The following is a 71309-nucleotide window of genomic DNA, read 5'->3' on the forward strand; positions in this document are numbered from 1 at the left end:
CTTATGCAACGAAAACAATCATAGCAAGGTTTAACAAAGGTAATTGGAGTTATAACATTGTAGGAACTTCGTTAAATCCTATTTGAAATTCTTTTTAGAGTTTGAAAAAGTTTGAGTCTCATTTATCGGACTGGAGCCTATTGTAGCCAAGCTTCTCAGGCTAAGGAACTTAAACAATCCTATTAATTCAATATGATTTCAAACAAAGCTGGAGTCTCGTTTCTCGGACTCTGGCTAAGGTTTACAGGAACTTAAACAATCCTATTAAAATTGAAGTCTCATTTCTCGGACTCGAACTAAGGTTAATAGGCACTTCAAAAAGCCTATGATTCAAAACGTTGGAGTCTCATTTCTCGGACTCGAACTTAGGTTTATAGGCACTTCAAAAAGCCTATATATTATTCAAAAAGTTGGAGTCTCGTTTCTCGGACTCGAACTTAGGTTTGTAGGCACTTCAAAAAGCCTATTCATTCTAAAAGTTGGAGTCTCGTTTCTCGGACTCGAACTTAGGTTTGTAGGCACTTCAAAAAGCCTATTCATTCTATGATTCAAAAATTGGAGTCTCGTTTCTCGGACTCGAACTTAGGTTTGTAGGCACTTCAAAAAGCCTATTCATTCTATGATTCAAAAAGTTGGAGTCTCGTTTCTCGGACTCGAACTTAGGTTTGTAGGCCCTTCAAAAAGCCTATTCATTTTATGATTCAACAAGTTGGAGTCTCGTTTCTCGGACTCGAACTTAGGTTTGTAGGCACTTCAAAAAGCCTATTCATTCTATGATTCAAAAAGTTGGAGTCTCGTTTCTCGGACTCGAACTTAGGTTTGTAGGCACTTCAAAAAGCCTATTCATTTTATGATTCAACAAGTTGGAGTCTCGTTTTTCGGACTCGAACTTAGGTTTGTAGGCACTTCAAAAAGCCTATTCATTCTATGATTCAACAAGTTGGAGTCTCGTTTCTCGGACTCGAACTTAGGTTTGTAGGCACTTCAAAAAGCCTATTCATTCTATGATTCAACAAGTTGGAGTCTCGTTTCTCGGACTCGAACTTAGGTTTATAGGCACTTCAACAAGCCCATTCATTCTATGATTCAAAAAAGTTGGAGTCTCGTTTTTCGGACTCGAACTTACTAAGCCACGTTTCTCGGGCTTAGATTTATAGGAACTTAAACAATCCTATTAATTGATTATATGATTCAAAATCGAGCTCAAAGTTTGAAAGATCAGGCCTTTATTGGCTTATCATGCATCTGGATTCGTAATTATCATTGGGTTTCGCCGGACTTTTAAGCTTTTGTATGATTTTCTTTTTATCATGTGATTAAGAACAAAAACTTTGGAATTAAATGACCTTCAAAAATGCCCCTAGTTTCAAGGTTGGCTTTAATTGGGACTTGACTACGAGACTGATGGAATGGATTACGCTTGAAAAATATGGACTCTGATGTATGATAGATAGAAGAACTGACATTCTCTTAAATTTAAGACTCTTAAGATTATCATATGTGCAATAAAGAATTGATCATTTTCTTTCGAATTTCTTTTGAAAAATGCTTGAGCTGGACTTAAAAAATCTTGATAAATATTAGAATAAAAGATCTTCCTCTTCAAAGTGGTTGATGATTCTACATCTTCCATTAGCGAACACTTGAACAAGTAAACATACTTTTGAAGATCCTACAATGTTCAAGATGACTTCTGATTTTTTCGAGTTCAATATTGTCTTTGTCGGATGTGAGCTCTTGGCTAAAAGACAAATATCGTGGCTTGAATGGTTCTGCAGTTTCTGCACAAGCTTCCTTCTGAATTTTTCTTCTTGACGGGACCTTTCCTCCCGTTTGATGATGCCCTAATTTTTGCCTAGATCGCCTCTTCAGGTTTTCAATCTAGCGGGCTTTGCTCTTTCTTTTTCTGATGATACCTTGATTTTTGCCTAGGTCGTCTTTTCAGGTTTTCAACCTAGCAGGCTTTCTTTTTTATGGTTATGCCCTAAATTTTGCCTAAGCCGCCTTTTCAGGTTTTCGACTTAGCGGGCTTCTCTTTTTTTTCTTGATGATCTTGTGTAACCAAATCGACAATTTCTCAGTTTCCTGCACCTTAACCGAGTCAATTAGCCTTCAGGAGGACTTAATAGGTGGGCTTAGGATATGGTTTAGAAAGAAAAGATATAAGGCTCAACTTCCCAAAATGCCCCTAGTTTGATATTCTCTCTTTTCTATCAATTATTTTGATTTTTTTTTCTAAATGCCCCTAGTTTGGCATTCTTTTCTTTTTGTCAATTCTTTTGATTCTTTTTTCTAATGCCCTTAGTTTGACATTCTTTTCTTTTGAACATTTCAATAGTAGATTTTTCTTTTGGATGACACTTTCCTTAAGAGAATACATTTTTCTTTTAATGACCGGGCCTGAAGTAACTTCTCAGGTTGCCTACGTACCCCAAATATTTCTTCTTTTCCTTTTGGGATCAGGTCAAAACGTAGTTCATAATAAGATTCCCTCCCAAGGTTGGTTGGTGTGGTTTAGAAAGAAATAAGCTATTTGATTTTTTTAGAGGCTGCAAGGGGCTAAAGAAGGTTTTCTTTTTCTTGGTAAGACAGGAAAATTGTTCGACCAAAGAAGGCCTCCTTTTGTGAATGCTGGTTAACTTGGTCAAAGTTTCAGGAATTCGATATCTGGATTACTCTGTCAACTAAGATTTTCTTTTAGAGAATGAATATTCTTCAGTCTTCTTCTGAGAAGGAGTAATCTTCAATCTTCTTCTACGGAGTTGAGTGAGACTGAGTTCTTTGTATTTGATATTGACTCGTTCAACTATTTCCAAACTTCAAAAGAAATCTCATATTCTTTTATGAATGAGAACTTTCTTCACTTGAGTGAAAAACATGGTAGATCCACTTGTAAGTCTTAGCATATTTGTTGATGCTTTCAGCTATATCATCTTTGACCGATAATCTTTGACTTTGAAATCACTCTTGACTATATGTCTTGATCTATATTTTTATGCGATCCATCTATATATCCTTATGAGACCACGCAAGAAATATTGTTGAATTTCTCAAGTAAGTTTACTATGCTCTCATGTTCTCCTGAGGATAATATATCACCAATTTGCACTTCTTGAGTGTACTCTTTAATTCCAATATTTATCAAATTTGATTAGTGAGCTTTAAGTCATTTCTCATGTTAGATTTTATGTTCACATCATTATTGCACACATGATAATCAAAAGCTTCTTTATTAGAAAAAAAAAAAACACAAACTGACAAACCTTACTAAAACCCAAAAATAAAGATGGCTAACTGAATTCAAAGACTGACGCAATTGAAGCTAAAAAAAATTAAAAAACTTAAAAGACGACATCATTATGAATAGAGGGACACAAATCTAGAGTCTATGCCACTTCGATTATCTTCGATGGATGACTTGAACTTGCCTGCTTTTACTATCTCTTCATATTTTGATTCAAGCTTCTGTCATATGCGCGACAATCCGTTGTTTCAATAATTTCCCTGTTCTTCAGTTCTGTCGCTGCCTTAGGGTAGTTGTGCTCATTCTGGCATGGAGCGAATGCACTGTTAAGACCCATTGGGTGAATGAAGGAAATTGGATCAATTGATTCGGGTTTGGATATGGATATTAAGTTCAGAGTAGGAGGGGGTTGATTTTGAAAAGTAGGCAAAGGGTTAGTCTTAACATTTGGAGTAGTAGGAGTGGGTATGGTGACTTTTCCTTGCTCAATAAGGTCTTGGATAGCATGTCTGAGAGTAATACACCTGTCAAAAACATGACCAGGCATTTGATGGAATTCACAGAATTGCCCATTATCCATGTTTGGAGGAAGAGGATTAGGCAAATGCTTAGGTTGTAAAGGCGTCAACAATCCCCTTTTCATCAATTTTTGATAAGCAACACTAAGGGACATTCCAAGATTGGCAAACTGTCTCCTAGGCTTAGTTTGTGAAGGTTGAGTAGCTTGAGGAGATAGTGCGAAGGAGGTGTTGGCCACTTGTAAGGAATTGACATTAGACTTGAAATGTTTGGGTTTTGACTCAGACGAGTTACCAAAAAGTCCCGAAGAGTAGGCATCCTCAACTTGATTTCCAGCCTCAAGGAGGGATTGAAAAGTAGGAAGGTACTGAGGCATCAAGTACTTGGCATAATTTGGAGTGAGATTCCTGAGGATAATCTTAACTTGTTCCTTCTCTTGAGGTCGGTCCCACAGTTGAGCGGCTTTAGCTCTCCATCGAGCAATGAACTCAGTGAAAGTTTCCCCAGGTTTTTGTTTAGTAGTTTCTAAATCTCTTCTTGTGAGTTCAATATCCGTGTTGAATGAATATCGACCAATAAACTCTTTCATCAATTCATGCCATGTTCTTACCCGAGATGAGTCCAATGACATTAACCAGCGTAGTGTAGGACCTGTCAGGGTTCTTTGAAAAAGTTGAGCCATCTGTTCTTCATTTAGACCCTGAGATTGCATTATGCCGACATATACTTTTAAGTGAGTCCTAGGGCATCCAATACCGTCAAACTTCTCCATATCTGGCATTGTGAACTTTTCTGGTAGACGGACCGTGGGAAACAAGGTCATTGACCTTAATCCAAGAGTAAGATCATCAGGGTCTTTGATGTTCTTCAAAGCAGTTTCAACTTGAGTTATTCGATGAGCTAGGACAGGGTCAACGTGTAACTGATCATCTTCTTGGTTTTCAACGAGGTCAAACACATCCTGAGGTTCTATAGCTTTATCTTTTCCCTTTTCAATTTTCAGGGATTCAATTTGTGTTTGGACAGAGGCAATAATCTGGGCTTGAAAAGATTCTAAAATCTGACGGAGCGCAGCTTCATCCATGATACTCGTTTCTTCTTGTGGCAATGACTGACTACTTGGCAATGGTACTCTAGAAAGACGACTCTTTTCACGTACCCAAAGTGGTACAGATGGAGGTTTAGAACGTTTAGGACCAATTATCACCTGATTGGAAGTAAACCAAGGTTAACCATTGACTCTAAAGGTTTGACTCTTAACCACATGATTAAAGTTTTGATATAAAATAGCCCAAGTCTGACGGAAAATCGAATCCAAATGCACCATAAGTCTATAGTGACCAAGAAAGTGAGAAAGGTTAGATGCGGGTCTACCCCTGATTGGGATTGAACCTTTGATCAAATAAATTAATTTGATCTTAAGATCGAATCTTTCTAGATAAAGTGGTCTGGATCTTTAAAAGTGAAACCAATTAGTCCAACTAATTTGGTATTGATCAGTTTGATCAATTTGTCCATTGGGTCAACTGGTTTAAGTGATTTAAATTAATCGGTACATTTCACCGATTGGGTAGGACCGATATTGCGGGTTTTGTTTGAACAGTGTGGATCGGTCCGCCCACTTACCTTTTGGTTAGATTAAATGGAGCAACCCGGGAACACCCATAGTCAATTCGGGTCGTGACCTATAGGAAGGCTTCTAGACTCTAGGTTTACTACGTGCAATGCATTTTTATCTAGCCACCCTTGCCCAAGCACACCTATATACCTCTCGATACGTGGTGACTTGGTTTGATATACCGTATAGGTGATAATTTAAAACCTCAATTCACTTCTCTGAAGTCAAAAACAGCCAGTTTGATCTCCAGTTGAGAGGTGGCGCACAATGCTGAGCAAGGGCCCACTTAAATACCTCTCGTCTAGAATAGACGTAGTCTATCCCCCTCGTACAGTAGGGTACATCGGGGCAAGATCTTGCTTAGGCACCGGTTTTGACCAAGAAGTGCAATTGATATACTTGGATTATCTTTTATATACCTATGGGTACGAGTCAAAAGTTGTAGCTTTCATAAATGGTTTGGCATCCCACGAGGGGACCGACCACGTACTAGTACTACGTTGGCAATCGGGACATGTGACTGTGTGGCTTACAATAGGTCAAAGGCTCAGGTCGCTCCAGCCATGGGTGCATCAACATACTTCTCAGAATCACCTGATCAGATGGTATTGATGCCCCCAGTTTGATATACCCTAAGGTACGTGACTGGAGTTGTGGGTTTCATGAATGACGTCGCATCTCCGAAGAGACCGGGCCACGCACTAGTGCCACGTTGGCTAAATGGGACGTGTAAGTGAGTAAAACAGTAAACGTGCATGTGGTGTGTGCAAAACAGGGTGGGGTGTGCCCGGGACCTTTTTCAAACAAATGGGCCCATGGATCCAATCAAACCAATCATACATTTAATCAAAACCAAAATCATTCAAATCATATGAATATTCAATTAAGATCACATTATTCCCATCACATAAGCGCATTAACATTACGATCAACATCAATCATGTATTTCAAGCAAGATCATGGTAAATTAATCAATAAATATGGCATATGATAATGATCAAACAAACATTGCAATAGGCATAATTTTTATAATTTTTAAGGTCCAATCAATGATCACTTTTGAGTGATCCAAAATAAATCGAGATTCCAATAGGTGTTACATTGATGATAGAATGACAATGGTTGAGATGAGCTCACTCTCAAGAACATTAATTGTGCCAACATTAGATAAATTCAGATTTTCTGTGAATTGGAAAAATATAATCTGAACTTGCATCGATGATATCTAAGGTTCCCGATAACGAAATCGAGTGAACTCAAGTTCTAAATTAATCTACTCGATGAGATCTACATTTTATTAATAGGTGTCCAGACTTAGTTCTCACCAGAATGTTCTGTAAAAACGTTTTAATGTTGCTGTCCCAACTTTCATTCAGAAATAATTCCAGATTTACAGATTGAACTTGCATCGATGATATATAAGGCTTCTGATAACGAAATTGAGTGAACTCAAGTTCTAAATTAATCTACTCGATGAGATCTACGTTTTATTAAGAGGTTCCCAGACTTAATTCTCACTAGAATGTTCTGTAAAAAATTTTTAACGTTGCTATCACAACTTTCATTCAGAAATAATTCCAGATTTACAGATTGAACTTGCATCGATGATATCTAAGGCTTCCGATAACGAAATTGAGTGAACTCAGATTCTAAATTAATCTACTCGACGAGATCTATATTTTATTAATAGACTCCTAGACTTAATTCTCACTAGAATGTTCTGTAAAAAAGTTTTAACGTTGCTGTCCCAACTTTCATTCAGAAATAATTCCAGATTTACAGATTGAACTTGCATCGATGATATCTAAGGCTTCCGATAACGAAATTGAGTGAACTCAAATTCTAAATTAATCTACTCGACGAGATCTATGTTTTATTAAGAGGCTCTCAGACATAATTCTCACTAGAATATTCTCTAAAAACGTTTTAATATTTCTGTCCAACCTTCATCATTCCATCAATTTGAATCTTTCATTATTTATGGAGTCATCAAAAAGTGATCCTTAATTGGAAAAAAAATGCAATACCCAAAATCATCTACAATCAAGATAAAAAAATAAATAAAGAGAAAAAATAAATAAAATAAATCCAACTAAATAAAAAAAAACTAGGTTATCTTGGCAATGCTCCCATACTTGGGATTTTTCAAGTTTGATCCTCAATAGTCCCCAGCGGAGTCGCCACTGAAAGCGCCCTCGATCCGCGGGGTGCACGGATCCGCTTTTGACCCTTGAGGTTTGGGAGTCGCCACCTAGTTATTACGGTCTAGGAACCGATCAATGACTCTAAACGGATAAAAACTAATCTAAAACCAAGAAAACTGAATTCGGGGATCATGTTACAGGATTGGAAGGTGTTAGGCACCAATCCCGCCCGGCCAAAGCCGGTCTCTACTAAATTCCCAAGTAAATTACATTGCTAAAACCTAGATAAAAATAAATAAAAAAATACCTTTCCGATGCAAGGACTTTATTCCCTCAGATCTGACAAAAAGAGCTCCTTGTACCGTGCTCCCTTGCTTCGTTCTGTTTCTGGATTTGACTTCGGATCTCCGAGGCAAGGTATCTCCTTGTTTTTGAATCTAAACTCTTCAAGTTCGTTGAGGATTTGGGAGTGTTTTTAGAAGGCTTTTGGGTGTTTTCTAGACTAAAATTGAAGGAGAGATGTTAGCTAAGGAGTTGGGGCTCCAAAACTAGGGTTTATGGGGGGCTAGAGGAGCTTCTAGACCTACTTCTCTTAGGGTTTATCAGTTGATACGAAAATAGGGTGTGAGCACCTCTATTTATAGATGTTTTTTAGGGGTTGATTTGGATAGAGTTAGTGTTTAATTAGAGATCTTTTAATTAGAGTTGTGTTTTAATTTGACTTGTATTAGGTAGAATTGTGTTTTAATTAGAATTGTTTTAGGTAGAATTGTGTTTTAATTCAAATTGTTTTAGGTAGAATTATTTTTAAGTTAGAACTCTATTAGATAGAGTTATTATTTAATTAGAATTCTATTATGACTTTTGGTCTTATTTGATTGACTTTTAATGTTTTGACTTTAGTCTTAATTGATTGACTTTAAGTATCTTGACTTCAGTCTTGCTTAATTGACTTTAATTTTGACTTCAGTCTCACTTAATTGACTTTAATACCTTGACCTTAGTCTTGCTTGATTTACTTTGATTTTTGGAGAACCCTCTTCCATTATTTCTTTAATTCTTTGGACCCCCAAATGGAGGGGTCCTTAAAGAAATATCCCACGAACCCTCAACGATTTTGCCTGAGAGCCCGATTAATCGATTTTTTAGGTTCAAATTTTTAAATTAATTTTATTAATGTTTAAATTTAATTATTTAATGTTTTATTTATTAATTTCGAATTTTTTAATTATGAAAATTGTGAAATTACCGTTTTGCCCCCGGAGAGGACTTTTCATGTTTTAAGTCAGTTTTTGATGTTCTAGGATGTTTTAGAATCAGTTTTTCGTAAGGAATTCAATGAGAATGTTGGTTTGTGTCATTTATGAAAAATTTTTGTGTGAAATGGTTGTGAACTTTATGAGGGGCATTTTCGTAATTTTGTCAAATTCTGTTAAAATTGGCGAAATGATTTATTTGGTTTCGATTTGTTATTTTATGTGTTTGAGTAGGCTCTAGGGTTGTTTTGAGATTAGGGGTATTTTGGTAATTTGATAGTTTTTAGTGATTTTTATCGTGAAGCTTCTTTTTGGTTTGCAAGATGATGATTTCTATATTTCTGGGGTCGTATTTACCTAGCGTAGCGTGGTTTCTAAGGTTTTGTTAGTTTGAGATACCTCATCCGGATTTCTGAAACACATCTGGTAACAAAATAAAGCAATGGAATACACATCCATCATTGGGAATCATTGCGATCGGGTTGACGAGTTGATTAATCAGGCGAGTGCAAAAATGGGGTGTCTACAAATATTACAAAATTTTATAACACCCAATTCAAATAGTTCCAGTCGTTGTCCACAATAATGATTAGGATCATATAAAATCCTAGATACAAAAAATAAAAATCTAGGAAAAAACAAATTTGGGAGCTCCCAGTGGCACCCCAACTTTTACGTATTATATTCTTTGTTTTTAATCAGGATGTAGTAAGTAAATGTTGGGAGGTCAAACTATCATTCTCTCTTTATACAATGTTGTATCATCATTATCACCTAAGCGTGCAACTTGGTTCGGTTCAAGGTCAAATTGAAACCAAACTGACATAGGTCGGTTCTACTAAATAAGAATCAAAACAAAACCAAACCGACCCAAACCAAATTAAAGTTGGTTTGGTTCTACAGATTGTCAATATTTTATAAATTGTAAATAATAATGAAAAAACAAATATAAAATTTCAAACAATAAATCACAAATCTATTCATAAAAACTCATTAGTTTATCCGTAAAAGATCACTAATCTATGTCCTAACTCCTAAAATAATTCATAATAGTTATTATATACATATATATTTATTTATTACATAGCGGTTCGGTTCTTGATTTGGTTCGATTCTATACAAGCTTGATCCGAAAACCAAACCAAAATGATCGATTCTCCATTTTCGTAATCAGGAACCGAACTGAAAGTTGTTTGAAACTGAATTAAACCACCCCAAAACTATCGATTTGGTTCAGTTCTCGGTTTGAACCAGACCATGTTGCACCCCTATTATCACCTATGGAAAGAATGGTCTAAATATTAAATTATAGAAAGTATGTAAATATATTATACCTATAAAAGTATATTAAAATTAATAAAATAATAGATATTAGATTCTGATTACACGGTCAAGATCTAATTTTTTTTCTCAAAAAGTTTGAATTAAATTTTGATTAGTTAGAAATATAAATTGAGTTGACTCAATCAAGCCATATTTCCTTGGATGAGTCAATAAAACTCTGTCGAATCAACCTATTTTTTATATTTTTTTTATAAAATAGTTAATTTTGAATAACTTATATATATGTAAAAAAAAAAATTTTGATCTAGTACTAAATATCTTCTAATCCTCCTATAAAAAAATACATTTATTTGATAAAATGTTGGTTATAAGAATAAGAGAATTACAAACCAAGTTAAATGAATTTTTTTAAATTAACTCGGTCGAATCAACCATTTTTTTGTATTTTTTGATAAAATAGTTAATTTTGAGTAACTTTTATATATATATATATAAAGAAAAAAAATGACCTCGTGACCAACCATCTTCTAATCCACCCTTAAAAAATATTATAATTATTTGATAAAATATTGGTTAAAAGTTACTCAAAATTATCTAGTTTATAAAAAATACACAAAATTGATTGATTCAACCGAGTTTTATTGACTCATCCAAGAAAAGATGGCTTGATCGAGTCAACTCAATTTATATTTCTACCTAATCAACATTGAATTCAAAATTCCTGAATTTTTTTAGGAAAAAAAAATAGATCTTAACCGTGTAATCCTAATCTAATATTTATTATTTTATTAATTTAAATATGCTCTTATAAGTATAATATATTTACATATTTTATATAACTTAATGTTTAGACGATTCATTCCATAGGTGATAATCATACAATATTTTATAATAGAGTTGCTATTTACATCCCAACATATACTTGTTACACCCAATTTAAACAAAGAATATTAATGCATGGTTGAGAATAAGTAAAAGTTGGAGTGCCAATAGAAGTTCTCACATTTTTTTTTCTTGGATTTCGATTTTTTTTGTCTTGGATTTTATATGAACCTAATCATAATTGTAGACAAGGACTAAATTTGTTTGAATGATAATTTGAGTCAAACCTTTGTAATGTTTGAAGAGTTTGCTTTAATCTGTCAGTGGGCTGTGACAAATAATTAAGAAATTGGTGTGTAATAACTAAGAGTTTGGGTGCCAATAGCAGTTTTCTTGTATAAATGATCACTTTAGTAACCTCCGAATTGAGAGAAGGTAATTTCATCTTTTTTAAGATTGATATTTTGGAGAGATATTTGGCCATCAAATCATGTTAATTACAAGAAAAATTAGAGGGTATTTTTGTCTTTTTAAAAGTAAGTTAAATCTCTCAACAACTCCACCGTTGTCTTTTTATACGTCTAAGGAAGTCAAAGAGTGCATGTCAACTTATTGAAAACATAGGGTGTATCTCTAATATTTATTAAAACATAAGGAATTTGTCAAAATTACCCAAAAAAATAATAAATAACAAGTTTTGTGTTATAATTTATGGGCCCAATCCATTTGTTTAGCATCTTAAGAAGATGAGTCCAGGAAAGCCCAATAGCATTGAAGAAGTGGATAGGAGGTCCAAGCTTGCAAACAATAGCTGCTCATCCTAAAAGCCCAACCAAATTGAGCCGAAATTGGCCAATATTAGATTTTTCTTTTGCCTATGGTGGGTATACCCACCATTCGGGTGAGGCACTGAGACTAATCCCAGAGTCACATGCACCGCCCCCTAAGAAAGTCCTATGTGCAATTGGTTGAGTCGAGGGTCAACTGGACCAGGAATTCATTGCTTTGTGGGGTTTTGAACATTTGACGTACTCTGACCGAGGAGTTTGTCAAAACTCGGCTTGCCACTAGGCCATACTATCGTAACCAAGTAATCTCAACACCATTGTTGAAGCGTTGAAGAAAAAATAAATAAAAAAGCAGTCGGCCAAACAAATCTTGTTTGTATATATATGCTCATGAGTCTGTTTTTGTTGTGAGTAGCTAAAACTGGATCAATTATATTGTACCGTTTTTATGCTTCAGCTTGTCCGTTGGTTTTCCCTAACATCAGAAATGTTGGGAATGGAATAAGTGACCAGACATCTTATTGCAATGCCATGGAAAGTTATGTGCCTCACTTGCAAAAGTAAAGCTTCATAACCAACTTGCAAGAGTTGGATTGTGTTGCTTTTCTCGGCACGAAGTTACAAAAATGCGTACACCCTCATAACCCTCAAGGATTTCTCTCTCCAAGGTTAGTGTTTGCATTATATGCTCCTCATGGGCATAAAAACATGATCATTTTATATTCCCCTTTCGCGCACTTAAAAAAGAAAATGTTATTAATCGACAATTGTTTCTTCTTCTTCTTCTTATGGTTGGGTATGGTATAATATACATTTGGGGCTTAAAAGTTGGTTCACAAGGTATGTGGATACTATATGTCATGAAACTACTCTTAAACCAGTTTCTTTCATTCATGAAATTGTTGTTGTCTCAGTTTATCTTTTATTGGAGTCTCTTTTTAGCCGTTATGAAATTGTTCCAGAGTGGATTTAGATACCACATTTTTCATGCTGCCCACTGTCCATCTTGCTATTCATTTAAATGAAGGCGGTATTTATATATATATATATATATATATATATAAATTTCCAAAGTCATTGACCTATGTTTTCGTAATTGTTTAATTCATATCTAATTAGGGATATTTCTTTATTCATCAGCAGACAAATCCACCTATGTGAATCTTTCAAGATGATATCACAAAAACTTGCCTTTGCATTAACTCATTTTTTAATCACATTTTGCAAATATTACAGAACCTCATGAGACCAGAAATGGATGGCATGAAAAGTGATGAATGTCTTTGAAAACTCAACCTTGTGCATTGGTTGGGGTGTGATATGGAATCACAGTAGTTAGTATCCTTGTCAACTCTATTTCTTTTTATGATTCTTGGATTGATTCAAGGTTAGGAATAGTGTGTTTGCCCGTGCCTACAGCACGGGGCAATCTCTTTGGGATTAAGGGGTTAAAAGTGGAAAAAAAAATAAAGTCGGAGGTGTAGTATTAAAAAAAATTGAGATTGAGGGGTTAAAAGATTAAAAATAATAAAATGAGTTAAAGGGGTTAAAGAAGAAATATAATAAAGATAGAGAGATACTGAGTAAAATAACAAAGTGGGCCCTGCAAAAATTATAGACGGGCAAGAGATTTATCTCACTAAATTGTAGTTAGATGGGAGACAACACGTCGTTGTTTGGACCAGTTGTAGTCAAAAGTAGGCAAGGCAAGAGTCGGCTAGGGCAACATTATTTTTTTATTTTTTATTTTTCCAGTTCTAGGATAACATTATTTACTTATGAATAATGCTGAAGTGACCTCAAGATTGGACCTCACATCGTAAACCCTAACGTGAAGTGTATGGAAATCATAGATGTATTTTCTCGAGATACGAGTGGAAAAGCATCTATGGTTCCTATACACTTTTACAACAAGATTTGCAACATGAAGTCCAATCTTGAGGTTACTCCAGCACAACTCTTTGCTTAATCTTCATAAGGTTTCACTTAGTTCACTTACAAACCCATAATGATGAGATGACCTTCTAACGTTAAGTTCTCAATAATTCAATCACGTTGTTGCAAAATTTCTTGTTGGAAATATTACTTATTAATGGACTTTAATAAATGGAATTGTTGCTAAATAGTATTCAAACTTTTGGGCAATATGATCTTAATAGTTTAGTTACTAAAATCTAAAAGCCCCTTGTATGAATTTTTGAAGTATCCAAGACATTATTCTCTAATGACTTTTAATTTACCTTAGTTTTTTGACGCGGTCCCTTCCAATGTTGTGATGGTGAATCGATAATGGAGAACTTAATATACTTAATTATAATTTCAAAGATTTAGATTTCGGTCTATCTAATGTCGAGACTGATCGATTAATGATTTCAAACCTCAATGGTTGAAACGTAGAGCCTCAATGGTTGACGGATTTGATTTTTTTATCTCGATGCTAAATGGACATTTGGATCGTTAAAGATTGGAGTTGGGTAATCTTAATAAAAGTGTAACGTTTGATCTGAATGTTTGTTTCACTATTATTATATATACATTTTGGGTATTTCAGAAAGATCTATCGAGTTTCAACGTTTCAATGTTGAGACTCAACGTTTAGAGTCATGGCTAGACAATGGTTGAATCATCAAGCCTCGACATTTGATGATTTTGATTTTACAAGCTTGACACTTGTAGAGTTTCCAAAATACCCGAATTCGTATATGATTAGTGGACCATTAATCTACCACCCAAAAGTTTATAATTAATCAATTATGAGTGTGTTCCCACGGTGCGAACATAGTTGACTGAGAAGAAGGTATCGAAATACCACTCTAGCATAAAATGACTGAAATTCCGATATCTCCGACTCTTCAAAGAAGAGTTGATTTTCCTCCAAAATATAAGGTCTTGAACCTATGTTACCAAGCTCCAAGCCATTAATAAGAAGCCAACCAGTTCATGGTATGGTTTGTGCTAGATTTTTGGAATACAAGGAATCACGAACATGTAATTGATCACACAAAAAAAGAAAATACTTTCTTTTTTTTTTTTTTTTTAAACACGAGAGATTTTACAGGATTTGTTGATCCAACGTCTACGTCCCCAGATTCCCCAAGAACCACTGTACTCAAGATAATCTTGTTACATTCATGTTCCTTCCTTTCTTAAATAGATAGAAGTAGAACCCAATTAAAAGAAGGCAATTAATTTTGATTAATCTCAACATCTAATTGCCTAATCAGTTACCCTATTTAAGGTAATCGCTCAGTACGAAAAGAATCCTTCCATATTGGAATTCTTTTCCCGGCTAGTTAGAGAAGATCCAATTCTCCAATTGGATTTGCAATGAATAATACATGGAGATCATGTACCTTTGGTGCTATATGACTAGTCTCAATGTACTAGTGTTATTTTATCCCCCTTACAAGTGTTTAGTTCATTGAGTTTCATGAGGTCTTAGACATTAGCATTCCCCATATATATATATATAGGGACATGTTCGGGGGATATCTAAAATTAACAACTATTTTTACACAATCACCTGGATGCTGTCCATTTTTTTAAACGTTTTCTACAACACTGGTAGACATCGTTAGATCATATAAAATGGATGACATCCGAGAGATGTAAAATAGTTGCCACTACCCATTACCCATAGATATATTCTAAGCAAACCAAGAAATAAATTATCTCTATCTACCCCTACGAATCAGGTTCGTTCTAGACTGCCAAACCACAAACCGAGCGAACAAATGAACCAGGTAACATGCTCTTCAATCTTCAAGATAAAAACTTCAAAAACCTTTTTTTTGGACCCTTGCTTTCAAAGTTACCAAGGATAAAAACTTCATTGATTTTCTTACTCATTGATTTTGAGGACAAAATGTAGAAAAAAAAAAAAATTCAACAGTGTCAATCTTGTCACAAGAACCCAAGGTTGAAGATGGATTTTCAGGGGAGGAAAATCAAGAGGTGTTGGTATGAGGTTGAAATTGAGGGTATTTTGGTCATTTAAATTGTTTTTGATGCATTCTCCCTTAACATACACAAAGCATATCTTGTGTGAAAATTAACATTCCTACTGACAAGATGAGCCTCATTAATACAAATCCAGTGACTGGTGTTCACTTTCCATTATTATAAAGATCATTTCAAGCCATACAATTTGAAAGCTAATAAGGCTTTCTCATCAAGTTCTACAAGTATTAGGCAATCTGATCAAACTTATTTCCTAAATCTAGTTTTAACTAGTTACTTATACTCTCTGGTTCTTCCATGATCACAGTGAATTATAAGTAAAATTGAGGTCTTGGAGGAAATTAATTTTCTTTTAATTTGGAATGATGTTTAATTTTCAACAGAAGCGTAAACATCTTCCCTGAAATATGGTCAGGGGCAGATCTCTTTATTTTTGTTCGTATTTTTGTTCCTATTAGATAAAATGTAATCTGTAAAAGAAATCCTGGCTCCGCCCCTAAATATAGTTCTTTGATCAGTTTGTGATTAAATTTTTTATGTTTGTAAATAAAAATTGAAATTATTAGCCATGTTTACATTTCCCCGATAATGTTGCTGGGTGGTTTTGTACTAACATGGAAATGAATGGATGTATCTTCTTTTAGAAGAAATGTTAGGTATTGGTAAAGAGTAGATAAAAAGAAAGTACGTATTTATAAGAAACAAAAAAGATTATATTTGAATACATGTAGCCAACGACTATTATAGAGTTTATAATTATTAATTACGAAATTTGAATTTTTCTCCAACAATCGAACCTAAATTCATCTTGATTATAGACTTTTAGCTGTCGAATTCAAGTACTACTGTTGGTTGATCCACCAATGATAAATATTGTGTTTGTTTAACCTTTTCCAAGAATGGGTTAAAATATATATATATATATGTAAAAACAATGGTTTTTCAAAATATGGGTTAAAGGTTTTGGATTGAGTTGATTTTTTGCGAGGATAGTCACTATAATGAGAAGATCATCCTTACAAAAAATCAGCTCAATCTAAAACTTCTAAATCCATCAAAAGTGATTTACAAATTATTGGCAAAAATTGGCAAAAAATTGACGACTACATTCTAAATCACTTTTAATAGGGTAAAAAGTTTCAAATTTGACTGATTTTTTTTTTTTTTTTGGATGGTCTTCTCATTATAGAGATCATCCTCACAAAAAATCAGTTCAATCCTAAACTTCTAACCCATATTTTGAAAATTTATTAATGTTGCATTGTTTTTACATATGTTTTTTCATATGTCCCTTGATCCGTTCCCCCTATACATATATATGGAAAATAGCTTTAATATCAATTTTTAGTGTTTGACTTCACATTTTAGTAAATATTTGATAGATTCCTATATTTTCAAATTGATGACATACCCTTTCAACTCAGTCCTCTCTAATGGACTCCCTCATCTTCAACCTTTAGCCAAAAACCCTTTTTTAATTTTTTTCGAAATTAAGTCACGGAGACCCTTGATCTGAGTGAAGAAACTTGGTTAAATCCTTAAATTGGATCTAGGGTTAATCCGAAAAACACTTCAACTTTTCCAACAACACTTTTCTATCAAGATTTGGGTTGGATTTTAGCTCAAATTCTATTTTCATTATTATTATTATTATTATATCTCAAATATGAATCCAACTAAACCAACTAATAATTTTCATGTATGAATCCTAGATTGGATCTATGTGGTTTGGATATCATGCACGATAGCTAAATATGAAATCAGAATAAGTGATTTAATATCTTTATGTTGTATAAGAAAAATAAATAAAGAAAAGTAGTTTTTTCAAGAAAATATACACATAGTTGGTTCATGATTTTTGCTCCAAATACTTGAAACATGTAGTCTTGGAATAGAAATTAATAATTGGTTTTCAATTCCAATTGCGTATCGTCTTGATGAGTATTGCTTTAGATAAAACACAAAGGAAACTACTATCATATAATTCTTATTAGTAAAACTCTCAACTAAAACAACTTCATTGCACCAACCAAACTTAAACCGATGAAACGAATCAAACTTGGATACTCAATTTGATGACCCACATGATCACAAATCGCATCTTCGACTTGGTTGGTGCAAATCCCATCTTTCTCAACCAACAAAGACATAAGAAGTTCAACAAAAAAAAAAACTTATTTGAACATAGGTGGAAGACTGATCATGGTCTCTCTAGTGCCAATCAAGCGCTTCAAGTTCTTCAACTGATCCATTACTTGTTTATACATTCTAACTCTAGCTACTGAAACTGTGAACATCATACTCTTTCTCAACCTTTTGAATTTCTTCCCAATCTTAACCTTCAATCTACAAATTCTCACTCTCAACGACGTTTGTTTTCTTCGTGAATTGGCTTGTTCGAGTACTTTGTAAATCAAGAACTGTGCTCGTCGATGAATTTGCTCTTCTGGGTCTTCAATCTCCATCTTTGAGTAACCATAAGGTCTACTTAGAAGACTCATTTACAATTAAGTAGAAAGAGAGAAGACTTGAGAAGGAGAGGAGGGGAGGGGTGAGGGACTGTTTTGAACTCTTGAGAGCTAAAATGGGTGAGGAGTTATATATATATATATTGATGATAGAAGAGTAGGTGTTGGTGGTGGGGTCATGAGGAGGCCATGTAGTGATCAAAGCCTGCATGTGGACTTGGATTTGGTAGAAAATAATTGAGAGAAGAAGGTATATGAGCTGGCATACCTTCATGGAGTAAACAAAATACCCCTAGAAATGCATAAAAAGGTACCCATTAGAATGTATTTTGGGAAATGAAACTAAATAATGAGTAGACTAAGAAAATATGGATGTATTTTATGAAATGGAGTGTATTATATTAAGTAAATTACCAAATATTTTCTTACCAAAAATTGCCAAATTTTAACTCCTTTACTTAAAGTTATGAATAACCCTTTTTGAAAGAGATTAAGAGCTAAAACTTGGTCAAACTTGTCGAAAGTCATGTATATCAAATGGTTTGTTTTGAATGAATGGTGGTGTGATACATGTTTGGAATTAGGCCCATCAATTAGGCAACCAAATCATTATTAATTTGGTATCAAGTGAGAATAAATTAGGGGGATAAAGGAAAATCAATATCATTATTTGGATGATAATGAGGGAAAATTGACAGGAAAATCCGATTTGAACGTGTTTAATTGCACAATTTACAGGAAAATTGATTTCCTTGAGAAAAACAAAATAATTTTCTCATTAAGGCAAAAATTTCCTATTCTAGAAAATAATATCCTAACTAATTGGGTATGATTTTTCTTCAAGACTCTTTTCTAAAGAATGTATGACCATGTAACTTTATGATTGGACGAAAAAAAGAAACAAACGAGTGTTGGGCGCAACAGTTAGAGCCTCTCTCCAAAAAGGAAAAGGTCTTGAGTTCAATCCCCCTCTTTGGCCACCCACAAGGATTTATCATGACTTACCTGATATTTGTGGTTTGTAGGGTATTGCATGTATCGGGGGATTTGGTGCTCTAAGAGGCCAATTGCTTCGCCTACTAGTCAAGCCTACAATCCGGACACCCCCGTCATCAACACAATAAATAAAAGATAGGCTGAAAAAAGAAAAAAGATTTCTTATGTACTTACACTTTTTAAATAATTTATCTTACTTATTTAATTTGATAAACAAATAAATCATGAATAATTTTAAGAACAAAAAGAAAGTCAAGCTACTTTGATTTTTCTCAAGGATTCGATAAATTTGTATAGAATTTAGGAATTATTCAAAGAATTACTTACTAGGAGTTTTCAAGAAAATGAATTACACATTGATGATGGTATATATTTATTGGGTGATTTAGACATACCCCCTTTATTTTGTGATTGATGAAATGCATTCCTTTGACCTCAGTCTTCTAAATAGACTAAGGGGGAAAGACTTAAATGCCCTCAACTTTAATGTATGGCAAAAAACCCAGATTTTTCTTTTCCAAATCTAATCATCTTCAAATTCTTCAACCTCCAAGACAATTTTAATCTATTCAACCTTATTTTCATAAGTAATTTTCTATCTTTCCTCTTTATGTAAAACATCCTAGATTTTTCTATCCAAAATTTCATCATTTATACTTCCTAAAAAATTGTATCTTTCCTTGAGATTTGAATGTTGATCAAGACTTGAAGTGGATACAATCTTAAGATAGATGATGAGGGATAAATTTTATATCCAAAAAAGTTGAAGATGACTAGGTTTTGGAGAGAAAAAAAATCTGGGTTTTTTATTAGAGATTAAAGATGAGAGCATTTCAGTCTTTTCTCCTTAGTCTATTTAAAAGACGGATGAGGTTAAGGGATGCATATCATGATTTTCAAAACATAGGAGGTATCTCTAATATTGAACAAAAAATAGGGGGTATGTCTAAATCACCCTAAATATATCCACCGACTTGATTGTAATAATGTTTAAAGTCTAGAGGTCTCTTATGGACATATATATTGTGAAAGTCAAAGAGAGAAGAAACCTGTAACTTGCCTTCTTTTTTTAAAGTAGTCGTCCATGATTTTCACAGCCTGGACGCATTAAAAAGTAGAAGAAAATGGGGAAGTCTCAACTGTTGATACTTGTACTTTAAAAGAGAAGGGGGACAACCCAAACCCATGTTTGGCATTGTGGTTGGGACATCAGCTCTCAATAATGAAACCAACTTATTATTATTTTTATTATTATTATTACTATTTGTTTAATAATGTCATATTTGGATATAGGAATTAATGGTTCTCTGTTTGGATATAAGCATAGAATAATGCTGAAGTTACCTCAGGCTAGAACCTCGTATCGTACTCCTTGACACAAAAGTGGATAGGAACCGTAAATGCTTTTCATCGTGAAAAGTATTTATGGTGTTCCCATATACTTTCACGCTAAGAAGTGCGATATGAGGTTCTAGCTTGAGGTCACTCCAGCACGACTCATAAGCATAGTTTATAATAGGATATAGAATAATGTTGAAGTGACCTCAAGATTGTACCTCATATTGCATATCGTGATGTGAAAGTGTGTGGGAACCATAAACATTTTTTTATTAAGATACAATTCAAAAACCATTTATGGTTCCTACACACTTTCATGTCAGATGTGTGATATGAGGTACAATCTTGAGGTTACTCTAGTGCAACTCTAGGATATAAGCATAGTTTTAAGACTCGACTCCACGCTCGAATTGAGTCAAGTAAAAATAAAACTTGTGACCTTAAAAATTGAACCTCACATCGCACACCCTGGCATGAAAGCCTATGGGTACCATAGGTGCTTTTCCTTACATATGAGTGAAAAAGCATCTATGATTCCTATCCACTTTCAAATCAAGATGTGCAATATGAGGTCACTCCAGTACGACTGATTGAAAATTACTAAAATTTCAATTATAAATAATGAATAAACTTCTTTTGACGTGAAAATGTATAAGAATTATAGAAGCTTTTATCGAGATATGAGTGAATTAGTATCTATGGTTCTTGTCCACTTTCATGTGAAGAAGTGCGATATGAGGTTCCAACTCATAAATAAAACACCGCTATAGATAAGAGTGTCCCGCAGAGAATATATCTAAAAAATTATGTCAACTTCTTTTGGGTGGTGGCATTTGATACTTAAAAACTGTTCAAGTAAATGTGTTCCTCATGTGATCTTCAAACAAATTATTTTATAATCACATAATTAATTATTCATTAAAAATTCAAATATTTTTATAAGTTTCGATGGTTTGGCGTAAGAGAGAGAAATATATTTGTGTGGGACCAAGAGCACGCGTGACTGTTGAGGTGTGGTGACATGGTGACAACTCACTTGTTTGACTATTTGGGAAGTTGGGGTGGGTGGGAGTGGGAAAGGGCGAAAGCTCTGCATGATGCTTAACTTGCGCTTCGGCTACTTTGTATGCACGTTTTAAAACTAGTCAAATCGATCCAATTAAAAACTTGTAGAGTCAACTCAAAACTCGGTTGAGACATCAAATGGTCATGGGTCCCATCATAGTTGTCCCCATTGATCATAATGCATCATCAATCAATCAATCATTTATCGTTGGATTGTTACATTGAGTGCTTAGCTTATTGAGAAAATTTGATGACCTCTTTCCTTGTGCAAGGAAGCAAAATGTAAATTAGGGGTTCAACTTGGTTCGGGTCTGAGCAAAATCATAATAGAACCGATCAAAATGGATTTCATCATATGAGAATCAAAATCGAACCAACCCAAACCGACCTTAATCCTATCTGGTTCGGTTCGATTCCATGGGTTACTAAGAGATTTATGGTTTGATCGTAAATCGCAGCCATAGCCACAATCTCAGTCGTAGAAAAAGAGAGAGACATGAACCTGCCATCGGTCACAGTCGCAAGTCGCAAGACGCAGTTGCAGGTCGCAATCGTAGAGAGAGAGAGAGAGAGAGAGAGAGAGAGATCGGTGGTTGGCTAGCAGCAAATTGCAGAGACGAGAGAGTGAGAGAGAGATCAACCGGTGGCAAGCTAGCAACCACTAACAGCAAGTCGCACTGTCGCAGAGACGAGAGAGAGAGATGGGTGTAAGGTTAGGTTTTGTAAAAATTAAAAATTAAATATAAATTTAATATTTTAATTTAAATTAATATTAATTAGATTTTCGATTTGATTCAATTTTTTATATTACCTGAATCGAAAACCTAACCGAATTCATCGATTTTTTATTTGTTAAACCCGAAATCGAACCGATACTAATATAAACCGAATCAAACCAATCCAAATTTCACAGTTTTGTTCGGTTCTCGATTTGAACCGAATTAAGTTGCACCCCTAATGTAAATGGTGCATTTTTTATCTCACACCATGTAGTATAAATTACCATGTCCTTCAAGATATGTTATCCAAATAATAGAATCAGGAGATGCACTGATCTGCTCACATGACATGCTTCAGAGGGTGATGTGGGTAGACGATAAGAGCTGCTTTTGCCACACCGATTCCTAGGTAAAATCACTACAGAATTGAACGTGGTGTGGCGTTAGCAAAAGTAGATGCGGCAATAGTAACCCTCGGACAATAATCCTCACAATCTAAGTATGGCCAATAGACCAGTTCAATTGATGTAAAGAGGCAAGACAAAGGGTATGGTCTAAAAGTTGGGATGAAAGATCACTTTCGGAGATTGTGCAATGCTGCAACTTCCACTCCACTAATAACAAAAACATCAATGCAAGATCACTCAGAGAGGAGTTCATGAAATATTAACTGGACCAACTAGACATTCAAACTTCATTTGAGATTAGGGAAAAAAAATCTATTAAATCGAAGGAGAGAGATTGCCATGATCTAATTGCCCACCAAATTAATTTGGCATATTCCCACAAATTTCTACAATTCGCTTTTTTTTCATGGATAGGTAAAAATAGATTTTATGCAACCATCCCTGAAAAGCTAAAACAGACCCAAAAAATTGCCTAAAAACAACGAACTACCATGTCCAAATTACAAACCCTCTCCCATCTTCCAACAAAATCTTCAAAGAAAGAGCCCCTTGACTTCTTTGTAGAGCTTACAAAAATGAAACACCAAAAGGGCACGGCTGGACGTAAAAATAGTGAGAACTATAGGTATATGGCCCACCTTAGGATAGAATAGGAAGTGACTAAAATTCTAATACCATTATAGAATTTTGAAATGATGCAAGTAATCGGGAAAATGTGGTCTTCCATGAAGTTCTATTAAATAAAGAACTAAGCAGTTACAACTAAGTAAACTAAGACAGTAGTAATCAAGTCTTTTTAAGAAATAGGTACCCTTCATACTAAGTCAACACCAAACTGTGAAAATTTCATCGATTGGTTTTAATTCTAAATTCAAACACACTCAGGAAAATCACATGAGAGAGAGAGAGAGAGAGAATCCATAAAACAACCAGCACGAAGCTGACACCAGTGCGTGCGCCTTTGTCCGAGAAGCTTCATAGAAAGGCGGCTAATACCCGACGGTAGATTGCAATCAACCTGATTCCATTGCATTGCTCCCCTCTTTAAATAATCACTTAGCCGATTAAGACTGTTCAGAGACAGCAGATCACTGCACAATGAAAATATAATAAGTATTGCATTAAACACTATATGCACCAATATATCATATACATAAATGAGGGAGTGTGAATGTGGGCGTCCGGGTGGGTCCAGACCTATCAAAAAATTATTGAAAGGCCTGAGCCCGACCTATTGACACCCCTAAACAGAAGCAACTAGGACTAATCAACCACAATGAAATCTATATAAACCAACGGCAGAAACCGACAAACTTAACCACGGATCTAGACAACAGAAAGTAATTGACTAGACAAGAATTACTCTCCTTTGATGGGTGAATAGAAGTCATCTAGAACGGGTTTTCATTAACATGATACACTACTCGAATTAAACAAACAAGGCTGCCCGACACCAGTCAAAAAACCAGCAAAGTCTGGAAGAATGTTTAGTCTAAATATTTTGAAGCGGTGGGGCACATTATCCACAATCTAGACCAGACCTGATTCTTAATCAGGTATGGAGGGGGACCCAACCCTGACCCAAGGCAATTGAATCAGATCAGAACTCAAATGTTGTTAAATAGCATATGTGGCCATGTGCAACCAGCACGTGCTGTTTGTGTATGCGATTTCGCATATCACATATGCGGTGGCATATGCGGCAAAAAATAAATAAACAAATCTGACCATTGGACAGTATGCTACTGCACAAAAAAATATGCCATTGCATATGCTGCAAAAAAAAAAAAATATGACTGTTGGACAGTATGCCATCGCATACTACAATATGCATCGTATACAAAAATATGTCATCACATATTTGTCAGATGGCATATTTTTGGATATGCGATTTTTGTTTTTAAAATAGCATATGCGGCCGCATTTGACAACACTGGATCAGATATCAAGTCTCCAGCTGTTTGAAGCAGATTCTTCTGCCTAGGGTTTGCACTACAGCACTTGTTACATGAATCTGCACTTTGGGAGCTAGATATTGTCCAACTTGTGTTCATATCTCAACATATGCAAAATCCTTTCCCGATAGATTTGTGTTCTTATCACGACAGATCGCACATCTACATTGGAAAGTAACACAATCTTATTTCATCAAATTCTACTCATGTAACTTTATGCTTCTAAATCGGTATATTTTTCTGTATTTACTTTTAAGTGTTGGACTATTATGGAGTTCAGTATAATTGCATAACCAGGTTGATTGAGTCAATCAATTGGTGTTTGATAATCACAATGATTATTGATCCATATTGGTGGATGGTCGCATCTCATTCGTATTACCAGAGGATGGCCAAATTCAACTGCACATATACCAACTCAACCTTCCAAAAGAAAAGAAAAAATAATAATAATCATAAATATTGGCACCATTTGCATCACAAAGAAAAACATGATTGATAAAATATCAGTACAATGATAATATTAAATCTTCAAAGTTACTTAAAATAAGATCGAAATAATAAAAATTTATATTCCCATTTATAAAGGAAATAATATAAGGAAGCGTCTATTTGCACACACCAAAAGTACTCTACACACACTTATCAGTATACACACCTAAAAATGTAAATAATTCTCAATACACAATTAAATGAAATTCTCAATGCACATACAATTGAACCACCAAATGAAATAAATGTTATTCTCATTGCACACAGACCAAACATTGACGCAAACCCTAAAACCACCAAAAACACAAAGCTTCTGGTCTCTAAACCTTCATTTCATTTCAAATATCTGGTCTCTGTGATCATGACGGTTACAAATACCACACAATGAAATAAAAGTATTCATCAAAGATAAATGATCATTTAATTGTTTTAAATTTCTTTGAAAACTCTAGATTTATTATGATGTTGTAAAATACTCGAATAAGGTGTCTACATGGTGTATTCAAAGTCCTTGAAATGTTATTGTGCTAGATAATATATTCATAGTTGTCAGTTTGTTCAGCAATCCAGTACCGAACATTATAAAGAACCTTCGGTACTCACCTATCGAACAGAAGCAGAGATAAGTACATTTATGAATTTCCTGTTTGGTACACAAATACTGAAACTCATGTTTTGAATTCGGCAGATATGTGCCGAATGTTCTTATCAACACTCGGTACAGTAACCAAACAGAAAAATACCAATCGGCACACCATGTAATAGTTCTGTTCGGTACCACAGTACCGAAACTTATTGTTCGAGTTTGGTGACTATGTACCGAATGTCTTTAATAACAGTCAGTGGGAGGATACTGAACAGAAGTATCCTTAACCATATATCCAACCCAAAAAATATCATAATCTTTTAACCATACCGGACACCATATCTTTACAAGTAATAATAATAATACACTGAAATGTTTACAATATATCCAACCCAAAAAATTAATGGCTCACATGCCTCAAAAAACATGGCACATGAATAACAACTTTCTAAACCTATTATAAACTCAATTTGAACACTCCTAAGCACTTCCCATTATAGCTTAAAGAATAAAAACGAATTTAGACAAACAAATAGAAACTAAACAAAATAAAAACTTCTTAAAGTAACTATGAAATAGAAATCCTACTAGAATTAGAAAATAGAAACATACCCTACAAGAATAAGAAACTATTTAAGACTCAAACTAGAATTGTAGATGTCCTACATCACAAGTAGTGAATGACTATAACTAAAACTTCAATACCTAAATAATTCACCCAAAGACTTGAGACCAAACCAGTAAGATTAATGTCTACTTATACCTATGAGACAACCATACAATAAATAGAAATAAAAAGGGATGAGAGAATCTCCAAGTCACAAGAAGAGCCAAGGGTTTTTGCTGATTAAAGAACTAACCAGTTCAAGCACGCATGAAAAGAAGTCATTCTCTATTTATTCACATAATGGATGTGTGCCAAAGAATCACTCTCCCATTGATGAGGTACATACAGAGTTTTTTTAGATAATATTCTTGACTTGTCACAGTCCTATGGTAACTTAAACCTAAATTGATTTAAAGTAAGACTAGCATCAGAATAAGCTCTTCCATAGTACCCCAATTTTAGCAAAACTACCAAGAAACCATCAACCTCTGAGAAAGGTTTATGTTGAGCCCAAAAGATAAACATAAATAGAAGAACAACTCAAATATATAGATAGTGGAATGGAAAAATGTTTTGAAAAGAGAGTACCAAATTTCAGCAGAGGAAAACATCTTTAGCAAACTTGTATTATCAATAGATGCAGTGCAATAACAAATTACTGGAAAGGGCAAGCAAACACATTGGACTCATACCTGCTGTTGTTGGTAATTTCCATACCCAGGATATGCTCCATAAGCGTACATGTTTGGATCTTGAGGAGGAGGAGCATATCCATAGCCTTCATAACCTTGGCTGTATCCATAGTATCCCCCATTCCACTGGTTTGGATCTGCCTGTGGCTGAACCAATCCAGCCGATGAGTCCTGTAAATTTGCCAGATTCATTAAAACATGTGCATTTACACGCACTCAAGTCTAAAATATGTAATGTTAGAAGCTAGGTATGATCTAAACAACCTGTTTGTTTGAAGGACTACGTCCCCATGAAAGTCGAATGTTTTGGCCACCCAATTGGGTTCCATTCAACATCAGTAAAGCCTCCTCTGCACAAGCCCTAAAGAACAATATATAGGAAAAGCAGTAACGCATCACAAAAATTAGAGGTTCTGATACTTCAATAACACAGATAGCTCCAATGATGAGGAAATAATTGCTTACCTGTTGGCAAATTGAACAAAACCACAACGTTTTCCTACTGGAATTTTCACATGGACCAATAGCCCGAATTGACTAAAAACTTGTCTCAAATGGTCTTCAGTAACATTTGAATCCAAACCTCCAACAAATATCTGCACCAAAAAAAAAAAAAAAAAACATTTATACGAGTCAAATTGATGTAATGAGAAGTGCTTCCACAGAAAAAAAAAAAGGACGAAGTACCCACAGTAGTATTATTTGGATCATTCTCGTTTTGAGCTCCTTGAGACTGGTAAGAAGCTGCAAATAACAAATACAGGTAAAAAAAATAAACGCAAAGCTCACATGTACCATTCAAGATCTAGTCAAGTTGATAAAACTTAACAAAAGAGGAGAGGAATACCAATAGGACAGAATACCTGCCTAAGATAATGTGTTGAGAAGCGCAATGACTTATCCAATATCTGTTATCAGAGATAGTTTTATTTCTTTGTTTATTTTCTATCGTGTCCTTTTTCATCTTTTCCTATTTATCATGTAATATATAAATAGGAATGAAGAAATAATAAGCATATTTTTCTGGAATTTCTTCTCCTCTAATCCCTAGATCAATTTCTACATGGTATTAAAGCTCTGGTGACAACCGAGAAGATCAAAGAGAGTTCCAAAGCAAGTAGAGGTTCAATCTCCAACCTTTTGCAGCCCTCAGACTGTCGCCCACCCTCCTAGGGTTGTTGCCAGCCACACAAACCCTAGGTGCTGCCGCAAGTCAGCAGCCACCACCTAGGGTTGTCACCAGCCCCTCAACAGCCTCCTAGGGATGTCGCAAGTCAGCAGCACCTCTCCTAGGGGCTGTCGCACCATTTCAGCCACCTCCTAGGGCGGTCTCCCGCCACCTAAGGTTGCCTCCAATCACCTAGGGATGCCTCGAGTCACCTAGGTTTATAGATCTCCATCGGATCATTCCTCACACCTAATTGGCGGCTATAGCAGCCTATGTCACAGTTGTAATAGCCTTCAAGGTCAGATTGTCCTTCTTTCATCAGGAGTGCGGAGATAGATCCCCATCTGATGTTATACATGGTTCATTAGTGTTTCCGAGTAATCTCCCGTGTGATCTAGATTTTATGTGAGTAGTTTATTTCTCCGAAGTAATGTCAAAAGTAACTTCAGGACAATCTATCAATGGTGATTTTGGATCCTCTCAAGTTAGAGATGAAAATCCAAACCTCCAAATCACCATAGTCAAGTTTGATGGCACAAACTACCTGGAGTGGGCTCAGTCTACGAAACTAGCCATCCATGAAAGACAGAAGGTGGGCTATTTGAATGAGAAAGAGAAACAACCCAATGTATCAGATCCTACATACGAATCATGGGATGCTGAGAACGCTTTGGTTATGTCTTGGTTGTTGCATTCAATGCAACCTCATATTAATAGAGGCTACATTTTTTGAAGACAACACAACAAATTTGGGAATCAGCGACTAAAACCTATTCTCAAGCTCAGAATAGTGCTAGAATCTATCAGTTAGAACATAATATATCGTATCTCAAATAGGAGAAGAAGACATTGTCAGGCTATTTTCTGAATTGCACAGCATGTGGGAAGAGCTCGATCACTATTTACCCTTCAACAGGGAAAGCTATAAAGTTTGTGCACAGTTCAACAAACATGTTGAGACACGTCGTACATTTCAATTTCTCGACGATTTGAATCCCGAATTTGAGATAGTTAGAGTTCAAATTCTGAACAAGGATCCTCTACCTCCTTTGAACATTGTGTACTCTTATGTTCAAAGTGAGGAAAGTCAACATTTGACTATGGGACATCTAGATATTCCTGAGTGATAGATTTGACATGGCAGCTAGTAGACAAGAAGAAGTACAAGCTCCGACAGTGAAGAAGTTTGATAAATCCACCCAGGCGCCAAATAGCAGAAAGAGACCGAAGTGCAACCACTATGAAAATTTTGGGCATATTCGAGCAAAGTGTTGGAACTTGATAGGTCGTCCTGACTCATTCCAGTCTAAGGACAGATTCCTTAGCTCATCATGCTTCCAATGCTGACATACTCAATGATTCTCCGAGTTCTGAGCTACCGCCTCCAGCAATATATGCACTATTCTCTCAGGAGGATATTATTCGTTTGAGGGCTCTTTTGGATCGTTCCACTGCGACCTCTTCCTTCGCACACACAAGTACCCCTGCCACTACTCATCATGTTTCCTCATCTCAATCTAACTTTTGGATTCTTAATTCAGAAGCTTCAGATAACATGACAGGTATGTCTCCATTCTTTCAATCTTATAGCCCATGTTCAAGCAAGGACAAAGTCTGTCTAGCTGATGGTTCCTTATCATCCTAAACCGGTAAAGACACCATCACGATTCCTCAAGATTTCTTTATCTAATGTTTTACATGTTCATAATCTCACTACTAATCTTGTGTTTGTTAGTAGTGTTACAAAAAATCTAAATTATCGCGTAACATTCTTTCCCTCTCATTGTGTCTTTCAAGATTTGACAATGACTAGGGTGATTGGCAGTGGTCGTGAAACAGATGGCTTGTACCTTTTCAACATCCCAACGTCTCAACACATTCCACATGCTTATGCTTCTCAGAGTAGTAAGATAGTCAATAAATCTCGAATAATGCAATGGCATATTCGATTGGGTTATGTTTCTTTTAAATATTTACAGCGTTTGTTTCTTTTTTTGTTTCAGTCTCTATCATTGTCAGAGTTACAAAGTGAAGTTTGTCAATTGTCAAAGTATTGTCGTTCTTCTTATCCAACAAGTTTAACTATAAGAAGTTCATCTTTATTTTCTCTTATGCATTCTGATGTTTGGGGGCCACCCCTTCTTACTTCTTTGTTGGATTTTCGCTATTTTGATACTTTGTGGATGAGTATTGCATATGTACATGGGTGTACTTAAAGAAAAGCAAAGATGATGTCTATTCCATATTCTAAGGTTTTGCATTCGATATTTCCAACTCAATTTGGAGTAAAGATCAAAATCCTCCGCTCTGATAAAGGTGGAGAGTATTCTTATGGAGGTTTGAAACAATTTTGTGCTATTCAAAGGATAGAACAACAAACCTCATGTGTTTCTACACCCCAACAAAATGGTATTGCCGAAAGAAAAAATCGTCATTTGTTGGAATTAAGAAGAGCTTTGTCGATTAGGATGAGCATTCCTAAGTATTTCTGGTTTGAAACAGTTCTTACTGCATGTTACATTATCAATCGCACTCCCTCTAGTGTCTTGAACTTCCAACCTCCTCTGTTGTTCCTTGCTCCTGATGGTCCTTTATTTTTTGTAGTTCCACATGTCTTTGGGTGCATTTGTTTTACTCATATCTCCAGTCCTGCTTACACTAAACTTGATCCTAAGACGTTAAAGTGTGTTTATTGGTTATTCTAACTCTCAGAAGGGTTATATATGTTATCATCCACCTACCTAACGTCAATTTCTTTTTTATTTTCTTTTTTTTATCGATAAAAATAATTTTATTAATCAATGCCAACGAGGGGAGTCGAGGAGACCGACCCAAAACAAAGAAAGGGAACAAAGCAAAAAAGATTTAGAAGACCCACACGAGACCAACAAATTACTCTCGCGACAAAGAACAAACTATATCCCACCTCACAACAAAATCTTCAAAGAAAACCCCTCTAAACTCCATATAAAGTTTGCTCCAAGAAAACATAAGCTCCAAAATGAAGAGAACTAATCCATTCAACATCAATTTCACACAATGGACATCACGTTCTTTGAAGACTAGTGTTACTTTCCTAGCCCTGATTGACAATTTCTTTAGGGGGAGTGGTTTCATCCATCCACTAATCATGAGTCCCTTCCGGAGTCATATTTCCTAATTTTATTACATTTACCAATTATTTCAGAATCTAATGTGAAAGTTGTGCGACCAATCGAATAGGTGCCTAATAGTTTTGGATGCACTTACATTAGAAAGGGAAAACAAACCATTGTTGATCCACCATACCACACCACTGAGCCAAATCCAGTTTCTTCAGATTCCAATGTTCTCATTACTCATCAGAAAGATAAACGTACTTGTACTTTGCATCCTATTTCTCAGTTTGTTTCTTACCATGATGTGTCTCCATCCTATCACTCATTTGTAGCTACTGTCTTCTGTTTCCATCCCATCTAGCATGAAAGAAGCTCTCTCTAATCCCAAGTGGAAACAGGCTATGGATGAGGAACTGAGAGCTTTAACAAAGAATGATACTAAGGAGTTAGTGTCATTTTCACAGAGAAAGAAATTTGTTGCTGCAGGTGGGTGTTTACAGTGAAGTACAAGTTAGATGGATAGATTGATAAGTACAAGGCTAGGTTGGTTACCAAGGACTATGCCCAAACTTACGACATCGACTATCAAAAATCCTTTGCCCCGGTAGCCAAAATAAATTGTATTCGTGTCCTCTCTTTGGCAGCAAGCTTCTCTTGGGAGCTTCACCAATTAGATGTGAAAAATGCCTTCTTGCATCGTTATTTGCAGGAAGAAATCTATATGGATACTCCTCCAGGAATTCTCTTTTCCAATGTTGATGGGAAAGTGTACCGTCTAAAGAAGTCCTTATATGGTCTCAAACAATCCCTGAGAATGGTTTGAGCGATTCCGCTCTATTATGCATGATGTAAGTTAAAAACAACGTCAGGCAGATCGTACACTATTTTTCAAGCATAGTAGACCTTAAACTACAATCCTTATAGCGTATGTTGACGATATTATCATAACAAGAAATTGCCCTATTGAGATCCAAACATTGAAACGTCTTCTTAGAAATCGCTTTGAAGTAAAAGACCTTGGACTTCTGAAATATTTTTGAGTATTGATGTAGCTTGCTCCAAGACAAATATTTTTATCTCACAGCGCAAGCATGTGTTAGATCTGCTCCAAGAAGTTGGCAAACTTGGGGCTAAACCAACTAATACTTTAATTGAGCCAAATCACCAATAGAGTGAAAGTGATAGTGAAGCCCTTGAAGATATCAATCGTTATCAACGTTTGGTTGGTAAGCTCATCTACCTATCTCTTACGCAACCTGACATTACCAATGCAGTAAGCGTTGTTAACCAATTCATGCATGCCCCTCGTACGACACATCTTGATGTTGTCGTACACATCCTTCGCTATTTGAAAGGATGTCTGGGGAAAGACTAACTATTCCGTTCACATGGTCACGTGCGTGTGGAAGCATGGACAAATGCTGATTGGGCAGGTTCTATTACTGATCACCGTTCAACTTTTGAGTATTACACTATGATGGGTGGTAATTTAATAACTTGATGCAGTAAGAAATAGTCTGTTGTTGCTCGCTCAAGTGCGGAAGCTAAGTTCCGAACCATGCCTCTTGGCATGTGTGAGTTACTTTCGTTAAGACTTTTACTTCATGAGCTAGATTGTTGACCTCCTACGTCTTTTCAGTTGTACTATGATAATAAGACGACCATTAACATAATTCATAATCCAGTTCAACATGATCACACCAAGCATATTGAGATCAACCGACATTTCATCCAGGAGAAAGTTACTCCCGGTGACATCTACACAATTTTTGTTCATACAACACAACAGTTAGCCGATATCCTCACCAAAACCTGCCAGTTTTGACAATCTTATGGGCAAGCTGGGCATGTGTAATATCTTTGCACCAGCTTGAGGGGGGTGTTATCAGTGATAGTTTTATTTATTTGTTTATTTTCTATCATGTCCTTTTTCGTCTTTTCCTATTTATCATGTAATTTATAAATAGGAATGAAGAAATAATAAACATACTCTTCTGGAATTTCTTCTTCTCTTCTTCTTCTCTACACCCTAGATCAATTTCTACATTATCATTATGTCATAAACCAAACAAAAGAAATGCCTAATAGACCTAACCAACTTGGTTGTGACTAATAATACATCTTGATATTTATTTTACATGGAAGCTAGACTTCAACCTATAACCTCAAAGAATACATCATGATACTGGGGTTCAGCATAACCTTCTGCCATATGAACAGCACGTCAATTTTCTCAGGGGCAAAATTCACCAACTCATAATCACATTTACTACAGCTATATCAATTATTTTCCATTTTAACAACAGATATACTAATACAAAAATAAACGACAGATACCAAGTCCCAAACTTTTTGATAACCCAAATTTGTGTGGCATCTCACAGGAAATAATCCAAAGACAACATGTTAGACAGCAGGAAAAAAAATAAACAGATTTTTACTTGCTTTACAGTAAACATAACGATAGATATCAGGTTTACATGACCATTCACAATATTTTCAAGGTACCCAGAAGGCCAGAACCAACTGTAGGCACACCCCTAAAAAATATTTCAGCCGGCAGCATCACCAAGAAGTCAAATGAATCAGGAAAAAGTTTTACAGTAATATTTGACATCATATATCAAGCAGCACGTACAGACACCTCATCATAACCAAAGACAATTCTTTACAATGCTAAAATTTAATGAAATTTCTAGGATCAATTGTTGGCACAAGACGGATGCTCAGTAACGAAATACAAAGACTGTTTATCATACTGTTCTTTGGTTCCCCATGACATTAGGGCCTGTATCTTTGATGACTTTGGATTTAAATAAAATTTAGTCAGTCTATAGCTCTCTTTCTGTTGGAAATGCTCCTTGACCTCTCGAGTCATTGAAGCTTTATTAGTATTACTTTTTTTTCTTTTCTTCCTCAATAAATCTCATTTTACTAATATTTAAAATAAAATAAAAAACTAAAATAAAATATAAAAAATTGACTCATAAAGTAACACAATCAAATGCAAATGAAGCTAAGAGAATGCGGTTGATTAGTATCACATTGAATATCTTGAGAACAATACAAAGAATGGAGAGAATGCTATTATCTAATTAAATCATGAAGTCCAAATCTCGGTTCCTCAAGCCATGATTAGGCAGCTTTCAGATATCCCTGATTATTTTCAAGTCAACTTTCTGTTTTCTTTTTTTGCTGACATGCTTACGGACATTTAAATATATTTTAATATGTTGTTCAAACAATACAGTAACTCACAATGACAACTTCCTATGATTTTCTCTAGAAGTACACAATCAGTTTTGACACTCGGAATTGAATAAAGTAGCCATAAGCCGGTGTGCAGCCAACAAAAATGTTATGAAACAAAGTTTGTCAGGGGTAAATGCATGCCATAAGGACCTTTAATTTTAAATAGGCCCTAGGATAACCTCAAATTGTTAACCAAGAAGAAATGAGATGGTCAACAGTTACTATTTTCAGGGGAAAATAAAGCTTCAGAGAACAGGAACCTCTCAAACTTGACATTGTACAATTCCCCCAATTTCAAACCCTCCCTAGATCCATTCTTTGAATAGTTAGACAAGGGGACAAAATGTAACTTGGTCAATCTCCTAATTCCCAAGACTCCTCCAAAAGAACCCAAGTTACATGATCGCCATCAGATTAAATCAATTTGTCATCACTGCAACTTTCCTTTGTGACAAATAAAGGAAATTTAGAAAGGATGTGCACAATTAGGAGTCCATGCACTTAATGCATTGCGATAAACATAACTTAACAACCTTCAACCCAACCTGTATCTTTTACCTAATGATACCCTTGTGAAGTCTTTGCATAGTTTATGAATGTTAATCCTGAACCATATACATTCCCAAGCAGATTCTAGGGTAACTTGATTCTTTCAAATACTAGGACCAAACTTGTTATCTAAACTTTATCCCAATTATTGGGGTTAACAATATGAATCTTATTTTGCACATGTTTATCATCATAATTCATGCCAAAAGAGGTTTAAAACTGAAAATTTGATGTTATTGCACAGCTAACAAAAATCAGAATAAGCTTTTGGATTTTTCCATTTTACAGAGATTTTAGATTTACATCCCTATGAGATTAACGAAATTAGAGGCCTCCCTGGGCACGAAATGCAAAGTGAAGCTTACCCTCCTTGACCAAAAGTATGTGTCACTGCCTGACAATGAGATAACAGAGAAGTTGAAATATTATGTGAAATGTTAAAAATACTCTTCGAAGAGAAATTACTAAAAGGCCATTAGATATTCTGAAAAACAAAGAAGATTAAAATGATTTTCATTAGGATTTTGTTCAATTCATTCTTTAGGGTTTGTTATCCATTAGGATTCGTCATTGAATCAGATTATCATCTAGGGTTTTCATTAAATAATACCCAATCCTTCATCTTCTCCGCATTTCATCATTAACCACATCTTAAAGTAATCATGTGAAATCGAACTTAAAACTTTTCATTTTGTGCAATGGATCATAGTGAAATCCAACCAAGTTCATACAAATATTTTTACCTCAAAATCTCCATTTCCTAACAAGAAATAAAAGCTATGCCAAGGGAGAGGGGGTTAGCACTAGTTTAATATTTAATTCTTGTAAGTGTAACTCAAAAGTATTGCCCCTTCTGTTAATATTAAATTGGTGTAACCCCCGTGCACAGAACTGAAAGACCCTAATTTTTATTTTAGTATTTTTTTTAGAAAATGGAGATTAAGTTAAATATGTGTAGGAACTCATCTAAGTGCTTTCATCATCATCCATTGCACGGAATAAGAGGTTTTGAGCTCAATATCACATGATAACTTTAAGATAACCAAGGAGGTCGTGAATGGCAACAAATAAGAAGAGGTAGAAAGAATGAAGGATGGGAACTATCAGATAAGGCAATTCCTAACAAAAATTAAGAACAAAGAATCAACTCCATTTGATACAATTTGACGAAGAAAACATTGAAGGATGAAATTATTCAGTGAAGAAGCCGAAATACACCCAATTTTTAACTTCTCTTTTTTTTTTTTTTAATTAGGATGGCAATTTAGTAATTTCAGTCTTGATAGAGAATTTTGGACATTCTGCATAAATCTTGAAATTCTCCAACATTGCGTCGTCAATCAACGACACCAACTTTTGGTGGAGAGGGTAAGCCTGATCTTGCATTTCGCAGTGGGGGGGTTATAACCAATTTCTAAAATATCATAGGGGTAAAACCTAAAATCCCTCTCTTCATTTGGGTGGGGGAAAGGGAGAAAATCAAAAGCTAGAGAAGAAAGATTCATGATCCTTATATATCCAAAGAAGAAAAAAGGACAGTTCCATATCATATAAATCTAGTATACCTTTAATCACACCATTGCATTCCAAATCCAGGAAAAAAGAAATTGCCAATGGGTATCTAGCAAACTAAAGTGAATCACATCCAACAGAAATCACATAATTGTACGAGTACATAACCATATTTAACTGGAAATAATGTAGGTCTTTTCTCATAATCAAAAGCATCCTCGTAAAAAACGATAAGCAGCAGCAGCAGGGAAGAAGATGTTCACCTAAAAGGGAACTAAATAAGAAATGCCAAAAGAAACCTAACCTAGGAAGGAGAAAATAGTGCTACATGCAGACAAGTGCAAAACATGGCTGCTAGTTGTGGCTTAGGCAGTCGGAATTCAGCAACAAAAACTGCTACTTGAACTCCAGAATGGCCTCTTCTTGTAAAATGAAAACTGGAAATATGAATAAGAAATGGAAATGGGAAAGGGGGGGAACCCCATACTACATTATATAATATAATTGCGCAAAAGGAATTGATGCACAACAAATTAAAGCAGTAATTCCTGAAGACTTAAGAAAGAAACCGATAAAAGGAAAATAAAATTTTGAAACATCGAAGGAAATGTAATGTGGCTGCAGATCTTGTAATATAAAAAACCGGAAAGACTAATTCGAGAATGTAGCATTAAGCCACTGAAATGTGAAATTAAGGACATTTATGAAAACAAAACAAAAAACTGACCTAACAGAGGCCACGCACTAAAGGGGAATGCGTTTCAGCTGAAATCAGTTCCAGGCCCCCATAGAGAGAGCCTCTTGGCATCCTGCTTTGAGACAACATGAGTTTTATAAGTGTATGGAATTTGAACAGCATTTAATGTGCCCAATTTACAAAGGAAAATACTGGAAGGAAATGAATTCGTAAACTGCCGCTTATCTTCAAGTGAAAAACTGAAGGAAAAGTAACCTAAGAACACCGTTTAGTGGATTCAGCCTCAAACACTCGAACAAATTCCCCAAAAGATACTACTAAAAATATTGAAGCATCGAAAACAAACAAGAGCAACATTGACCTTTTAAATAGCAAAATAATTCCCTTTAAACTTGTCAAACTCGTATGCACTAATTAAAGCAACATTAGCAGAAACAATGATGCAACGTAAGATCAACCAACACATGCATCAATGCAACACATACCTTTTGGATACTGTTGCTGACCACCCATGTTCTTTTTGGTGGTGGCCGAGCCAATACGCATAGGCCTCGTTGAACAGAACATTCCATTCATTTCAGTCATGGCACGTAATTGCTCACTTTCATCTCCAAACCTAACAAACCCATATCCCTTCGAACGGCCAGTGGTTCTATCAGTAACAACTTTTGCACCCTTAATAGAGGGATAGTGACTGCTGAATGTCTCTTGCAAAACATAATCTGTAACATCAGAAGCCAAATCACCAACAAATATCGTAAAGTCCGCACTATCATCAGGACGCTTCTCCCCCGCACCAAAAGAAGCCCAGTTCAATCTGAAACTTTGCTCAACATTGGGCATAACTGCGCCATTATATGTCTGCAAAATTCTTTCTGCAGTAGCACGAGTTGCGAACTCGATAAACCCATAACCCTCCGATTGACCAGTTTGCTTATTGCGGATAACTTTCACTGAAGTGACCTGTACACAGAAAAGACAATGTCATGAACCAAGAATACAAAACCATAAATAAAAATAGAACAAACGTAAATAATTCAATACAACTACTGCATATGATAAAAGTTCAATATTCATTTGATCAGTAAACCAGACTATTACTGCTCGGGTAGAATCAGGATATCACTACCAAAAAAGTGACCCATTTTTCTCACTTCTCTTTTATTAAAGATAAAAAAACATAAATGGCTAGAATTAGTAAAAGAAATGGATGGATCATGAATAAAATACATCGACATGAGGAATTGGGTTCTCCTTGGAGGGGTTGAGTTCATTCTGGGGGAAATTCAAAGAGCCAGATTATGGCACTGGAAAGAATATAGGTTGGGAAGGTAGTCAATCTAGCTTGTTGTATGGATTAGACTTACAAAAAAGGCATCATGAAAGAGAAATCAGGTGTAAGGGAGGGATAGAGGTACCTCCATCTCCGTATCATATATAACACAACACAAAAAACTCCATTACAATATTTTACCAAAAAAAAAAAAAAAAATGGAGATGATTTTTCATTACATCTTGATTTCAGGAGCTGAGTCCAAATGATGTCTCTCTTTCATTGTTGAAAAAATCAATCTTTACGGCATAAAGATTGAATTTTTCGTCTATCCATTACCGCTTTTACTGTGTATTGGGGAATCTGGAAAGAAACATACATCATAATGTTTGCTTCAAGAGATTGTGATCAATATCGTGGATTAATTATTATTGGGCTAAGACGTTCCCGGAATCTAGGGGTTTATTTTTTGAATGATTTTCTTTTTAGATGGGATGAAGGTTTGTTGTCTCTTTGCCTCAACAACCCATTATAATAGAATAACTAAAAGCTCAACTTAGAGATTTATACAAGAAACCCATACTTACAAAATTAACTTTCTACGAGGAAAATCAGCAAATATAATGAAATCAATAACAAACAACCAAGTTTTTATATTTCTTATAACCAAGCAAATATACATAAAAGATACAGAAACAAAGGTTACCTCGCCTGTGTGAGCGAAACAGCCATTCAAATAGCTCTCCTCCATCCAATACTGCAAGTCTCCGATCCAAAGTGTGCGGATCTCATCCGCACTCGTAGGCTGAGAAGAGGGGTACTGTTGCTGGTGTTGGGGCTGAGATTGAGGCGGCGCTTGCGCCTGGGGTGGTTGCTGTTGGTTCCATACGGGTGGGGCCTGATGCTGCTGAGGTGTCATCATCATCCACTGTTGCTGTTGTTGTTGTTGATCCATAGTTGGTGGTGCCATCGAAGGAGGAACAACGCCTTGTGCTGGTTGCATCATCTTCGAAAACCCTAAAAAAATTGTAGAAATAAAAACCTAAAACCCTAGAAAATTGCAGGATTGTAAGATTAGGGGACAGAGGGGTGCGTGATATGTGAAACCCTAACCCTATAAAAGCAACGAGAGAGAGAGATTTCTAAAGGGAGGATGACGAGCGAAAGAGATAAGGGTGTCCAAACTACTCAGTACTAACGTAACGTCACTCGAGTTGTTAAAAAGATCTTTAGTCAACTCGATAACTCACGACTCTGTGCGGTGAGTCAACTCAACACATATTAGATTTATTAATGAAAGTAATGTTTTATGATTTATTTATTTTTTCCAATTTAGTTACATCTACGTACAGGGTGTACACACTTAACTAGAACATAAACTAAAAAAATCATGGGTCCAATTCCCTTTTTATTGGAATCGAATCGATTAAGGTCAGGTCTAAAATAGAACTGAATTAATAAGAATTTAAATTATTGAGTTATTGGGTTCTATCCAATGGGAACCCGTGGGTTCCTCGAAACAATTTATTTTAGGGCTGCAACTTGGGTAGGCCTAACACGAACCCGATGAGTTGACACTACAAAATAAAGGGTTTTTAGAGGCTCTTTTTTAGGGCAATTCAGCGAAGCGTCACTTAAACAGTCGCATCAAAGGCGGTTTTAGATCAGGCACCTCCTAAGAAACTAAATCAGCGGCATTCGGTAAAAAAGCCTCAAACGATCAGAAAATGGAGGCGATTTTTGACAAAACGCCTCCAAAGAGACGATTAGGGGTGGCTGTTTTACGAAACCGTCGAAGAATCTAAGTCTGTTTTGGTTCACGAATTTCTCTATATGATTTTCGGATGATTTTCTCGCAGGAACCCTAGAGACTCTCGATCTCCCTCTCTTCCTTTGATTGAAAAATTACCGCTAAATCCAGCTCAATATGACGACTCTGAAATTTTTGGCGCAATTCCTTCCCGTCAAATCGTTTGCAGTATTTTATTTGCTCTTTGGCCCGATTCCCTCACTATCTATCTCTTTGATCCTCTCATCTCGTCCTCTGATTCTCTCTCTCTCTCTCTCTCTCTCTCTCTCTCTCTCTCTCTCTCTCTCTCACACTTTTTATCCAAAAGCCCTAAGGATTGGAGCTCTCTCTCTTTACCTGAAAGCCCTAAAAATTGGAGCATCTCAGTCTGACTTTATCAGCACCGCTGCCACTTTACCGGTGAGCTCTCTCTCTCTCTCTCTCTCTATATATATATATATATATATATATATGTGTAATCGATTGAGTTACCATATTCTGTGCTCAATACTGATGGATTTGGTGAGGAATGAGAGCTGAAATTTCTTTCAAAAGGAATCCAGTGTTTAATCATCTTAGTTCATATCAGAAGTGTTCATTGGACATGCCTAGCTTATATAGATGATTATTTGGAAGCTTTGTTTTTTATGTGAAGGGAATTAATTACCTTTGTTCAAGCTGGATAATTTGCCATCGTGCCCTAGATATTTTTCCCCCAATTGTTTGTTATTTGGAAAAAAAAAATATTTATCTCTCCTGATAAATCTTTGTTGGTGTGCTTGTGTGTGGGGGTGTGTTTACCATCTGTGATGATTTCATTTGTTTTATCCATTTTTTCTGTATTTAAATTTTGAGAATATCCCCCTTTTTGTTCCTTCCCTATTCAATCCATATTAAGAAATAAAATGGGGTTGTGAAGTTACTGCTTGTTATTCATAGTTTACTCTATTTTTCTTGCCATTTATGTGTGTCAAGTAGTGTTTGTGGAGACTGGAACATTATAAAATAAAAATGAGGTCTGTTGTTTACATTGCAACATTGGGGTTGTTCAAGTGAAGAAGATAGAAGTGTAGCTTAGAATTTGTGGCAATAACTATTGTTGTTTTCTTATTAGATAAATCAATCCAACTTTTGGGTTTCTTTTTTTTTAAATAGTTACAAAAATGAATAGTGGAGATGAAGGTTTTTCATGGACTTAATAACCCTAGAAAAGTATGGTAGGTGCTATTTTAGATAGGAAGACAAGGAGTGATTCGTTACAAATCAAGTGCTTTGAAACAAAACAACAAGAAGAGTGGCCCTGCTCATCTTGTACCAGTTCATGTACAGAAATATAACAAATTCTTGTTTTTTAGCTTCTAGATTTGCTCTAATATTTACTTGTTGCAAGCTTAACATCTATTGTATAGAACTTGAGCTAATTTGTTGCATGCAATTAACACAAGAGTGTTATTCATCTTCTTTACATAAAATTTAACAGGTTCTATACTAGATGGTTCATTCCTCATTTTTTTGTAGAAATTAGAAATGATTGATCTAAGGAACTTATAGTAGTCCTTTTATTGAATGGGTTGCAATAAGATGATTAAACTAAATATAACCAATGCAATCAATAGGAATGTTAGTTTTTTTTTTTTTTTAATTGGGATTTAGTCATCTAATTTATGGCTTTGTAGTTTAGGATATTTGAATTTTGGTTTTATTAAAAAACATAATAAATTTAGACTTATACCTAAATGTGATGTTTCTAATGCCTTATATAAGTGTTGAATTTGGTTTTTTATCTTTTTAAAGTCTCATTTACTTTGATGATGGAATGAACTAATTAGAACTTTTAGTGTCCAAAGTACAAAATATAGCCGTGCGAGTAGATCATTTACCCTTCTTTGCATTAGTTTCCTAAGACTACTCACTGACAGTATATTTGAATTGATTGTCTATTGTTAGCCCAAGGATAGCTTCTAGTTCTGTGAATTTATATACTCACCATTTTGGTTCTTCGTTAAAGAGGTCATCAATGCCAAGTGAGGAATACAAGAAAGTTGTACTGCAGGCTAAAGAACATATCTTAGCCAAAGAAATATTCCAGGTTGTGTTAAGCCAACCTTTTGAGCATCAAACATTTGCAGACCTGTTTGAGGTTTATAGACCATTAATAGTCGTAAATCTAAGTCCGCATATGGGGTATTTGTAAGTATGTCTACTTTTCTCTACAGCGTTTAATAATTTCAGCATGTTAATATTGATTTTAATTATATTTTCTTTCTTAATGAGGCCTAGGGATGCATCTTAGTGGCTTCAAGTCCAGAAATTCTAACCCGTGTCAAGAAGGTGAACTGATACAGCTATTTATAGTGACTAAGATAATTTGACTTCTAAATTGACTTTCTCACTGAGCTAAGAAATGGTCTTCCGTAGACTATACATAACCAAGTTGTTCATGGATTTACTATTTATTATATGCATTATAATACCATAGAAAGGAATTTATTCATCATAGTTTATATTAAATCTTGAACATAATAATGTTCTTCCTTTTGGTATAAAACAGTCGGGTTTAGAGTTGTGCAACCCTCTTTATGTTCTCAGAATAAGACTGTTAGCCGATTGCTTGTTGGGACTGTTAGAAGAGGTAAGACAAGCAAAGAAGATGAGATATTAGAGAAGCAGCTGTTGAATGATGTTGGAAAGGTAATCCATTTTTTAATTAGCATGGAAAGTTTTATTGGACTGAATCTCCGAAATCATATTTTACCCATTGTTGTCTCTTTTGCATCGTTTATTTTCTTTGGCTATCTAATTCACTCAAACGTTCAAAGTAAAGCTAATTTTTCATATTATTTCTTCGACTTCATTCCTTTTGTTAAGATTCCAAATTCAATGTCTATGGGCAAAAAAATTGTTTCACTGCCTAGATTTGCTTATTCGTTGTCTATATCATTTGTCGTTATCGTTTACAAAGATGTGGCTAAATTATTTGTTATCTAGACTAGTATTTTTATGAAGCCTTCTACTTCATCTCCAACCTATGGGGTATTGGAATGTGTATAGGTATGTATATTAGATTGAACACTTGTTTCTATGGAGTGTACAAGTCATTGTGTAAAAACATAAAACAAAACCAACAAATGCACGTGTGTTTGGTTAGTTATTAAATGAGGACAGCTATAGTTATCATTTGTAAACATACCTGAAAAATCCAAATGCCGAACTTTTATAACTTTACCTACTAATATCAAAAGGTATATTATCATAATATCGTAAATAATACCCTCAATCAATTGAATAAAACTACAATACCACACCAAACCATAAACTTTGCATCGGTTTGAATGCTTTTGGTCAAAGAACAATCAAGCATATAATGACCATATAATTTACTATATTTAACAGCTGTAAATCAGATGGATCGGGGAAGCATCGTACAATTTACACCTCATAGATCTCAAACTAGTACTTGTTATCACATCCATTTCAAGAACATTACATATCTGAGGCCCATATTTGAATGTTTGCCCACTAATGCCACCAACTGAGAGTGTCCCACCTACACTTATAAATAAATAGTCAGTCCAAGATTTTGGAGTTAAATAATGCTTCAATGTCTCCTCCAAAAGATCAGCCCATAGAACTCCTCCACCAATTTAGATGAACTATAACAACTCTGCCAACTTACATTCTTCAAAATTCGGTTTTATGAAGTGGACATGGGTTGCTACTATATTGCAAAGTTCTTTTTTTTTTTTGAAAAAAAAAAAGTTCTAACATCGTCTGGGAACTTTGAAATATGGCCATTACTTCACTCAACTCTGCCATTATTTTTATTTATTTTTTCAGAGATAATCAAGTAAGACACTTGTTTTCTATTAAACAGGTTCTTTTGTTTGTTGTTATGACTATAGTGGATTCAGGGTCAAGCACTTTAAGGGATCCTGAGGGGGAGAAGGAATATCAGATACAATTTGCATTGGAATTGAGTGCAAGAGAGGATCTCAAGGCGGTGTACATTGAGGCTGTAAAACAGATTAGTTTGGATTCTTGCCCTTTTCAAAACGTTTCGGCCGAAGTTCTTGCATATAGATATTGAGTTAGTATCATTTTTCTCTCTCTCTCTCAATCTGTATTTTACACACACACACACACACACACACACTATGTGTGTTACTCTGTTGTTAGCTTCTGATTTTTTAGTCAAACTTAATGGATTTTGGTAGTGAGACTCCTAATCCGTGAAGAATGCAGATGATATTATTGCAAGTTAAAAAGTTAAAACACACATTATTTTGAGTGCAGGGAACACATCTATTTTTTCTTCTTGGAATGTGTGTTTCATTGTCCCGACTTTGAGCAATTTGATTTTTTCAATGAACATTGCAAGTTCTAATCTAACTTTAATCTTGTATTGCCTTTCGAACGAGCCAATCAACAACACTATTAGATTCATGCCAAGCAAATATTCATAGATGGATGAATGATTCCATTACTGCCATAGTTGCAACTGCTGCTGCCAATAGCCTGAACAAAGGGTAATTCTCCTTCCCTGAATTGCCTCTTAACCCTCAATGAAACATGCATTTTTTCTGCTAAATGATGCATTACATATGTTTAATCTACATTTTAAGCCAAAACTAAAGGAGCATATGCAGTACTGTGTCGATCATCCTGAGGAAATCAGCAAGCTTGCAAAAGTGAAGGTTCAAGTTTCGAAAGTTGAGTTACAATGGAAAACATTGAGAAGGTTAGACCCGGTTAATTTGTTTTGTAATGTAATTACTCCTGAACTAAGATATCTTCTTTATTCACAACTGATTTGTGGCACTCTCATGTAGTGTCTACCAAAATAGTTTTTATTCACAGAATGTCTTACTTTTGTTATACTGGAAAATGGTGAAATAAAATAAACTTAAGAACATTGTTCAAAGTTTCGTTTCATTTCAGAATGTTTCAATGGAATATGCTGGTTTTGGACAAAACTGGAATGAAACATTGACCCCGAAACATTGTATGTTTCGGAATTCTTGGAATGTTCTGGTCGAGACAATTTCTTGTTTTTCCTGCTAGCAGAAACATTACATTGAAATGACATTTGAAATCTTGTATAAGATATCACGAAAGAAAAATCTAAGATAACATAGAAAACCAAATATATTATCTACCGACGACACTTATGCCCCTCTTTTGCGTGCCTATTGCGCATCTGGGTTGCTAGAGAAGGCTGAGGCTATTTTTGCTAAGATGCGAAAACGTGGACAAATTCCAAGTATGTTTCTTCTACAATCTCTTAAATGTTGAACCCAACATGGACTCATACAAGTTGGGAGCTGTCGTTTGTATTTAATGAATTCTTACCCATTTTATGATCAAATCACATTAGCTTGTAAATATTGAATATTACATCTTTTACTTAGTTACCAAAGATTACTTGTGAATTTATCTAGTAACAAGCCTTGATATTTTACTCAGGTGTGGTTGTATACAATGGTTATATTGATGGGTTAATGAAGGGAAGAAACATTGAAAAGGAAGTGGAGATTTTTTAAGGGATGAAGAGAAATCGCTGCAAGCCATCTACGAATACATATACAATGTTGATCAACTTATACAGAAAGGTGGGTCCCATTTTTATTTTATTTCCAATTTGTTTCCTCCCTTGTGAAGTACAAAATTTATTGTGTTATTTATATTGTAAGCCAATAAATTTTGTATGGCTCTAAAGTTAGTTTCATGAAATGAGAAGCCAAAAATGTGCACCTAATATCTGCACCTACACTGCACTAATCAATACATTTGCAAGGGAAGGACTTTGCGAGAAAGCAAAAGAAATATTTGAGGAGTTGCAAGAAGATGGGCATGAGCCTGATGTGTATGCTTATAATGCTCGCACGGAAGCTTATAGGTCAATGTCCGTTCATCTTGTTATGATCTCTTATCATGGCATAATTGTTTCAAACCATGTCTCTAGTAATAAGGGAGTAACTTGGTTTTGTTTAAGGCTAGTAATATTAACTTTCTCAATCCAACAGTTGTGCAGGTTTTCCACATGGAGCTGCAAAGATATTCTCTCTAATGCAGCATGTGGGATGTGAACCGGATAGAGCTTCATATAACATTGCGGTATATGCATACAGGAGATCTGGTCTTTACGAGGGTAAGATTTGGAAACCTTGTTGAATCTTGCTTACTATGAATTTAAATATTCATAATTAATATACTTTCTTTCAATTTACGTGTCACACATTGAACTATAAGAACGTGCAAATCAGAAGTTCTAAAAAAGCAACGGGGGGGACAAACAAGGATGTGAATTGAGTTAGTGGATACCAACACAATTGAATTAATAGAAGATATAGGACTTAGGTAGTGTTAACCACCCAACTACTCCAAAGACCGATCTATTGAAGAGGGAGAGAACTATGAATATAAGAGTGTCATGGGGCTTAACTGGGGTATGACACCAAACATTACATTGAAATGACATTATTTTTTTAGTAAAATCCGATTTGGATTCTAAAATTTAATTTTTCACATAATTAGATTCAAGATCTCTATATTAGCTTTGGATTATAAAAGTGATTCTCTTAGAATCAAAATGGAAAGTATTTTTACTTAACTAAGAACCACCTTATTTTAATTAATTTAGACTTCTAGGTGAACAGTCAAACTTGGATAAATGTAGTCTTCTGTAATCTTTCTAAGATGCAAAGATCCATTATTGTTGTGTGTTTAGTTTATCGTTTTAATTATAAAGCTTTTCCAAAAGTTGGTTGAACTCCTTTCACCACCTACTCTTCAAGAAGCAACATAATTCAATTATTCTTTTATTTGTTGGTATTTATTATTTTGCACAATTTTCCCCTTTCTAGGTACCCAATTCCACCCTTCAATTTTTCTATCAAAGGAGTAACATCGATATCGGTTGATGTACATAAGTATGGGTTGGCTCCAAAGGGAACTAGTATAGTTCTATATAAGAATCACACCATTAAAAAGGTAGTGTTGTCTATCGATCAATGTTTGAGTTACTTATTTTGTTTATAATTCATAGAGTCGTATCTTATTTTATAGTGAAAATATTCGTGAATACGTACTTTGTCTTTGAATTTCGTAGATGTATGTTTGGTACGTTGTAGTTTATGTAGCGTAGACCTCCACACAACACATTTACAGGTTGTAACATCTTTTTATAAACATGTGATAAGTGAAATGTGGGGTGCCAATAATATATCTTTTTCTTTATATAATTGCAGGTTTTATTTTGGAATGAATATTTTATTAAATTTTTTTTTACAACATTAGAGGCGGTTTTGAACTGCCTCTAATGTTGTTTTTTTTTTTAAAACTAATTTGTTATTAGGGGCGGTTTTCAAATTGCCTCTAAAATATAAAAACCGCCCTTAAATAACAATATTTAGAGGCGGTTTTAAAACTGCCCTTAAATTATTCTTATTAGAGGCGGTTTTCAAATAGCCTCTAAAACATAAGAACTACCCTTAAATCATATTCTTTAGAGGCGGTTTTTAAATCGCCATTAAATTATTATTATTAGAGGCGGTTTTAAAACAGCCTCTAAAAATATAAAAAACGCCCTTAAATCATTATTTAGAGGCGGTTTTAAAACCGCCCTTAGTCGGCCACTAAAAGGAATCAGCGACGCCACTATAGTAGGCGGTTTTACTAAACCGCCCTTAAATATATTGGAGGCGGTTTAGTCGAAATTGGAAGCAGTTTAAAACCGCCTCTAAATACCTCATATTTTGTAGTGTGAATCCGACCTTGGGTTAGGTCTGGTCATAGTTAACTTAGGTTTGGTCTTGAGTTCAAGCAACAAAGATAAATACCCAACTCAAATTAGGTTGGATTCAGACAGAGGCATTGGGCAACCCGATTTGCCTGAACCTGAGCTTCATATTGTTATGATTTAAAAATATTTCTTACATATTAGTTTCTTTCACATTCTTTTAATATGTATACTTTTGTTTTTCTATGTATCACAACTAACATGTGATTGTTTTCATAAAATAAACAATCTCTTTGTTATTAATCTCTTTGTTTATATAATTCTATATCGACATACAATGCACATGTTTGTTTTGTTGGAAACTATGACTAACAATAAATAAATTAAGATGATAACTTTAGTTAATCGTCATTTTCTTCGTCTTTTTAAAATTTTCATATAATTTATATATATAATTTGAAAAATTGAATCGCAATTTTAGGACAAATATTGTAAATTTGAAATTCTTTTACATGCCACTCATGTTTATGTAAGCCCTTATCATTATTAAACTGTCTAAGGTTAACGGTGAACAAATTAACCCAACTGGGTTAAGTTTGTGTTGAGCATTTCAAGTTCAAGGTCAGGTTGGTGTTTGCCAATTTTGAATTGGACACGGGTTAATCTCCAAGGTGGAATAAATAATTTATAGGTTCGAATCAAATTCGATCTCTTTTAAACAAATATCCTCCCCTATTAGTTAGAATTACAATACACAAACTAAACCCATGTAAGTTACACTTATACCCCTAGATACAATTGACAATTAAAGGTGTTTTTATCTCTTAAAATAAATATATTTTAATTTTATTGGACCTTATTATAATTATTTAAAGGGGGGTAATCTTATCATTTTAAAGTAAATAGTTATCATTTGAAAGAAGAATTTTGAGAAGTAAAAATTTTTGGGAAGAATTGAAAACTTCAAAAGTGATTTGTGATCCAGATCTCTCTCCATGGATAACATAAGTAGAGTACTTGAATTTGTGATTTGCCCAAATAGAAGACTAATGTTATATTTAAAAAAATCATTGATATAGTGACTCGAAATAGCACTTTGTATGCAATGTGGTTTCAAAACTCGCCAGCGTCTCATCTCGTCCATGGACGAGATCGAGTTGTCTCGAGCAAGTCAACTTGTCTCAAACGGGACAATTCATTTAACTTGGTTATTATCGATTCATTTACACATTTTTATTAAAGTAATTATAATCTTATAATAAAGTAAGATAGATTGGGAAACGTTTAACCGTAAAATCATATTATGCTTATGTTTATAACAAATATTTAAATTCAAATTCTACAGTTTTTTTTGTTGATTTGCCCAAGTTTTACTGATTTGACTAAGATTTTTAAAATATCCTTCGAGACATCTCGTTTATCTTGCGAGATGATGTGAATGTTGAGACATCGTTTATATTTGTATCGTTGTTGAACAAGATCGAAATGACTTATGGCTAGTCATCTCAATCCCAGGCGAGATTTAAATCCATGATGTGCAAAGTACCATCAATTTTCCTTCGTTTTGAAACACTCATATCTCAATAAAAAAAATCTATGGTTTCAATGCATACTCATATGCACAGCAATGCTTCTTGAGTGTTATTGAAGTCACTTTAGCATTTTTTTTTTCTTTTAAAAACGAAGGATAAAGAAATGTACTAATTGCTCTTGTATAAAGAGCATAAACGAACACTAAGTGCTGTTTGTTAAACTGAAAAAAATAAGTGCTGAATAGCATTAAGCGCTGAATTTAAGTGCTGAAAAAGTTGTTTGTTTAGATGCTGAATCATGTTTGTTACACATTGCTGAAATTGATAAATTGTCTTTGTTACCCTTACAATCATATTATACATTGTTTGCATGTTTCAAATACTTATTTATTATCAAACACAATAAAATATATTATTTCTTATAAAATTAAAATATAATTTATTTTTAAATAATAAATAATACTCAAATCTTCAATTTATAAATAATAATTTCTATTTATAAAAGCCCACAAATTTCAAATTAAAAATAATAATGTCATACAAGTCACCAAAATTTGAAATCAACTTTAAAAAAACTTAATTTTGGATGAATAATTTTCGATGGAAATAAAGGATGTGTAATTATAAAAGCCCCTAATTAATAAGGGCGACTCACACTATAGCCATTTTTTGTTTTGTTTTATATGGATTAAAGTTTTTGGAATGAGCAAATTTTTAGTAAGGATGGTTTATATGGTCTAGAGATCATCCTCACCAAAAATCAGCCTATTTTGAAACTTCTAACTCGTTAAAAATAATTTTTTTTTATAAAAAAAATGGACAATTTATGGTTCTTGAACTTGTTTTGATAGATTAGAAGTTTCAAGATGTGCTGATTTTTTGTGAGGATGATCTCCTCATTGTAGAGATCATCCTCACCAAAAATCAATTCATTCCAAAACTTTTAACCCATATAAGATAAAATAATTTAGCTATGGTGTGGGTTTATTAATTTGTGGGGTGTTTATATACTTATCCATGGGATATAAGAGGTAATATCCTTTTAAGAATAAGGGCATACTTGTCCGTGTTGAAAAAAACGAAGTGCTTACCGCTTCAGCACTTTTTTTCAGCATCAAAATAGTGCTGAATTTTTTTCACTTATTTTCAGCAATAAGCACGAGTAAACAAACGCGCTATTTTGACAAAAGTGCTGAATTTAATTTTTTTCAGCAATAAGCACTGAAAAATAGCGCAAACAAACACCACCTAATTTGATTCGGTGGAGAACAAGTCGAGTTACCGATTTGACTCGAAGGATAGTTAAAAGTTTCGCCCGTCTCCGAATCTGAACGAGTTTTAAAACTAATGATTTTTAGCAGAAACCAGCTTTTGGTCAAACGAGCTATTGCAGAGCAAACATGGAGCTAAAAACCATTTTAATGGCGATTTTTCTTCTCTCTGCAACTGTTACTGCTGATTATATTCGACCAAAACCTCGAAAAGTTCTAGATTTTCCATTGCAGCGAAAACATTCTTCTCATCCACAACAGGTAAATTAAGCTTATTTTATCTTAATTCTCTCTGGTTTCTATGTTAAATTTGAGCATTTTCTTTCAAGAAGTTTATGTTTTTAGAACTCCATTTTAAGTTTTAAGTGGAGGATTCCATGTAAGATTGTAGCTTTATCGTTATCTTATCTGGATCTGTTGGTTGGTGAAGGTTTTAGGTTTAAGGTTTAGGGCTTGTTTGGATGGTCATGCCTGTTTCACGAAAATGCATTTTTTAAGTGCTCAATATGTTTCTAAACAATGAAATCTCTGCTAATGTTGTAGTTTAACGCTTAATTTGGTCTGGATGATTGAAATTAGGAAGCTCTTGCTCTCTCCAGGGTTCTGGAATCTATCTACAACTGCTTAAAATTGCTTTTGATAGGTAATGTGGTTAGTTTGTTGGTCCCGCAGGGCATTATCCGCTGTGCCCGAACATGTTAACTGAGGATATAAGGTGATTTCAACTCCATTGATGAAACAAGACGTCATTGGGTTGAACCCACCACTTCCCACACGTGTGGATACACACTATGCATCTGAGCTACCTGTCACAGATCTAACCCTTTGTTGCTCAGCAGCACTCAAGCTAATCCCCTCGATGTAGTTTAAGTCAGCCTTACTGGCTTACTCCGATGTGTCACACGGAGTTAGGCTAAGGTACACATGCTCACTTGATAGAACACTCACCCCTTGGAAGTTTTAAGGGGCTTAGTCTGTGATGTACCTGTGACCTCCAACTTCTTAAAATTATTCAGTTAAAAATGGGTTGTAACAATTGTTCTCACTCTTAAAAGTAAGTTCTTTCCCACATCTAATTACCACTCTGTGTAAGTAAGAGTTAGGTTAAAGAACCCACCATGTTAAGCTTTAGTCTTTTTTTGATCAGTAAGCCTTTTTTTTATGGGATCTCTTACTCGGTGATGGTAGGAAATTAACCCAGGTCTCTGTTATCATCACACATAGACTTTACCAACTAAGCTAGCTAGCACCTTCCGTCGAGAATTAGTCTTGCATTGTTGGTCCCAAGCGCAAACAAATGAGGTGGCAGCCAAGAATAAACTTTTCCCTAATCTCTTCACATGAAGTCTGATTCATTATATCTAACTCTAGTTGTAACTTTAAAGATGTGAATACACATTATTTTGCAGAAGATACAACTCTAAATAGCATCAAAAGCTGAAATACAATAAATGTTTTTGACCCTAAATAATTGGGATAAGGCTTTGCAAATGAGTAGATTGGACTAATAAGTTTATTCTTAGTTCCCAACGGATAGAAACACAAGAAAAGAGATTGAGGGATGGGGGATGCAGAGATCAAGAGAGAAACATGTATAGTGTTTAGCAGTTATTTTGTGTAGGACATGATTCATATGATGGTTAACTCACGGTCCCAAATTTTTTGTGTTAGATTCTGGCCCAACCAATAGATAGTCCGATTTAGGGGTATTAGTCCTCATAATATCTTCTTCTTCTTTTTTTTTTTCCTTTTTTTTGTAATGAGTCTAATTTCGGTTGTATCTAGCATTAGTAGTATGGAGCTGATTTAAATACCATGGCATTGTTGGGGGTATTTGGTGTCAACTTGATTTTAGTGAGTGCAGAAAACATGTAATTAGATGCCCACCTCCCTTAGGAACACCAACCACATTCTCAATTGAAACCCGACACGTGTAAGACCATGTCGTTAGTCACCCGGTTAATGTGAAAGTGATATCTAGCATTAGTAGTATGGAGCTGATTTAAATACCATGGCATTGTTGGGGGTATTTGGTGTCAACTTGATTTTAGTGAGTGCAGAAAACATGTAATTAGATGCCCACATCCCTTAGGAACACCGACCACATTCACAATCGAAACCCAACACGTGTAAGACCATGTTGTTGGCACTCGGTTAATATGAAAGTGATATTTTGACGAGAAACTTAAATTTGTAACTGAAAACCCCCTACAATCAATTCCTGAACATGTAATGTACAATTCACAAAACCTTGAGGAAAGTTTTGTCCTGGAGGGAGTTGTAGCTGTTGTATTGTATAGTTTGTCTTGCATCTTTTGATGTAAAAGAATGGTCATGTGAACCTTTTCATGTTAATTTCTCCAAGTCTTGGTCTCATCTATTGTTTCAGTTATTATTAATTTCTATACAGTTTGCAAGGTTGCTTTATTTCATTCCATTTCACAGTCTGCACAAAATAACATTTGCAGGTTCACATCTCTTTGGCGGGAGATAAGCACATGCGCATCACATGGATCACTAAAGATAAATCATCTCCTTCAATGGTTGAATACGGAACGTCACCTCAGGTATACTCATTGCAATCTCAAGGAGAAAGTACATCCTACAGCTATTTACTCTATAGCTCAGGAAGGATACACCACACAGTCATTGGACCCTTGGAAGATAACACAGTTTACTTTTACCGGTGTGGAGGACAAGGTCCTGAATTCAACTTCAAGACACCTCCCTCTCAGTTCCCAATTACTTTTGCCGTGGCTGGTGATCTAGGTCAGACAGGTTGGACTAAGTCAACTCTTGACCACATAGACCAATGCAAATATGACATGCATCTGCTCCCAGGGGACCTCTCTTATGCTGATTACTGGCAGCCCCGGTGGGATACGTTTGGTGAGCTGGTGCAGCCACTTGCAAGTACAAGGCCGTGGATGGTAACAGAAGGAAACCATGAACAGGAAAGTGTTCCATTGCTCAAACATGGGTTTGAATCCTACAATTCCAGGTGGAAGATGCCTTTTGAAGAGAGTGGATCAAGTTCAAATCTTTATTACTCTTTTGAAGTTGCAGGAGTTCATGTTCTCATGCTTGGTTCCTATGCAGATCATGACGAGCATTCAGAACAATATAAATGGCTAAAGGTTAGTTTATTTTACTTAACTTTATATTAAATAGCTGGTTGATTAGTTAAAGATATATAAATCTGCACAAATCTTTTCTAAAATTGCTAAATGACTCCACAACAAACTCTATAGAGTTTTACTTTATGGACATTTATTGTCATAGGCGCTCGTGACGAGCCTGACGGAACTCCACCTGATATCAGTAGTGGTTGCAAATAGCAATTTGAAATGCAAGCTACTGATGTGGGATGAAGATGACGAACATGATGTCCCCTTGATGGTGACAGTCATTCCACCTATACACTGGAAATGGCAGCTATACCAATTACAGAAAACAGCATGTATTTTTTTTTTAAATATTTGCCCTACACAAATATATAGAGCTGCTATTGGTACCCCAACTTCTACTTATTAGGCCCCAATTTCTTTAATTATTTATCACACCCACACCCCAATTAAAGATTAAAACACACTCTTCAAACATTACAAAGGTTTGGCTCAAATTATAATCTCAACATAAAACAAGATAATTAAAACACCTGTTCAAACAAGGCTCATATAAAATTCACCCCCCCCCCCCGCGCCTCAAAACAAAAAAAAATCTAGAAAAAAGAAATGAGAGAGCTTCTATTGGCACCCCAACTTTTACTTTTTCTCTACCATTCACTTATTTTCTTTATTTTTAATTGGAGTGTAATAAGTAGAAGTTGGGGTGCTGATAGCAGCTCTCTAAATTTACACTATTGTGTTCCTCATTTTTTGTAATGAACATGTTTTTAGTGGTTTGTGTAAATTAATGACAGTTCAGCTACTTATAGAAGAAATTACTTCCTGTTTACATGATAATTCTCTTCTAAAAGGGAAAGAGAGAAGGAAAGTTTCTTTTCCTAGTATAAGAGAGATGGCTGTTTTGTTTTGGATGTATAGGAAGATCTCTCAAAGGTGGACCGGCAAAAGACGCCATGGCTGCTAGCACTATTCCATGTGCCATGGTATAACAGTAATAAGGCTCATCAAGGTGAAGGGGACAGCATGATGTCTTCATTGGAACCATTGCTTTATGCCGCTGGAGTGGATGTAATGCTTGCTGGCCATGTACATGCTTATGAGCGTGCGGTAAGCCATATCCGCCTCATCTTTAACTATATGGTACTTAGCTTTATATATTCTGATTGATTGAGTGGCAGACACGTGTCAATAATGGTAAACTGGATCCATGTGGAGCTGTACACATAACTATTGGTGATGGTGGCAACAGAGAAGGCCTAGCTCACAAGTATGCCTCTTCTCAGTACCTGCAGTTTGTTTTAATTTCCATATTTGGGTTTACACTCTTTTTTCTTATTAGGTGTGCTATAAAACAAATCTCTTCAGGGGAGGATTTACATTGGGGGCACTTGCCCCCACAAGAATTTTCAAAGTGCATAGGGATTCTTGAGTTATTGTGACAGATGATAGTGGCAGATAAAAAAACCCGCCTCTATTGCCCTCACAAAAAATTTCCCCCTCTTAATTGCCCCCAAGTGGGCAAAATCTTGGCTCCGCCCCTGAATCTCTTAATCATGTTTTAAGAGTTCAATAGCGTCCCCAAATCTGTTTTTCTCAGCCAAAACCACTTCCAAGTTTGTTACATTTTGCTTCATTTTCTTCTCCTTTGAAAATAAAGCTAATCATAGGAATTGAGAAACTTTGAACTTGGTTTTGTGGAGCACTTTTGGCCTTGGTTTTTCAAACACCTTAAATGAATTGACAGATATATAAACCCGAAGCCGGAATGGTCAGTCTTCCGTGAAGCAAGCTTTGGTCATGGTGAGCTAAAGATTGTGAATTCAACCCATGCATTCTGGAGCTGGCACAGGAATGATGATGATGAGCTAGTAAGATCAGATCAGGTGTGGATAACATCGTTGGCTAGTTCAGGCTGTCTCATGGACAAGAGGCATGCCATGCGTATAAGTAAGATCCTCATGGCACCCTAGAATGGGGAATTTCTCCAGTTTTCCCTTCTATGTCTATATACTATTACTTCGACGCGGTTGTATATAAGTTGTATAATAGTCTAGTGTAATTCATATATCATTCCAGAGTTACTTTAGTGGAGCCATAGTTGGTTTGGTTGAACCATTGTTGATAATAGTTACTTGATACTGATCACGCTTAAGTAATATTTAATGCTTGGCTTGCTACGTTTCTTCTTTTTCTGCTTTCAAATTAAGAATTTATTGACTAAAAGCTCTCATCCTTGTTTACATATTTAATAATGTCTCTACTACTGATGCATATGTACTTTGTTCAATATGGAAACTCTCTGAATAGATGGTCAGGTACACACGGCTCTAGGTCTCCGTGATCTACCATTTTTGTAGGTTGTTGATCTCAGATTTGTCTAAATTTGAAGCTGGACTCTCAGTGAAGTGAACGTGGAAATTTGATCTTTATTGCATGGATATTAATTCAAGCTACTCTAGGGAGTTAGGTCATTGATGAATCTTTCTAGAAATGTCATTCCAAAATGAGTTCAATACAACTAATGGATTCCAAATTGAATTTGCAAGCAAGACTTAGTTGTAAATTTTTTATTACCACTCATTCTATTTAATTAATTCTGTAATATTTTGGTTCAAAAAAATATTGCACCCAATTTTTTCGAGATTAATGATAATATTTTAATATTAAAAAAATTATTTTTATAATTAAATAATCACATTTTTGGTGCATAAAATTTACACAAGTTTTCTTGGTCACTGACCAATTTTTCTTAGATATAGAAAGATAAAATTTACCTCTTAATAAAAATAAAAATAAAAAATCAATTTTTATGATCTAATTTAACAATCCATAATCAAAACTGGAAATCAGGTTCAACGATTTTAATCAAATGTCCCTTTGTAGTTCACATTCAGTTAATTTTCATAAAACTCATGTTAAAATTAGGAATCAATGATCAATGTATACTCACAATTAAGGTTTTGTAGACCCAAATATTGTACGACATGGGATAAAAGAGAAAAATGGATTTGGCTAACATATAACCAATTTTTATTTATTTATAGGTAAAGATATTTATTAGTAATTAATAAAACAATAAAAAGGGAAGCGACCGAGATAACCATCTAAAAAAAACCCTCTAAAAAAAATTATTATACAATTTTGAACCCTCAAAAATTATTATACAACTAATCATAATTTAAAAATTCATCGAAGTTGAAAATGATCCGAAATAGTCGTCTAAGTCTCAGAGGTGATCATTTGAGATAATTAATTTGAATCATGCATCACATCAACTTATTCGAGATCCAAGATTACAAGTCATATTTAAAAAAAAAATTCATCCATGTTAATAAAAAACTTGGCTGATTTTGAGTTTTTGGTGTAAATAATCAGTTTTTAATATAAAATATTTATATATCCAAAATAAAGTCTTGTGACCATCTACTAGTCCATCTTATAATAAGAAAAAAAGAGTCCAATTCTTTAAATAAAAAGGCAGATTAATAAGTAATTTTACATCTGCATAAAATAAGAGGTATTCTATTCCCACACCGATTTTACTAAGAGCACCCCAATTCATACACTCTATTAACAATGTATTTGCACACATTTGGGGTTCTTTAGTAAAAGTTAGTTTGGTAATAGAAGATCTCTACAATAAATAGATTGACTCGTCCAAGACGAGATGCCTCGGACAAGTCAACTCTGTATCTTGGGCGTCTGAGAGGGAAGAGTGAGACGAGAAGCTCTCGCAGAAAACCTCGCTTGGTCTCTTCTTCAGAAACAAACACAATCTCAAGTTGGGAATTTTTTTTTTATTCGACAAAATTCCCATCTTTTTTTCCTCTTCAGAAAACTCTCCTTACTTCCATCTTAAGCTACTGTTCTTCAGTGAAAACTCCTCAGAAAAAAAAGTTCTCTAAAGATGTCTAATTTGTTCCAAAATCTTAAGTGATAAAGTATGCTTATCAAGGGTTTGATCAGGAAAAGACAACAATGGTGGAGGCTATCTTCAAACCCATGTAAGTTTTCTACTTCACCTTGTCGAACCCTTTTGAACAATACTTCTGAGATTGAACACAACACTGAAGATAAAATCGAAACCCCACTTGCAGAAGAAATCTTCAAGAACTCTCCTAAAATGGGTTCTTACAAACATGGTGATTCCACTTTTTATTCTCTCATAAAAAACTATGCTGATTCTGGTGATTTTACAACGTTGGAGAGTCTTTTAAATCGAATGAAGCAAGAGAATAGAGTTCTTACTGAGAAAGTTTTCATAATTATGTTCAAAGCTTATGGAAAGGCGCATTTAGCCGAGAAAGCTGTGAACTTGTTTAATAGAATGGTTGAGGAGTTTCAATGTAGGCAAACTGTTCGATCGTTTAATTCGGTTCTTAATGTTCTCATTCAGGAAGGTTTGTTTGACCAAGCTATGCTGTTTCACTCGTATAACGTTGGAAAGGGTATTTCTCCGAATGTACTTACTTTTAATTTAGTTATTAAAGCTTTGTGTAAAATGGGATTGATTGATAAAGCGATTGAAACGTTTCGAGGGATGTCATATAAGAATTGCACCCCTGATGTGTTCACTTACAGCACTTTGATGGATGGGTTGTGTAAGGAGGAGAGAATTGATGAAGCAGTTTCTCTGTTGGATGAGATGCAGATTGAGGGGTGTTTCCCGAGCCCCGTGACATTTAATGTGTTGATCAATGGGCTTTGCAAGAAGGGCGACTTGGCCCGTGCTTCAAAGCTTGTAGATAACATGTTTCTTAAAGGGTGTGTTCCGAATGAGGTGACATATAATATTCTTATTCATGGTTTGTGTCTCAAGGGAAAATTGGACAAAGCAATTGTTCTTTTGGATCGGATGGTATCAAACAAATGTGTACCTAATGACGTTACATATGGAACAATTGTTAATGGGCTTGTTAAGCAAGGAAAGGCTGCTGATGGGGCTCGTGTATTGGTTTCTATGGAGGAAAGGGGACATCGTCCAAATGAATTTATTTATTCAGCCCTTGTTAGTGGATTGTTTAAAGAAGGAAATTCAGAAAAGGCGATGTTGTTGTGGCAAGAGATGATAGAAAAGGGCTGCAAACCTAATATTGTTGTCTATAGCGCTCTTATAGATGGTCTATGTCGAGAAGGAAAACCAGATGAAGCCAACAAGGTTCTATTAGAGATGGTGACAAAGGGTTGTGCACCCAATGCCTTCACTTACAGCTCCTTGATGAGGGGTTTTTTTAAAACAGGAAATTGCCAAAAAGCAATTCTTGTGTGGAAAGAGATGGAAAAGAATGGTTGTGTCCCTAATGAAGTTTGTTATAGTGTACTAATTCATGGCCTATGTGAGGATGGCAAGCTCAAGGATGGGATGATGGTATGGAAGAACATGCTGGGTAGAGGATGTAGACCTGATGTTGTGGCTTATGGTTCAATGATCCATGGCCTTTGCAATGCTGGCCTTGTGGATGATGGTCTAAGGATTCTCAATGAGATGCTTTGTCAAGGCTCTGAATCTCAGCCAGACATAATCACGTACAACATACTCTTCAATGCTTTGTGCAAGCAGAGTAACATCTCACGTGCCATTGATCTCTTAAATAGCATGTTGGATCAGGGTTGTGATCCTGACTTGGTTACATGCAACATTTTCTTGAAGAGTTTGGGAGAAAAGCTAAACCCTCCTCAAGATGGGAGGGATTTTCTAGATGAGCTTGTAATCCGGCTATCTAAGCGGCATAGAGTTGTAGGTGCTTCCAAAATCGTGGAAGTAATGCTACATAAGTATCTCTCTCCAAAGGCCTCCACTTGGCAAAAGGTGGTCCAAGACCTCTGCAAAAGGAAAAAGGTGCAAGCAACAATTGACAAGTGTTGGAGCGAGCTCTTTGACTGATTTTTTAGGTTATACATTCTTTATTGTAAAATTCTTTCAAGTATGTTGTATCATATAAACTCATGGAGTTAAATTTTGGAAGTGAGTGTTAAAATATGAGAAGCAATTACAATTCTTTCTTGCTGTCAAATTCTTGTATTACGAATGTTATTCATAAAATTCTTTTAACCCCATTTTCATCTTCAACTGTCAATAGAGATAAGAAAGGTTTCTTGTGACTAGTCTCAGTGTATGACCAGCTAGCATGAACTTCTATTTACTATTAACTAAAAATTACTTGTTGGTAATTCCTAAACATGCCTCTACATGAAGTTCGTAGAAATTTTGTATTGTGGCATGATTCATTTGTTTATAGTTTCAATGCCTGTTTTTCTCATTTGATTTTTTTATTTTTATAAATGGGTAATTTGTTGGTTATAAATTCATAATTACATAGTCAGTACTCAGTATATGCAGTAGTCATTTATTTAGGGCATCAACAAAGGGGAATATTCAATGACCCCACATATCAAAAGTCGCCATGTGGCACTTTTTGGACTCATTGACTCCTGAATCCCCCCCTTTGATTCACACATAAAAATCAGGGGGTGGTGATTTTTAGCTGATGGATTTCTGCATTTTTCATCATAGCCATAAAACTTGAAGTGTCTTTTAACCCCTAGGGCAGGGCTCATAATGGAATATGCTCTAATTTTCTTCATTTAATACATTCTCAGCTATTGGGTGGCATATTGTACTCTTGGATAGGAAAGATCATACTCCCAAATTATGGGTTTTTTCCTCCTATCTTCAAAAGTGCCTTAGGAGCTCCCAAGACAAGGGGTGCAAGAGGTAACTTAAGGTTGGTCAGAGATAGAGAAATTTATGACAATGCTTATTCTAGGATCTTCATTAGGGAATTGCTGATTTGATTTGGTTACCCTACAAGATGGATGGACTGAATCATCGAAAAGCCAATCTCCATTCTTAAAAAGCAACCCTCCTGACTGTCTTCCTACAAATATTAGGGGATTGAGAGAAGTGAAAATATCAATGTAATAGGATGGAAGGTTGGTTCAATAGAAGGAGATTAAGACCAAGAACTATTGGTTTTGATGATTTTGGAGATAAGGTTTTGATGATAGTGATAGTGTGTAACTTTGTTTCTTTTTATCCACAAATTTCTCTTGTTTGTGGTTCCATTAATGCATATAAATGAACCAACTTTCTAATACATAAGTTTAAGACCACTCATCAATGTTAAAGACATCTAACATTGTGGTTCAAGTAATTTGGAATTCCTACTTTTTTTTTTTTGATTAAGTATAAATTTTATATCAAAAAGACCAGAGGACGAGATGACCCCCTTTTAGTACAGAAAAGTACAAAAAAGGCAAAAATCAAAGAGAAACAAAAGCTTAAAATACAAATGACCCCGAACTGAGAGGACCATACAAATCCCTACTTGGGAAGTTGCATTTCCCGTATTTCTTTAGATGTATTGACAAACTACAGAAGCTAGGATATTTCATTTACCTCAAATAATCTGGTTCATTCCTTCCACATTCTCAATTCCTTCCATCTTCCATGGAGATTTCTATTTATAATTTGTTTCCCAATGACTATGTTCTTTATATAGTGTTTTTTCTTGAATTATAACTCAAATTATTTATATATCTTGAACCCTTGATAATTGGTTATATTTAAGCGCTTTTTGATGCTGACGATCTAAGGATTGTTTGGAATTTAGATGCATTGATGTGATTCACGAATGCGGGTTGATATTATGTTTTCTATTTGTACTACTTACTATCCATTAAAGGTCAACACAATTACTCTCTGGGTACGCCTTGGTATCGAGTTCTATATCTCTTTATTGTTTATGTTGTTTTACTTCTTAGTTTCCTTTTTACAGGTGGATTTCTTCCTATCAATGGATAATATGGACACAGAAATTAAAAACGTATAGAAAATATGTGATTCAATTCTCTCTTTTACGTTTGAACCTGTCAACAAAAGTTTCATAATGATCGTGTCCAGTAGTTTTCACTCCTGCATGCTTCTCACCTATATCATATAGCTCCTTACTTTTTTTTTTTTTTGATAAACAAGCAGGTAAGTGGTCAATACTTACTGACGAAGGTGGGTTTTGAACCTAGGTTGTTTATCAACTCCATTAACCTTACCAAAATAGTAAGCTGTCACTTTCCTGTTACTGTCATATTTTACTCTTAATCAAGCCACTCATTCATGAATTAGTAATAAAAAATTTTGCTCTTGCAGGAGCTGTTCTTTATTTTTGAGTATTTGATCATTAATTTCTCCCAGCAAAAAATGGTGATTAAATCCAATGCAGAATGTTGGAAGAAACTTGTAGAAATCCATGGAGGGTGGGCTTTGTTGATTCACAAGGTTAGATATTGAAGCTTAGCTGCAAATTTGATAATTTAAGTGCCCCATGTGAAATTGATTGAAACCCAAACTTCACTTTTTAAAAATAAAAATTGTTAATATAGATTAAAGGAAACTGATAAATTCAATTTCATATAAGGTGAAGTGGTGAACCAGAAAAGTTGAGCAGATCAGATCTGGTTCTTTTGGTTGACAAACGTCCAGTAGTACTAATAGAAGTTATAAACCCGACACATTTTGTTCAGCCTCAAAATTGCTTGCTTTAGTCAATAAAACACCATCAGTTTTTATTTTACTTTTTATACTTCCGTTCACTTGTTGAAGATCTTCAAGTCCAGAACTTATTTGATCCCCGTGTCTGTTCTTCCATGTTTTCTCCCAGCAATCAGAGACCACCTTATCAAGAAAGATAATAATTCTCCTTCAGATAAAACACAGTTCTCATGGTAGTTCAGTTGTGGCACTTTCAAGTTTCAACCATCGTCTTACAGGAGTTCCAGTTGGCATTATTTGAGACAAAACAGAAAGGGAAGCTTATTTTGTCGAGTTGTGATTTTCTGACACCCCTCTGACACATGCCCCCTGATGTGGCATGGGTTAGAACCATAGATTTTCCCCTCGGGATACACAACTGTGCATCCCCATAAATATGTGCAGTTGAGTATCCCAAGGAAAGAATCTATGGTTCTAGCACATGCTACGTCAGGGGGCGTGTGTAGAGGGGGGGCGTCAGGAAATCATTATTCTATTTTGTTTTCTTGGGGATTTACCTTATGCCTTTCATTATTAATTTTGTTTTAATAGCATCAATTTTGTTTTTTTTTTTTTTTTTTTGACAGGTAAAAGGTTAGTGGTTAGCAAAGGTGAAGTTAGGTCCAAGGGGTTTGAACCAAGGACGTGGGAACAACACTCGGCACATTTTACCAATTTAGCTAAGTTGACGCTTCATTGTTCTAATAGCACAATGTGATCATCATCATAAGAGCATTATCCCTAAAAGTAGCATTATGTAATCTATGTTTTATTTAGACCTTTGTTTACCTAGCTATATGGTTGTATGTGATCTATGTTTTATTTCGATGTATTACTTTGATTAAACATTAATTTTTAATTCTAAGATGTTTATATCTTCGCCATATTTAGTCTTCTAGTTTTTCCTTTTCATGATCTACATCTCATTTACTTACATATGGAAATATATTGGTGAACCAAAGCTTACATATTCTTGAATTGCAGGTTCCTTTATTTTATAGCTTTACGCTTTGTTTGGGTTGAGAGAAATGGAGAGAAAAGAAACTCATTAAAAGAAAAAAAAATAAAATAAAGGGATAAGAAATCCAGTTTATTTCCATCTTGTTTGGTTTAACAACAGAAAAACTTACGTTTGGAGAGAAAAAAGAGGGGAAAAACTGATCCGTTTTTCTCTTCATTTCTTTTTTCTCCACACTCAACAATCCAAACAAGAGAAATGGAGAGAAATTCACTTTTTTTCTCTCCATCAAATTTAGTCTGTTTGGGTTGTGAATGTTGGTTTCTTCATGAATCAATTTTTGCTCGCGTTGAACAATAAATTATATGTTCATTCTCTTTTGTTGTCATATAGGCTGTTCTTGATGGCCATTAGTATTAAAGATATTTTTTTTACGACAACTTGCGTAACCAACCTAATTCCCTACAATAAGCTTCAGGTGGGAGGCGGATATCTGCCACTGATCTTGCAACTTAAAACTTTTAGTCGATGTGATCTGATCCCTTTTGGACACTGGTTTAATCCCATTACGGATCCATCAAAGCCTTCGTAATTGCCAACATCGCAGCCAACAAATCACAACCGTTTGACCTGTATAGATCTTACAATTCAAACCGATTGGGATGCTTTATCTTCACAAGATTAGAAACAACCACCTAAACTTCACAAACTGGTTTGTAGGTAACATAGGTTTCTCATGATATCGATAATGTAAGAAGCGTTAATTATAGTAAAGGGTTGCATGTTTGAAGTGAGTTGCAGATAAGTGTGATATAAAGTATAAACATACCCCTCCAGTAAATATTTGAGATACCCACCTAGATATTCAAGTTTATGGTGTGCCACCATTGGCCTTGATTTTTATTGTCACTCCAATTTTTACTAACACCACACTAACCGTGTGCAATTCTTTGATGATTTACATATGAATTGGTGTGATATTAGTAAAAGTTGGTGTGGCCATAGCAGTTTTTTTTTTTACAGACTAAAAAAAAAAAAGACATAAATGGCTTCATCTTCAACCTTGATTTTTTATTTTTCTCCCCAAAAGGATTCCTCTTCAAACTCTACAATTTCCTCAAAAGAGACGGGTCAAGTTTTGGTTTAAATGCCAAAAGAATCACTAAAGCATTGTTTTCCCCTTTCAACTTTAATAGACATGTCCCTTTATATTTTTGACAGTATTTGAGACATGGTTTTAAAACTCATTTTGACATCTCATTCATGAATGAGACCGTGTCGTCTTGGACGAGTTTTTTGATATATTTAAGATGTTTCGTTCAATAATAAGAAAAATGAATGTGGGATTTTAAATCTCGTCCGATGCATTGACTTGTCTGTCTATCTTTCGTCCATTCCTGATATTGAGACGACTCGGATAATACATCTCGGTCTCGTACAAGTTTTGAAATCATGATTTGAGATACTCCTTTGTTTTTAAAATACATTCCCCAAGACCTTGGTCTTCTTCTATTATGAATTAATAAAATGACCTAAATGCCCTCATCTAAATCTCTAGCCAAAACATCCTTAATTTATTTACCAAAAATAAGCTATCTTCAAGCTCTATTTTAGATCATTCTATCCACCCTTATCTTCAAATCATCTTTGAGAGGAAATGTTATGTTTTACCTAAATCATCACTATCGTCAACTTCCCAAAAACCTTAATCTTACCTTTTATTTTTGGAGGTTGAAATAGATAAATCTTAAGGTTAAAGATGACAGTAAAACTTTTATCTAAGAGGGTGAAGATGATTAGTTTTGTGAATGAAGATAAATAAAGGGTTTTAGCCTAGATGATGAAGACGAGGGCATTTCGGTTATTTTATTAATCTACTAAAAAGATAAAGGTCAAGGGACATGTCATCATTTTGAAAAAATAGGGGTATCTCACATATACTCCAAGACTTGGAGGGTACATCTAAATTACCCAAACTAAAGCCATATCTTGATATCCTCAAAGTAAAATGCCGACTGGCTCTTCTTGGTCCCTTTCTCTGCATCTCCAGATCTCTCTCTCTCTCTCTGTCTCTGTTGGGTTTCCAAGAAAGTTGGGGTCAGGTTAGAGTTTTGGGTTGAATCGGAAAACACTTGGAATGGCTCAAGCAGTAGAGGAGTGGTACAAGCAGATGCCCATCATCACCCGTTCATATCTCACAGCAGCAATTGTCACCACCATTGGATGCTCGCTCGAAGTATAAATTTCTTTTTTATTTAATATGTTGATCTTCACTGTTTTTTCATTTTTGTTCTTTTTCTTTTGCTTTCATCAGTGTTCTGTGAATTCTTTTTTATTATTTTAGTTTTAAATTTGCGAGGACATTTTAGGGTTCTAAGATGTTTATATTGTTTTTGTGTAATTGGGTTTAATTGGTTTAGGTTTATTTCAATTGGGTTGTTTTAAATTTTGACAATTTTTTTTATCATTTGAACTTCCTTGGAATTTAAAGAAGATAAAGGAATAAAGGTGCCAACTTATTGAGTTTGTAAAGCTAGTGATGGTAACTGTAACACTGCAGACCATATAAAGAATCTTGTTTTTAATGATTTTTTTTTCTTTTTTGCAGATAATTTCTCCTTATCATTTGTATTTGAATCCGAATCTAGTTGTTCAGCAGTATGAATTCTGGCGTCTCATTACAAATTTCTTTTACTTCCGTAAAATGGGTACGTTTATTTGTTGAATCTAGAAGACATTTTCCATCTTCATTTGGATGAAATAATACTTTCTTGGAAATGTATGATACTTAACAAACATAAAAGAATGACGCAAGTTCTGATTTATGGTTAGTTTTGTGTTATTCAGTTGAGATGGGTTTCAATCTTGTTTTTGGGTTTAGTTATTGTCTGTTATATTTGGGTTTATTTTATTTCCATAGGGTAAGTTGTAAATTTTTCAGTGGAAAAATGTGAACTTGTGAGTTAGTGAGAGACGTTGCAAGCCCCACCAAGCTATGGTATTGAGGAAGCATTGCCTTCTTTCCCCTTTTCTTTGATAAGAGGAGATTCAATTTCTTTAGGATAAGGCTTGTCTGAGACAGTGCAATTGAGGAACATAACTCGTTTTGCCCCAAAATCTTTGGGATAAGTTATTGTTGAATAAATTTCTTCTTAAATTAAAAAAGATCCAATCTTAAATGCAGTCCCAATCCTGTTATTTCCTTTTCATCACTATTGGATGGAGAGGGATCCCTGATTGGGGTTCTTTAAGGCTTCATCTCAAGTGGTTGTGAAGGACCTTCATTGATCCCGAGCTCCAACTAAATCTTCTTGTACCTGTATTTTGATGTTACTATACTTCAAGTTAAAAGGGGGACATGAGCTTGGGGAAGTAGTTTGAAATTGGGTACCATATTTTGTGGTAGTAGTCCAGGATAGACGGTGCATGAGCAAAGGTTTTTCAGTCTATTTTGGTTAAACTTAAGATGGAAATATTTCAATTAGAGTGAATTCTAGAAATTAGAGAAATATTATGGAGTTCATAGAAAAGATAGAAAATATGCTTTAGTGTTTGGGAGATGATAAAATTAGCATAAAAGCACACTCATAACCCATAAGAAATAACTCACAATACTTTATGGACAACCATTTGGAGTCTGAAAAGCAAGATCAATAGCATTTATTTGGTATGTGCTATTGCGAATGCAATTATTTGAGACTTTTACTCTCGTAATCAGACTTGCAGAGTTAAATGTTCGGAAGAATATTATTTAGTAGTCAACTTATGACCCAAGGAGGTCATAACCACATGGGCCTACAAACTCCTCTTTTTTCCCTTCTAATTTTAAAATTTGATTTTAAGAGTAGTTTTTAATTGTAGAAAATAAGTCATGCATGCAAGTAACCTATTGGAGTTCATTTATATCAATAATTTAATTTTTTTATATTATGTTCACCATTACATGTCTTACTTAATACTAATTTATTATTTTCTATGTATTATAATTAGTTTTATAAAAAATAAATATATTGTGGAGTTGAAATATGCCAGTAATGTTCCCTTTTGATCCCTGTGGAAGTTGATCCATTTTCATAAATTTTGTGGAAAGATGTTGAAATTTAATACCAATTAACCTTTAATGCAAGAAAAAAAAATCTTACCTTAAAATAAATCCGAAGATGTGGGATGAAGTCCTTGTATTGGTTTTTGGTGGCACTCTCTGTGTTCCCATGTTTTATAATGTGAGGTTGGGCTGAAAAAAATGGAATTACTCTTGCCATGGTCATTGAAGATATATAATTTTCAATTTTGTATCGTATTTCTTTTATTTCCTTTTATCTTGAATCCTATGCATAATTTAACCGGGGCCTTAGAAAAGGACTAAAAGATGATAAAATCCGCAATGTTGTGAGGTGGTTTGTCATAGCCTTTGTTTTGATTGGTTGGACATGATTGTGAGGTGCAACTGTACTTGGATGCATGCAATTGTACCTTGGGAGGCCATTCTATTCTAAGGTATGCCCCTTAATGGCAACGCCTTTTGAAAGGTGAAATATGATTGTTTCAATGGTGTATCTTGAAACAATATCCTCAACTTTCAAAGAAACCAGTCTGCAAATTGAGATGTGTGGATTATCCTCTAAAATATGGTGTTAAGCGCTGTCTCTCCTTGCATATATCAAACACTATAAGCCGATACGATAATAAGTATGTCCTCGTAAGGATTGGTCATGTCCTTTCTCCTATTAGGCTATGCTAACCAGGCACTTCAAAGGGGATGCTTTACTTGTAAGGTATTAAATTTCGATTTAGGTGACTATTTTGGTTGGTATGGAAATAGCATAATTCTATTAGTGTAGAAATTCATACAGTTTTATGTAAATGATGGACATGTGGAAATATTAGAAATATTAAGATATTTTTTTTAAAACCATATGAAATGATAAAACAGGTATTAAAACATGCTCTTAGTCATAATACTAAAATAAACAAGCATATGAGGTATGGAAATGAAAATGATTTTCTACCACACAGGTGTGTAAATATTTGAGAGTCGCAATAATCTTATTAGCTCCCCTATATGCTACTGATCCTATGCGCAAGTTCTGCTTAGATTCCTTCATTTGACCAGTTGCAAGTTCTTCTAGTTTGAGATTTCAAATTTATTCATTTTTTACTATTCTGTCAAGTTTCCTTGTATTGTAAGAGGAATATCATTAATGGAAATTTCCAAGGAATCATCAGTGCATTTAAAAGGTATTTTATTCTTCTAATTTTTGTAGAGTTAGTTTGCATTTTTTTTGTGCCAAAAATGTTCTGCCTTTTGATAGTCATGCTGCAGTTTCTACTGTCATGAGCTGTTGCTCACTTGCTTGTTAATTTTTAAGTCTCAGTAAGAATCTGTGCTCCATCAGCATATATGTAATTTTGTACATATGCTTCTACTTTTGTTTTAGTTTTAAGCTGTTATTACTTCAAATTTTAGTTTCTGCCATACGTTTAATGAACTTTGAATTATATCAGTTTTTGTTTTCACTTTTCCTTTGTCTTTTAAATATGCGCTTTAAGGTTACTTCTCACATCTTACCAATAATTTTCGTACTGAAGATGGTTATTTCTTGATGTTGACAGACTTGGACTTTTTATTTCACATGTTCTTCCTTGCACGATACTGCAAGCTTCTTGAAGAGAACTCTTTTAGGGGAAGGACCGCTGACTTCTTTTACATGCTCCTATTTGGTGCCACTGTTTTAACTGGAATTGTTCTTGTTGGTGGGATGATACCTTATGTGTCGGAGTCTTTTGCTAAGATATTCTTTCTTAGCAATTCGCTGACCTTCATGATGGTCAGTTATATATGTACTATTGTTTTCTTTAATGAAGAGTTCTCATTATTTAATTTCAAATTTGATGAGTGTTTTCTTCTTTACAGGTTTATGTATGGAGCAAGCAGCATCCCTTTATCCACATGAGTTTCTTGGGACTCTTTACTTTTACAGCAGCTTATCTACCATGGGTGAGTAAGATCCAATGTAGCTACTATGTTTTTTTTTGGGTTTAACATTCTCATTCTGCCTTTTATTCAGTTTATCTAGTTTGAATATATCTTCTCTAATCTTAAAAGGAACCATGAGGGTTACCAATAAAAAACAACAACTACCTTGGAACCTTGAGGGTAGTCTTTAAGATATCAGTTGTTCTGATGGCATTACCTAAGCTACTAACCAGATTTCTTTAAGTGCCAACAGTGAGAAATTTTGCTCACTTCTACAGTTCTACTTTTTTTTTTTTTGATTAGTATAAAGATTTTATAAATATCAAAAGAAAGATAGTACAAGGGGGCCGAGAGTGCCTCCAAGAAAGAAAGCAAAAACAGGAAAGACAAAACCAAATGTCTGTTTCTTACTGTTGGCACTTTGTCCATATGGTTTCTAAAAATATCTGTTTCTAAACCAACACACTAAACTAAACCCCTTGCCTACCAAACCCCAAGTTGCACCCACCTTTTCGGATTATATTCTCAGATTGGAAAGCCTTCATGATCATCTTCTTCCGTGGTCCTTAACACTGAAAGTAACTAGCGCTATTAAATCTTGATGCTCACGCTTCCCTCCCAACCGTGCTTGCGTCCTATAGATCTCTCTTTATCCTGCGTTTTTTATTAACCTATCCTTAGTTTCTAGTGGTTTTATTCAATTGTTGTCGAAACATAGATTCCAAAATTGATCAATTTCGCCAGTTGGTTTGATACGTTGCAAAACAACTTTGAGGTTGTGGGTTCAAGTCCAGCTTACCCATAAAAATAAAAAAATTATCACTTCAAAGATGCGCTTAAAAGCTGGATACTTGTTTGAAGTTGATTCGTGATTAGTTGCAACCTCTTTTAAGTTCGAATTCTGGATCATTTGTTACGTTAGTGCTCAGGTTTCATTTTGCTTCTGTTTCAGGTTCTGCTGGGATTCTCTGTACTTTTTGGTACCAGTGCTTGGGTGGATCTGCTGGTATGTTTCTTGGCAGCTAACATTCTACAGTGATAATACAAACAGCAATTTATTTTATGAATTGGGAACTCTTGCATTATAGTTTCTCATGAAGAGAACTTGGTGTCTTGAAATATATATAGATACTTAACTAGGGATATGCTCACCTGCTAATAGTGGTAGCATTATATACTACCATAAATTTTGATCTACAATAGTTAAGGATCTATGCTACATAGTGGTGGACATGGTCATTTCCCCCCCTTTGGAATTTCCCACCCTGAAATTTCAGTTAATAGTAGTCATCTCTTTGATTGGTTTCATTTCGGTAATTGTTGCAATCTGCACAAGTAATTTATAAGAAATGGAGTGACAACAAAAATAAAGCCCATTCATTAAGTAGGTTACGATCATCAAATCTGGCTGAGTTGGGTACAAGATTCTTATAGTGGGCCTATCAATTAGATGTTTGGGATAGCCATAACACAAACCCCCCCCCCCCCCCCCAAAAAAAAAAAAAAAAAAAACCACACACACACACACACACACACAAATGGAGAGGAAATTTTGCATTTGTATTATTCTATTCAGTTACTTGCTTTGGTCAAAGCCAGCGACAAGTTAGTAGAATAATTTTTGAATTGTACTTGCAGCCAGACACTATTAAAGCATATTATTTGTTGTTTAATAGTAAGTGAATATTCAATCTTACGCACGCTTACTTAAATGGAATCTTATCCCCCCCCCCTCCTTTTTTTTCAGGGAATGATAGCCGGTCATGCATACTATTTTCTCGAAGATGTGTACCCCCGGATGACAGGCAGACGCCCACTGAGGACTCCAGCATTTATCAAATCATTATTTGCTGATGAGAATGTCGTTGTGGCTCGGCCAG

At 34.9% G+C, this 71309-nt stretch overlaps 6 protein-coding genes across 39 annotated transcripts in view; 4 read left to right on the forward strand and 2 right to left on the reverse strand.

The window, feature by feature from the left end:
- Positions 1-17591: 17591 nt before the first annotated feature.
- LOC147391980 (uncharacterized) lies at positions 17592-18415 on the reverse strand. Its single transcript, XM_086460000.1, has one exon. It carries the CDS (start codon positions 18134-18136, stop codon positions 17810-17812), a length of 327 nt encoding a protein of 108 aa, XP_086316126.1. The 5' UTR covers positions 18137-18415; the 3' UTR covers positions 17592-17809.
- A 4915-nt stretch (positions 18416-23330) lies between these two features.
- LOC147391981 (polyadenylate-binding protein RBP45-like) lies at positions 23331-39702 on the reverse strand. Of its 5 annotated transcripts, XM_086417107.1 has the most exons (7): positions 39216-39698; positions 37722-38199; positions 27652-27704; positions 27426-27556; positions 27225-27321; positions 26961-27131; positions 23331-23719 (listed from the first exon to the last, which is right to left on the reverse strand). In XM_086417107.1, exons 1-7 carry the CDS (start codon positions 39513-39515, stop codon positions 23717-23719), a joined length of 1233 nt encoding a protein of 410 aa, XP_086273233.1. In that variant the 5' UTR covers positions 39516-39698; the 3' UTR covers positions 23331-23716. The 5 variants fall into 5 exon arrangements, 4 of the variants coding, with proteins under 4 accessions (XP_086273233.1, XP_086273232.1, XP_086273234.1 ...); XM_086417106.1 differs by lacking the exon at positions 23331-23719 and having other exon boundaries at positions 26955-27131; positions 39216-39699; XR_015170221.1 differs by lacking the exons at positions 23331-23719; positions 26961-27131; positions 27225-27321 and adding an exon at positions 37267-37348 and having other exon boundaries at positions 27470-27556; positions 39216-39701.
- Positions 39703-40087: 385 nt separating this feature from the next.
- LOC147391982 (uncharacterized) lies at positions 40088-48057 on the forward strand. Of its 28 annotated transcripts, none has more exons than XR_015183003.1 (10): positions 40088-40718; positions 42246-42629; positions 42850-42989; positions 44201-44385; positions 44592-44824; positions 44921-45036; positions 45762-45907; positions 46098-46194; positions 46322-46446; positions 47162-47561. XR_015183003.1 is itself a non-coding variant. In XM_086459332.1 (10 exons), exons 7-10 carry the CDS (start codon positions 45842-45844, stop codon positions 47200-47202), a joined length of 321 nt encoding a protein of 106 aa, XP_086315458.1. In that variant the 5' UTR covers positions 40088-40718; positions 42246-42492; positions 42573-42629; positions 42850-42989; positions 44201-44824; positions 44921-45036; positions 45762-45841; the 3' UTR covers positions 47203-47564. The 28 variants fall into 28 exon arrangements, 15 of the variants coding, with proteins under 15 accessions (XP_086315458.1, XP_086315456.1, XP_086315462.1 ...); XR_015183004.1 differs by having other exon boundaries at positions 44737-44824; XR_015183009.1 differs by having other exon boundaries at positions 44737-44824; positions 44933-45036.
- A 2869-nt stretch (positions 48058-50926) lies between these two features.
- Positions 50927-56153, forward strand: LOC147391983 (purple acid phosphatase 18-like). Its single transcript, XM_086458920.1, has 5 exons — positions 50927-51100; positions 53308-53976; positions 54886-55074; positions 55146-55234; positions 55712-56153. The coding sequence occupies exons 1-5, from the start codon at positions 50969-50971 to the stop codon at positions 55935-55937; spliced, it is 1305 nt and encodes a 434-aa protein (XP_086315046.1). The 5' UTR covers positions 50927-50968; the 3' UTR covers positions 55938-56153.
- Positions 56154-57597: 1444 nt separating this feature from the next.
- EMB1025 (Pentatricopeptide repeat (PPR) superfamily protein) lies at positions 57598-63346 on the forward strand. 3 transcript variants are annotated; one of them, XM_086457439.1, is made up of 5 exons: positions 57598-57971; positions 58065-59859; positions 61946-62023; positions 62114-62242; positions 63082-63346. In XM_086457439.1, exon 2 carries the CDS (start codon positions 58091-58093, stop codon positions 59849-59851), a length of 1761 nt encoding a protein of 586 aa, XP_086313565.1. In that variant the 5' UTR covers positions 57598-57971; positions 58065-58090; the 3' UTR covers positions 59852-59859; positions 61946-62023; positions 62114-62242; positions 63082-63346. The 3 variants fall into 3 exon arrangements, with proteins under 3 accessions (XP_086313565.1, XP_086313563.1, XP_086313564.1); XM_086457437.1 differs by having other exon boundaries at positions 57598-59859; XM_086457438.1 differs by lacking the exon at positions 63082-63346 and adding an exon at positions 62625-63036 and having other exon boundaries at positions 57598-59859.
- Positions 63347-65453: 2107 nt separating this feature from the next.
- LOC147391985 (derlin-2.2) overlaps positions 65454-71309 on the forward strand; it is a 6283-nt gene continuing 427 nt past the window's right edge. The window contains exons 1-6 of the mRNA XM_086457442.1: positions 65454-65688; positions 66061-66160; positions 69066-69280; positions 69367-69450; positions 70382-70435; positions 71177-71309. The exon at positions 71177-71309 is cut by the window's right edge and continues 427 nt beyond it. Coding sequence (XP_086313568.1) covers positions 65590-65688; positions 66061-66160; positions 69066-69280; positions 69367-69450; positions 70382-70435; positions 71177-71309 — 685 coding nt within the window. The 5' untranslated portion in view covers positions 65454-65589. The remainder of the gene's footprint in view (positions 65689-66060; positions 66161-69065; positions 69281-69366; positions 69451-70381; positions 70436-71176) is intronic.

Source organism: Akebia trifoliata, chromosome 11 (assembly GCF_017979445.1).
Source record: "Akebia trifoliata isolate Shusen 1 chromosome 11, ASM1797944v1, whole genome shotgun sequence".
NCBI lineage: Eukaryota > Viridiplantae > Streptophyta > Magnoliopsida > Ranunculales > Lardizabalaceae > Akebia > Akebia trifoliata.

Coding starts and splice junctions, on each gene's coding strand:
- LOC147391980 (XM_086460000.1), bottom strand. CDS start 18,136: ATGAGTCTTCTAAGTAGACCTTATGGTTACTCAAAGATGGAGATTGAA.
- LOC147391981 (XM_086417106.1), bottom strand. CDS start 39,515: ATGATGCAACCAGCACAAGGCGTTGTTCCTCCTTCGATGGCACCACCA. Junction 27,705..37,721: donor TCAGCAACAGTATCCAAAAG/GTATGTGTTGCA, acceptor TGTTATTTGCAG/CTTCTTACCAGTCTCAAGGA. Junction 27,322..27,425: donor TTTGTTCAATTTGCCAACAG/GTAAGCAATTAT, acceptor ATTGTTCTTTAG/GGCTTGTGCAGAGGAGGCTT.
- LOC147391982 (XM_086459325.1), top strand. CDS start 40,437: ATGACGACTCTGAAATTTTTGGCGCAATTCCTTCCCGTCAAATCGTTT. Junction 40,719..42,578: donor GCACCGCTGCCACTTTACCG/GTGAGCTCTCTC, acceptor AATGAGGCCTAG/GGATGCATCTTAGTGGCTTC. Junction 42,990..44,200: donor TGTTGAATGATGTTGGAAAG/GTAATCCATTTT, acceptor TTATGACTATAG/TGGATTCAGGGTCAAGCACT.
- LOC147391983 (XM_086458920.1), top strand. CDS start 50,969: ATGGAGCTAAAAACCATTTTAATGGCGATTTTTCTTCTCTCTGCAACT. Junction 53,977..54,885: donor AACAATATAAATGGCTAAAG/GTTAGTTTATTT, acceptor TTGGATGTATAG/GAAGATCTCTCAAAGGTGGA. Junction 55,235..55,711: donor AGAGAAGGCCTAGCTCACAA/GTATGCCTCTTC, acceptor ATGAATTGACAG/ATATATAAACCCGAAGCCGG.
- EMB1025 (XM_086457437.1), top strand. CDS start 57,911: ATGCTTATCAAGGGTTTGATCAGGAAAAGACAACAATGGTGGAGGCTA.